The 72,089-nt window shown below is 38.0% G+C and overlaps 1 protein-coding gene and 1 long non-coding RNA gene across 2 annotated transcripts; both read left to right on the top strand.

The window, feature by feature from the left end:
- The first annotated feature begins 14,830 nt into the window (after positions 1-14,830).
- On the top strand, positions 14,831-19,278 carry LOC115413554 (uncharacterized). The gene is made up of 2 exons (XR_003934480.1): positions 14,831-15,234; positions 18,721-19,278. It is a non-coding gene; the product is annotated as an uncharacterized LOC115413554 (long non-coding RNA).
- Positions 19,279-25,295: 6,017 nt separating this feature from the next.
- LOC115413549 (very-long-chain 3-oxoacyl-CoA reductase-B-like) lies at positions 25,296-66,806 on the top strand. The gene is made up of 11 exons (XM_030126474.1): positions 25,296-25,599; positions 43,486-43,532; positions 44,186-44,261; positions 44,935-45,042; positions 45,242-45,306; positions 50,785-50,829; positions 51,816-51,850; positions 55,536-55,617; positions 57,061-57,126; positions 57,268-57,417; positions 66,429-66,806. Exons 1-11 carry the CDS (start codon positions 25,422-25,424, stop codon positions 66,534-66,536), a joined length of 960 nt encoding a protein of 319 aa, XP_029982334.1. The 5' UTR covers positions 25,296-25,421; the 3' UTR covers positions 66,537-66,806.
- Positions 66,807-72,089: the final 5,283 nt, after the last annotated feature.

Raw genomic sequence — 72,089 nt, 5'->3', positions numbered from 1 at the left:
TTAGCCTCTTTGGTCTATTCCTGTGCAGCTGAACCCACTCCCAGCTCTGTTTTGGAATGTTTCTCAATGAATAATTGACTGGAGTGGTATTTTTGACCAGCCCCTGTCTTGAGCGAGGTATATAAATAGCTCATGTGCAGCAAAGCGTGCATGGATTTGTCAGGGGCGTTAGGCCTGGGAGTAGGAGCCCTGTTATGTAATAGGCATGTGAGTTGGCACACCACAGAGACACTGCATTGAATGGGTGTGTGTGAGGCTCTGTTCCCACTGAGTGTTTTCAGACTGATAGTATACTCACTGGGAGTCCTTTGTCAAGTCTGCAGCAGCTGAGGCAGCTCATTCTGTTATTGCACTGCACACACAAATGTAGATGTATCATTTCTACATGTAAAAAATGCAGTTGATTGTATGTACTGCTGTGTGTTAGTGTTAATTCAAGCTATGGTTCATATACATGTGAGCTCATGCCATCTCTGTATCACACTTTACACTTCTGCATTACACTAGCTATGTTGTGTGTTTTATGCAACATACTGAGCACTTTAGCACCAGTTTTACTGCTCATGTAGTTTTCTTTTGACTAATTAAATATATACATCATTCTGGATATTTGAGAATCCTGTTTGTAATCCCATTTTAAGCTTGTGACATCTCTTTATTACACTTTACACATTACGCTAACAAGTATGTGCTTTTTGTGTAGCATGCTAACCATTATCACATCAGTTTTATAGCTAATGTTTGGCTTTTGCTTATTAAATATATAACTTTATTTATATGATCAGAATCCAGTTTGTAATTCAATATATAATACACTTTAGTCCATGCATGTCATTTAAAGTGCAGTATATAATATCCAATATCACAAACATGATAAATGATCTGCTCTCCAAGTGTTAAATATCAATTTTACTGCAGATTTTTGTGCATTAAATACATGTATTGGTCTTGATATATGCTATGATAAGCTAATATGGTCAAATTATTGTTTTATCGGTTATTTCCTTGTCAAACTTCTCAAACAGATGCAAGGGGTCACTATAGGTTCAACACAAACTTCTTATTTGTTCTGAAGCTCAACTTCTGATGCCCATTTCCATGTTCAGATTTGTGACTGCACTTACTGAATATAGCAACTCTGAATGGATGCTGCTGCAATATATTACATAATAATAGTGAACTTCCCACATGGACATGAAAGAAGATGACTATTTAAAGACACAGAGACTAAGATTAGATCGAGGTTTCGTCATATGTGGATATATTTTCCGGAATGAGACTGACTGCCTCAGCAAATCAAATCATAAACAATTGCACATATTATTTGTGCAGCCGGTGCTTTGTTGTTATCTGATTTTTAAATGACTAGAGCTGACGTAAGACAGGAGGCATAGCACTGAGAAGTGTTGTTTTTACAGTGTAGAATTATTCAGCTCTTCCAGGGAAAATATTGTTTCGTTAACATTGAATATAGTCAAATACGATAAGAATCAGTGACAAAACATTAGGTATAGTAGGATAAAAGAGGAGAGTTACAGGTCCGTTATATTTACAGACTTTTATCAAGATGTTAAAGGCTACATTTTTAACATGCATTCAAGTATGTGTGCTTATGTTTAGTTTATGTTGTAGTCTGCTGATCGTGGCTACTGTGGCAGCTGTAAAAGATTAGAAAAGAGCCAATGTGTGAGTTAATATGAGGATTTTCAAGGATAAACTGACCCATATCCTTAACACAGAAGTCAGTGTAAAGGCTCTATTCACGGATTTACACAAATGAGACAGAAATTCACTGAAAAACACCCAACATGGAACAGACTCCAACACACAAATACATAAACACATTGAACCTTTAACCCATAAAGACCCAAACATCCACTGGTAACCCAAATTATTTACTGATATAAAATGTTGGGCCAGCTGAGGTGGCTCGGGCATCTGTTTCGGATGCCTCCTGGACGCCTCCCTGGGGAGGTGTTCCGGGCATGTCCCACCGGGAGGAGACCTCGGGGAAGACCCAGGACACGTTGGAGAGACTATGTCTCTCGGCTGGCCTGGGAACGCTTCGGGGTCCCCCCAGAAGAGCTGGAAGAGGTGTCTGGGGAGAGGGAAGTCTGGGCATTCCTGCTTAGACTGTTACCCCCGCGACCCGGCCCCGGATAAGCGGAAGATAATGGATGGATGGATGGATGGATAAAATGTTAAATACCTGCTGATCCACTAATCTTATAAATACATGTAAATAATCAGTGTACTAGAAGCACTCAGAGAGCGCAGACCTCCGCCAAGGCTGATCAGTGGCCCCCCCCGTGGGCCCCCCCACCCCCGATCACCACCAAAATTTAATAATTTCTTCCTTATCCCATTTCCAACAAACCCTGAAAATTTCATCCAAATCTGTCCATAACTTTTTGAGTTATGTTGCACACTAACGGACAGACAAACAAACAAACAAACAAACAAACAAACAAACAAACAAACAAACCCTGGCAAAAACATAACCTCCTTGGCGGAGGTAAATATAGGGTTTGTCATCTTTTCATGGTCATCAGATATGACCCATTTGGACGTTCAGAGGCTCCGTAATTACTGTGGAAACACCGTCATCTTCTACAACACCGATTTACCAGTAAAACCCATGGAGTTGGATCAATGACAGTGGATAGACACACTTTTTTTTACGTTCAGTTAGCAATATCTTTGCTGAAAAAGTCATGTTTTCTTCACTTTTCTCTGTTTTGATAGAATTCACTTCAAATTTATGGATTGATTCTCTGAGTGTTCATGAACATCAACATGATCTGTGAATTAAATACAGGAAAATACATGATTTACACTAGTGTTTTTCAACCATGGGGTTGGGACCCCATGTGGGGTCATCTGGAATTCAAATGGGGTCGCCTGAAACTTCTAGTACCGGTAATTGATTAAAGAAAAAAAAAAAAATTACCAATAAAAAAATCCATGGTGAGTTGACAGAGCCAATCCCAGTCCATATCAGACAAACTGTGGTTGTGAAACTGCAGCACTGTGGTTCTGTTTGTGTCACATGTTCACTGTGGTCAGTTTCAGATGCTGCAGCTCTTTCATAATTCATAGTTTCAGTTCTTGTTTGTTCAGTATTAATTGTCCTCCTTGTAAATCCCAGCTGGACTGACTGGACAGATCCTGAGCCTTTGTGCAGTAATCTACACCTGGATTTACTGCCTCTGTCCACAATAAGAGACATTATACAGACTAAATGTCCACAATAAGAGACATTATACAGACTAAATGTCCACAATAAGAGACATTATATAGACTAAATGTCCACAATAATAGACATTATACAGACTAAATGTCCACAATAAGAGACATTATATAGACCAGGGCTGTCAAACTCATTTTCTTTCAGGTTCCACATTCAGCCTGATTTGATCTCCAGCGGGCCGGACCAGTAAAATAATAGCCTATAAATAATGAAGATTCCAAATTTTTTAGTGCAAAAAATAACATTAAATGATGAAACTATTTCTATCCAAAACAAAAAAAATGTGAAAAACTGAAAAAAACTGACATTTCTGTAGAAAAACAAGTACAATTATATCAATATTCTGCCTCAACTTATGATTTCTACATGTGCATTACAGATCTGATCTACCAAGACACAAAACAGGCAGAATAGTGTTAAAATTACACTTGTTTTTCTTTACACATTCCAGGCTGTTCAGATTTGTTCAGGTTATTGACATTTTTATTGTTAAACAACATCAGAATTTAATGTTTTTTTAAATAAATCAAAGAGAAAAAATTGGTGTTGCCATTATTAATAGGTATAATATCATATTATTTTCCTCACATTAAACCAAGAAGAACATTTGGAGTCATTATTTCCAGGTTATTATGCTATTATTTTTGAGTTTGATGCTCTTGACTGTTAATATCTTCAGGGTAATTTTTGCATTTTGCACTTTGTAAATTCATCTCGCGGGTCAGATTGGAACCTTTGGCGGGACAGTTTTGGCCCCCGGGCCGCATGTTTGACACCTGTGATATAGACTAAATGTCATCTAAAATTAATGTTTATTTGCAACATTGTATAGCAAACTATTACATGATCAAAAATAAAATTAATTTTAGCAAAAAAATTTCTCCATTTTGAATGTCTGGGGTCGTCAGAAATGTGTGACGTTAAAATGGGGTCACGAGCCAAAAATGGTTGGAAACCACTGCACTAATCTTATAAATACATGTAAATAATTGGTGTAAAATACAGTTTATCATTTTTTCGCAGTCATCAGATATGACCCATTTGGATGTTCAGAGGCTCTGTAGTTACCGTGGAAACACCGTCATCTTCTACAACATTGATTCACCAGTAAAACCCATGGAGTTGGATCAGTGACAGTGGATGGACAGACTTGTTTTTACATTCAGTCAGCAATACTGGCATTTTGCTGAAAAAGTCACTTTCTCTTCATTTTTCTCTGTTTTGATGCAATTCATTTTGAATTTATTTGTCGATTCTCTGAGTTTTGAACATCAGCATGATCAGTGAATTGCATACAGGAAAATACATGATTTACACCAAAACATGCAAAATACAGAGGATAATATGATTTAGAAAATTTGTGATAAATCACTTAAGAAAGGTAGAAACAGAGAAGAAATCATTTGGGAACTACCACAAAAGTAGCACTGAGTGTCTATGGGTTACAGGAGCGATATTTTGCTTTTTTTAATGGAATTCTGCATTTTAAAACATTTCCCTGTGCTCTTCATAATTGATAAATTGTGAATGAATGAATGAATGAATTAAATAAATAAATAAATAAATAAATTAGTTTAGTTGTAGTTCAGTTGTAGTTTAGTTGTAGTTCAGTTGTAGTTCAGTGGTCTCTTTTCTCTTCTTCTCTGTCGTTGTATTCAAATCAATCCCAGACAGGACTCTGCTGCTTTAGTCTCCATGTTTCCAGGTAGAGTGGGGACCAGAAGACGACTGGAAACCACAAGTGAACACAAGTGACGGAGCAAAAAGTGTCGTATGGTGCCGCTAGCTAAAATTACTCAAGTGAAATCATTCGTTTTCATATGAATCCGACATTGACAAAGATGAAAATGGAAGGAATTTTATCCATAATTTTTTATCCGTTTTAGTTAGTTTGGTAAGCACACTATACAGTTTCAGTTAGTTATCTTTTTTTCTTTTTCTTTTAATTATAGTTATTATTTATTTCAGTTAACGAAAATATTTTTTCAATTCTAGTTTTCATCATTTCGTTAGTTTTTGTTAACAATAATAACCTTGCTGGGCAGTTTAGTTTATCATGAAACTTGTGCTTCTGTGTTGATATACTATGATATTCTGTATTATCCCGGGTTCACATTGCACCATCTTCTTATTAAATAAATTTAGGGGGTGATAGAGGGTCCTGAACTCAGAACAGTTGAGAACCAGTGCTCTTGACAGTCTTGTGTGTGGAGCTCATGCTGTAGTTGTTTCTTTATTTTTCAGGTACCATGGACAGCTCCACACTGTGACTCTACAGGTACCATGGACAGCTCCACATTGTGACTCTATAGGTACCATGGACAGCTCCACACTGTGACTCTACAGGTACCATGGACAGCTCCACACTGTGACTCCACAGGTATCATGGACAGCTCCACACGGTGACTCTACAGGTACAAAGGACAGCTCCACACAGTGACTCTACAGGTACCATGGACAGCTCCACACAGTGACTCTACAGGTACAAAGGACAGCTCCACACAGTGACTCTACAGGTACCATGGACAGCTCCACATTGTGACTCTATAGGTACCATGGACAGCTCCACACTGTGACTCTACAGGTACCATGGACAGCTCCACACTGTGACTCCACAGGTATCATGGACAGCTCCACACAGTGACTCTACAGGTACAAAGGACAGCTCCACACAGTGACTCTACAGGTACCATGGACAGCTCCACACTGTGACTCTACAGGTATCATGGACAGCTCCACACAGTGACTCTACAGGTACAAAGGACAGCTCCACACAGTGACTCTACAGGTATCATGGACAGCTCCACACAGTGACTCTACAGGTACCATGGACAGCTCCACATTGTGACTCTACAGGTACCATGGACAGCTCCACACAGTGACTCTACAGGTACCATGGACAGCTCCACACTGTGACTCTACAGGTACCATGGACAGCTCCACACGGTGACTCTACAGGTACCATGGACAGCTCCACACAGTGACTCTACAGGTACCATGGACAGCTCCACATTGTGACTCTACAGGTACCATGGACAGCTCCACACAGTGACTCTACAGACATGATCCTCTGCTCTTCTTTTCTTCTTTTCATTCACTCTGCTCCTAGTTAATGCTGTAGGCAATGTGGACTTTCTCCAGCACTATTGTCTTATTTGTATATTTTGGCTGCTTCTGTATTTGGCCTGGATGTAAGATTCTGTATTTTTCTCCACCTATAAGATAAGACAGTTATCATATACCATTCCCAAAATTAGCTGATAAATCAGAATTTACAGGTCTGTACTCATCAAATAACAGTCCAATGGTCTTCATGATTCATGCAGAGCTAACCCAGGACAGGCCAACTAAGGACTAGTCAAAGAAAAAATTTAATTTCAGATGACAGATGTGGAATAAAAAACAAAAACAACAAAAAAACAACAACAAAAGAAGCATGATACTAGAAAGAACACAAAATGCACCAAATCAGTTCAACACCAGGTACCTGACAGTTACAAGGGAGGGTAATTTTATTACAGTGACTTAAAAGCCAAGAAAACAAGATCACAAGAACATGTAAGACCAAACATGTAAAATACAGACACAGTCATTTATATTCATTATTCTCTAATACAGAGGTGTCAAACATGCGGCTCGGGGGCCAAAACCATCCCGCCAAAGGGTCCAGTCCGGCCCGGATGAATTAGTGAAACACAAAAATTACACCGAAGATATTAGCAATCAAGGATGTCAAAATACATTTAGTTAAATTCCATCTAAAGTGGGTCAGACCAGTCAAATACTATCATAATAAAGTATAAATAATGAAAACCACATTTTTTCCCTCTATGTTTTAGTGTAAAAAAAAGTAAAATTACAGAAAAATGTTGACATTTACAGACTAGCCTTTTACAAAAAATGTGAAAAACCATAAAAAATATGAACAACCTGAAATGTCTTAAGAGATTTAAGAGTAATTTTACCAATATTTTTATTAAATGTCTTGTGTATTTGTAGATCCACTGTCATCTGTACGTTGTAATGAACATGTAAAAATGAGAAACTGAGGCCAAATAATGGCATAAATTGTTAAAATTGCACTTTTTTTCTTAATAAATTTCATTTTGGTCATGGTTTATGTTTTTCCATATATTTTTTTTAAAGATAGTTTGTAGATGTAGAAATTTTGATAATATAATCTTACTTTTTTCACTGTAACACATAGAAATTAGGCAAACAAATCTTGGAATTGATATTATTTATGTATTATTATGTTATTATTTGAATGATCTGGCCTACTGCAGGTCATATGTGGAACTGAACTAACAGGAGTTTGACAGCCCCGGTCTAATATGTGTTTAAAATGGTGGAAAATCCATATAGGGCAGTGCATTTCAATAGTCTCTCGATTGTGTACATTCAAGATGAATGCATAGCAATTCATTACAGATGAAATATTAATATGGGCTTTTATTGTACAGATTCAGTTCATGTGGAGCTGCTGACATGAAAATCCTACAGGTTGCAGCTTTAATGAATGAGACAGTGACTCATTCTTAAAGACACGCGTTGATAAAGAAGCCTCCATGTCACAACTGGATGGAGATTCTTTCTCCTGGCATCCTGGGAAACCAAATACAGACGTTTTCTGCTCCTCAGAGTGTGTGTGTGAGTGTGTGTGTTTTTATGTTTTGCCTCCTCGTACAGTGCTAGGCTACCTTGAGCAGAGAAACCCGCAGCGTGAGGCATGTTGAGAATGGGAGTTAAAAATAGCATCATCGGTCGGCCAAGCGCCGCTCCGTTACTACGCGTTTCAGCATTCTGCCCTGTGCAGGGGGAGTCTGCAGGACTGACACCGCAGCAGCCCGGAGTCACACACACAGACTCACGTCCACCTTTTGTGTGCTCGGAGCTCTGCATCCTCACACCGAGGGCCACGTTTGGCTTCACCTGGGGGAGCTGGGTGAAGGTGTGTGTGTGTGTGTGTGTGTGTGGGGGGGGGGGGGTCTGCTGGAGGGTAGACCTAACTGGAATCAATTCAAACCCATTCAACACACATGTTTATGATGAGGAGGAAAAACAGAAAATGGTGATGTTTTGTTGGGTTTTTTTGGTGTGCTTTATTTTAACCCACAGCGATCACTCAGATTCACTTCACTGGCTATTTTTAACACTGCATCACTGTGTTAGTAGGCTAAGGAGGAAAAATAGTCTCACAATGGACAAATGATCAACTGAAGGAAAAAAAAAAAATCACATGTGACTTGGTTTCAGTGCATGATGTGGTTTTTTTAAAAAAAATATTTACAGGTCCCCCCATCCAACATCCATGAATACTGATTTTTTTTTTTTTTTTGGCATATTGTTAGCCTCGTAGCATCCCTTCCTGTTTAGACAGGCTTTTACTTAGGTGTGTGTTTTATGACCTATGCTTGTGTATGTAGCTGTGTATGTTATTATTTTTGCCTATGTATTTTACGTCTGAATTTATTGTAAAGCACTTTGTGAATTCTTTCTGCGATAAGTGCTATATAAATAAACTTTATTAGTACCTAAGTCATATTTTTGGCCAAATTGTGATATCAGCATTAAATGAATCAGCAGTCTTTGAAGCGTAGAGTAACACAGATATCACAATGTGGGCAAAAATATGACTTAGGCAATTACATTATGACGCTAACGATATGTTCATATTAACTGAGATATGAAGAATGAAAAAATTACAACAAAAACCTACAAAATAAAGTATCCTGAGGTCCAAAGATGTTTGGAAAAGTCAGTGAAAATCCCTTCACCCAGTATATACATAGAACCATGAAACTCTCCAAAAAACGCAAATGAAAACATAGAAAGGCATATGTCTTCAGCATTTGCTGATAAGAATAGTATGGGGCCCCTTTAGGGAGGATTCCTACTGAAATGTTGTTGCAAATTGTCCATTTGTTGTTTCCAGGGGAGCAGGCAGCTTTCCACCCACACAAATATCCAGGAATTTTAAAGAAGAACTCCAGGACTGAACTCTTCACAGTCTGTCTAAATGTTCATCTTTTATGGACAGATTTGCAAATTGAAGTACACAACTCCAATCAGTTTTCAAACAGCTTCCAGTGTGATCAGATGATTACAAATATTCGAGGTTCTTTTGCATTTAATTACATTCTAAATATGCTTTCACAGAACACCTCATGTGTGTTTTTCAACTTACACTGACCTTTTTCACAGCCTCACGTCCACACACATTTACAAATACATGCTGGGTTTGAACGCTAATGGAACAAAATGCTGGTGCACGTTCCTACAGACCATGGCTACATGTAACCGAAAGATCTTACAAGCAGTTTGGTTTAACTGTGGCATGAATCGTCTACATCTTAGTGGAGTTTTTCCTTTACTGATTTTATATGTTTTAGATTTAAGCAATAAAATCTCTTTGGTTTGTCACTGATTTGTAAAAGACAATATTGTGGAGGGGCTGTGGCTCAGTAGATTGAATGGGTCGTCCACTCTATGGGGTCGGGGTCGGTTGGTGGATAAATCCCCGACCCCTGTTCGCATGTCAGAGTGTCATCACTGAACTTTATCAACAGTGTTGGAGAAGCTACTTTGCCAGGGTACCTTGTAAAATTACAAGTAGTTCATCATGGCAGTAGTTCAAACAAACTACATTTCTACCCCTGGAGAAATGTAGTTTGTAAAACTACAGCTAGAAAAAGTAGTTTTAGCAACTACTTTTTATTTTCAGTGTTAACCCTTTCATGCACAGTGGTCACTCCAGTGGACAGTTCTTCTCCAGCTGTTCTCTATATATTTATGGATTTGGTTGTTTTAGTTCCGTATCAGCCGACACAGTGGACACTTATGCACCATCCCACACACTGCAGTTCATACCAGTACTGTACCTTTGCTGTTCTTGATAAACCTGATTTAGAGGAACATGTTTAAATATCAGTCAATTGCTTGTTATTAATCTGTAATTTGAGTTTTTGCAAAAAGTTGTTGTTTTTTTGCATATTATCTCCAAGAAGTGAGTAATGACTGGTATTTGAGTGTTAAAATGTGAGAAACCATTAGATTAGCAGCATTAAAAATGTCTGCTAAAGGTTCATACTCTCTTCCACATATAATTTTTGCAGATAATTAATTTATCAGACAAACCAGTAAAGCAAGTAACCAACAACTACCTCTGTCTGAGAAATGAATTACCTAAAATAAGCATTAAAAATGTTTTTATTTCATAGTTTTCACACAATACATCAGTAAATACATGTTTATTTGCTTCAAAAATTAAATGCATGGTGTCCAGCTGAGCGGACATTTTTGCAGCTCCATGAAAAATAGGTCCAGAAGAAAATTTTCTTTAGGCATTTTTTTTTCATGCCTAAAGAGGAATAAAAACACTCAGGAAAAAAATCTTGATTTAGGGTCTCATAATTCATGCATGAAAGGGTTAAACTGAGAATGTACATGTGGTGTATATGACAGTAAATATGGCCATGGTTGGGGTGGTACATCTCTACCAGGGGTGGAGCTGGACGGAGGGTTGTCCATGGTGGTGACGAACACACGACGTTATTAATGATCGTACATCTGCGAAGCATTCAAATGCTGCCAGGGCAAACCAATCAGAGGCAACGCTGGCTGTGATGTCATGACACGATCATGGCTTCAAAGCAATTCAGGATGAAAGATAAAGGGACTGTGTTGTATTCAATGGTGAAAAACAAATTATGTTGCAAAACATTTTTTAAAAAATTCCTTAATTTTATGTTGTTGCCCAAAATTGCAGTTTGCAAATTGAATAGCTAAACACAAAAAATTTCCCAAAAAGTACTTGAACTACTTGACACGGCACAAAACATGAATTTAGCTTAACTACCAGCAAGTTACAGCACAATGTAGTTGAACCCTTTCATGCACAGTGGTCACTCCAGTGGACAGTTCTTCTCCAGCTGTTCTCTTATATATTTATGGATTTGGTTGTTTTAGTTCCATATCAGCCGACACAGTGGACACTTATGCATCATCCCATACACTGGCACTCATACTATTACTGTGACTATGCTGTTATTGAGAAACCTGATCTGCAGGAACATATTTGAGTTGAAATTACAGATTACAGATTTTTTTATTGTCATTTGACAGCACAGTATACACACAGCACAGAGTTCATCAAACGAGATTTCGATCGATGATTAGGGACATCGGGTCGCTGCAACTGGTACGCTGCCATAGAACCCTTTTCTTCTAAATTTGTAGTGAAGAACAAGATAATGCACAGCACAAATATAAGACATCATACAGTTTTCACACAGTACACGCGGACACATGCTGGAAATCAATTGCTTGGTATTGTTATTAGACTATAATTAACCTTTTTTTTGTATATTATCTCCATGAAGTGAGTAATGACTTAGTATTAGAGTATGTTAAAATGTGAGACAGCATCAGATTAGCTGCATTAAAAGGTTTTTATTTCATAGTTTTCACTCAGTATATCAGTAAATATGTTTCTTTGCTTCAAAAATTAAATGCATGGTGTCCAGCTGAGTGGACAATTTTGCAACTTCATGAAAAATAGGTTCATCAAAATGTTTTCAGATGAATTGTTTTTTGTTTTAATGCTTAGAGGAATAAAAACACTCAGAAACAGACAAAAAAAAAAAATCTTGATTAAGGCTCTTATAATTCATGCATGAAAGGGTTAACTACATGTAGTTTAAGTCTCCCCAACACTGTTTATCAATCATATTCAACCACAACACGAGCTTTTCCCAGAACCAAACCCTGTTATCTCCCCCTGAACCTAACCACCTATCCTCCTGTACCTAACCTCCCATCCTTAGTGTCTAAATCCAACCTCAAAACCTCATTAAATCTCTGCCACAGACAGTTGAAAAACACTTTGAGCTGTTAAAACACTGTAATGTTGGTAGACACATGCAGAGAAAGGATCCTGTAAAACGTATGAACAGCAACATGCCACTCCAGTAACTCATCTACCTGCTGGACGCTGTAGCCTCTGCAGTGAAGTGGGCATAATATTGGTGGTGTGGATCCCCTCAGTATTCATATAGGTTCTTTCAACTAAACATAATTGTAAAAGAATTTTACAAAGCTGCAACAGGTGACCATGCAACACCCTCTGACATATTAGCAAATGGAATCATCCACTCAGTAAATTACCATCATTATTATGAGTCTAGTTTTCAGTCACGACCAAAGGTTTTGTGATGTATTTGAAAATATAAGTAAATGAAACTCATAAAATGCTCATAATTATTCTTCAATGTCCTGAAGAAACATGTGACATGAAGTTTGCAAAAGCTTTGTGTCACTGTATGAATGTATGATTACTCATTTATTCAATCAGTGCTTTTTTCTGTGGGTTGTACAGCTTATTTTGTGCAATTCTGTCTGTAATCTATGATATTTGGGTTTATTTAGAGTCTTGTCTTCATGCAACAATGTGTTGATTTCTGTTTATGATCATGGTCATTGTTACATTAACCCTTGATTTCTGCAGTTACATACAATTTAAACAATAAAACGAACAAAAAGACAAAACACTACAGTCTACCACTACACATTATAATAAAAGAAGAACAGAATCCACTGCCATCCCATTTCTAAGAGGTCTTCTTTAATATTCTGGAGTGGCAGTAAATCAGTTGATTTTTTTCCAATTGGGAAGGCACCTGATTTGATCACCACCAACAATGACCTCATGTCTGCAGCCTTAAGACTACAGATGATCCTAACCCTCAGATTACCCATAAAACCTTGTACATGTTTGTAGAAGTTTTCCATTTCTAACCAGTCTGAGAGCATCTCCTCCTCATAGACTGCATCCAAATGGTGTGAAACAACCCAATTAGCAAAATCCTTTTGGCTTAAATCTGGCCCACAACTGGCATGCCATTTGGCAAAGTTCTGGGCGGATGGATGGGCCCTAAATGGCCCAAAATAGGCAAGCCTAAATCAAACCAGAGGGAAGCCCAAATTCACCCAAAACTAATTGCAGACTTCCAAAATATAGCCATAACTGTCCCAGAAAAGCCCCAAATCCCCATAATCCAGCCAAAAAGTAGCCAAAACTGACCCAAAGGAGGACAAAATTCACCCAAATTTGTGTTGGTCATGCTTTTAAAAATGAAGTGGTCCAGATAGCAAATAGTTCTGCAGTTTTATGGCACACATGTGGCATTTTGGTCTTTCTTTTGGCATTCTGAAAACCTTTAGTCTGAACTGCGGTCTGATTCAGGTTCTCCATACCACATGTGGAGGCACCAGCAGTATCTGAGTTCTGGCATCTGTGTGGTGAACTGAAGACTGGGCACAGAGCAGATCCAGTACAGGGATGGTATGGCATGTTTACGGCAAGACAGAAGACTGACTAAAGAGCAGCAACATCTGATTCCATGTATGGATGTGTTTTGGTTGTTTGGCATATTTCTGTAAAGCCAAAACACTGCACCAAGAGTGGGAATTTCTACCCAGAAGAAAACCCACTTCATTTTAAAAACATGATCAACACAAATTTGGGTGAATTTTGTCCTCCTTTTGGCCTCTCTTTGGGTCAGTTTGGGCTTCTTTTTAGCTGGATTATGGGGATTTGGGGCTTTTCTGGGACAGTTATGGCTACATTTTGGAAGTCCGCAGTTAGGTTTGGGTGAATTCTGGCTTCCTTCTGGTTTGATTTAGGCTTGGCTATTTTGGGCCATTTAGGGCCCATCCATCCGCCCAGAACTTTGCCAAACAGCATGCCAGTTTTGGGCCAGATTTAAGCCATAATGATTTTGCTATCTGGGGTTTTCTTCTGGGTAGAAATTCCCACTCTTGGTGCAGTGTTTTGGCTTTACAGAAATATGCCAAACAACCAAAACACATCCATACATGGAATCAGATGTTGCTGCTCTTTAGTCAGTCTTCTGTCTTGCCGTAAACATGCCATACCATCCCTGTACTGGATCTGCTCTGTGCCCAGTCTTTGGTTCACCACACATATGCCAGAGCTCAGATACTGCTGGTGCCTCCACATCTGGTATGGAGAACCTTAGTCAGACCACAGTTCAGACTAAAGGTTTTCAGAAAAATGCCACATGTATGCCATAATACTGCCGAAATATTTGCTCTGTGGGACGAAGCCTTTTCCAGTCTGGAGGAAGAGGAGGAAGGAAGCCTCTTCTTCCTCCTCTCCTTTTTAGATTTTCTTTCTGCAGCCGCTGTTTCTTACTGGTTTCTCAGTGTAGGCAAAAGGAGCTCCTGCTTCCACCTTCAAAGTGGGAGATTCTCCACCTGACGTCAATGCCTGGTGACTGACGCAGCCCCCTGGAGAAGGAAGTCTGTTTTATTTATCAATCCCTTTGACTTTAAATCTAAAACAGCCCGCCTGGTTATAAATAACCCACAGCGCGTGTTTCGGAATTACGGCTTCATGTGAGTTTCAGTCAGGGTTGGAAAGGGTGGCGGCGCGCGAGCGTGAGTGTGCGCGTGAGAGAGAGAGAGAGAGAGAGAGAGAGAGAGAGAGAGAGAGAGAGCTACTAGTGGTGGGGGAGACATGAGGGGAGCTTCAGCCGAAATAAGAGAAAAAAGCCAAATTCAGCACACTTCCCATCCTTCAATCGACGCCAAAGTGAGCCTCACCCTCCACAGCAGCAGCAGGATTATTAGGAGGAGATGCTGGCGTGCGCGCGCCTTCTGAGGAGGAGGGAAGGGAGGGAAGCTCGCGCCCGAACGCTCGAAATTCCTCCAAGGAACCTCTGCGAGCTTTTCTTTTTTCATCACGCGCGAGCTAAAAATAGAAACGGGGTTGGATCGTGATCCAGAAATAGATAGGGGGCATCACTCCTATAAAAGGCACACCATTCAAGAGTACAGTGTGTGCACAGTTGGAAGAAGAGAGCAGACTGGCAGCTTTTCTGGAGGAATGGACACTTTGCTCCTGTGTGGGTTTTCTTCATGTGGCATTTGCGTGTTTTTAAAGGAGCCTCTGCTGCTTCAGGGTGAGTGCACAGAACCTTTGTCCTGCTCTGCCTGCTCCACTTCCTCTGCTTAAGCTCCTGTTTTCTATTGGCATATCAGTGCAGAACCTACAGCTGGAGCACATGGAGATGTTTGTGCGGAAAGAAACGCACTGTCATGAGTGTGTGTGTGTGTGTGTGTGTGTGTGTGTATTTCTATTTTTGCACCAAATGGATATCAAACCACTCTGTCTTTGCAGCTATGAGGGAATCACCCTCAGTCCTTGTGTGTTGCTGTGGTTCAGATCTGATTCGGATTCTTTCGGTTCCAGATGAATGTGAATGTGGAGTGAGAGGGGAGCTGTCCTCCTGTTGTGGTGCTGAACTACTACTGTGGGCATTTCTGAACTTTGATGCACCACATTCCACACAAAATGCTTTGTGCCTTTTTTTTAATTCCATATAACGCCAGGTCTCCAAGTTAGGCACATTTCTCACCGCAACAAAAAAAAAAAAAAAAAAAAAAAAAGACAGAAAAAAGCCCTTTTCGGTGGGTGTTCACAGGAGCAGCCCCCCTCCACTGTGCCAGTGCTATATTTACAATCACAGTCTTGTTTGCTGCTTTTTTTCCTTTTTGTTCACGACGAGACTCGAGTCGTGACTGCTAAAAGTGAGTAAGGCGCGTGCTGCGTCAGTGGCGTCTGGCTCCGGTGCGCTCGAGACAGATGGGGGGAATCGTGACCGGCTGGTGAAGACGCGTCCACGAATGAAAGCGCTGGACGACCCAATGAAAACGGAGCGAGGGTGGGGCCCTTTTTTTTTTTTTTTTTTTTTTTTTTTTTTTTTTTTTTCGTGCTTCGGCAGCTGGAGATTTGGAGCCAAATGAACCCTTTGTAAATGAAGAAAACTTGGACCAGTGTTGGTGGAGCCGCAGGGGGGCTGGGGGGGCTGGGGGTTGGACCACAGGCGGCCCCCTCCTCCAGGCTCATCAGACTGCTGTTGGCTGTCGGGTGTAAATTTGCACTAGTGACCAGTGTCTAATGTTTTGGGGGGAGTAATGAAACTGTCAGGTGCTCTGGCCTCCTGCTTAGGTGCTCTTTTCCTCTGAGTTTTCATTGGTAGATGACGGCTCGTGTTGTCCAATCAGATGGCGGCCACCCCTCTGCTGCGCGTTAAAGTCTGTAACGGCAGTGAGATACCGCCTCTCCTTATCGCCGCTCTTTTTAATAACAAGGCTGCGTGTTGCCGCAAAGCAATCCAATCCGGTGCGTTTCAGTTTACATCTGTTTTTCGGATTAGAACCCAAACAAACGAGCCGTTTGCGCACAAACGCTCTCCATCACAAAGGTGTTTTTTTTCCTCCTTTTTTTTTTTTTTTTTTTTTTTTATCCGGGAACACTTTGAAGATGAAGACCTCCCTCAGGAGTACGTGGACTGGAGTGGATCTGGATTTTGGAAGCTATGCTTGTCCGTCACGAATCTTTTTGCGGTCTGGGCTTGCTGTGCATACATGAATCTGGGAAGCCCTTACCCCAAAAAGCATTTGTGGAGGACTCGGACGTCGTTCGTCTTGTTGTTGTTGTTGTTGTTTTTGTTGTTGTTTGTTGGTAGGATTTGTTAAGTCACACTCCTTACTGCTCACTGGTGTCAAGACAGTGGACTACACTGTAAAAAAAATCCTGTTGTTTTTACGAAAAAAAACTGGCAGCTGTGGTTTCCAGAACAATACTGTAAAAAACACATCCAACTGTAAACATATTTACAGAGTAACATGTAGATGTAACAGTTTAAACATGTAGATGTAACAGTTTAAACATGTAGATTTAACAGTTTTAACATGTAGATGTAACAGTTTAAACATGTATTTTTAACAGTTTAAACATGTAGATGTAACAGTTTAAACGTGTAGATTTAACAGTTTAAACATGTAGATTTAACAGTTGGATTTGAATGGTAAATGTTCTGCACTTCTTTAGCTCATTTTCTCCTCCTTCATGGTGTCCACAGCTCTTTCCAAATCCACCAGGTCCAACTGGGACCAGTTTAGGGTCCAGTGTCTTCCATGGACACTTGGACATATGGACAGTCAGAGCCAGGATTGGAACCACCAACCCTTTGGTTATTGGACGAGCCGCTCTACCAACTCTACCAACCCAGTCATTTACACATTTAAAATGGTACATTGGAAATGTTCACTTTTTTAAAATAACTTTTTTTTAATTTAAAAAAAAAAAAAAAAAGCAAATAAGTCGTTATTTCAACATTATGGTCTTACAGTTTAAACGTCACCACATTATTTTTCAATGTCCAGTTTTATTTTCTAAAAACAATACAAATCCATCATTTCTTCATACTAATCTGGTTTTGTTCACATACTCTTCCTGTTAAAACTACAGCTAGATTTGATTTAATCGTTAACACAAAAATCTTTTCAGATAAACAACTTTGCATCGTATTGTCACTTACAGTTTTTTGTGTTGCAGTTTTACAACTTTCTGGTGTTAATTCTGCAGTCATTTTTTATAGTGTATTGTAACACAAAGAGCAGCCCTACAAGTGTGACCCATGTCCCCTCACACACACACACACACACACACACACACACACACACACACACACACACACACACATCCCAGAGTGTGCTCAGCTGCCGTGGCATGATGTTCCACATTGAGTCGGAGATCATCCTCCATCAGCGGCCTCCCTCTCCAGCTGTGATGCACGAGACGCCACATGTCAGCAAAAGAAAAACAACAATAACCACTTTTATATTTCTACACTGGCACCTTCTTCTTCCAGTCCACACTTATTCAGCGGTCCTTGGGTTATTTGATGTGAAGCCTGTGATTAATTATGCACCCTGTTTGTTTCTGTCGTTGCTATAAATAAACACGTTTGAATGACGAACAGACTTGGAAGATTTTTCATAACATTGCATACACACATTTTGTTGATGGTGCATCACCTTAACACCGCTATCATCATCATCTTGGATTGTGAAAGCAGGAAAGGAGGAAAATACAGACACGTTAAAGCTGTGTGTTATTTGGATTTGTGTGTGTTTCTGCTGACGAAACATGTGGATCATAAACTGATTTGTGCGCATAAAAAGTAGTGATGAATCAGGTGGTGAAATGTGCTTTTAAGTCTGAACAGAAATGAGATCATATTCATGTCAGTTCTTCCTCATATTGGTAAAGACTGATCAGTTGAAAGGCACTGCATCCAGATGATAGTATGGGTTGAATTTTCTGCATTTGTCAAAAAAAAAAAGAAAAAAAAGACAAAACTGGCATTTGTTGGGTTTTCTACTTTCCCCAGAATGCATTTTGAAGAACTTCTTTCTCCTTTGACACGTATTTGTTGTTGATTGCACTTTTTCGTCTTTCCCCCTGCTTCTGTTTTGTACTCTTACTTCTTTACGCCACACCAAATATGTACCAAATTCACATTTTTTTCTGGGAATTTTAGTTTTTGCTTAATTACTGAAATGCTTTACTTATTTTATTTTCCTTTTTTTGTGGTTAGTTTTTACTCCCAGGTTCTTCACATCACACATACTACACTGAGGCAGCAGCAGTGACCAAACCACAGAGAGGCAGCAGCTACATTCCACCATGTGAATGAGGAAAATCTGAGAAAGGGAAGTACGCATTAGTTTCTATCATATTCACTGCTGGTTGCTGTTTACGTCACTCATGCCTTGCATTTATCTCCATTTTGTGTGTCACCTTCATTTACTTCTAATTTTTGAGTCGTCTTTAGGTTGCAGGATCCCAGACCTCACTAAACTATCCACATTAAATCAACCTCTCCTTTAAAACTTCATTATTATTGCACTTTTTCCGAGCAAAATTATCACCAGTTGCTTTTTTTTTTTTTTTTCAAAGTACCTGAGCTGAACCATACAGTTCTAAGTCGCGTAAGGGAGACATTTGTTCTAATTTATGTGGATCACGACAACAAGGTGAAACAAATGTGACACCGCAGCTTGATACTACAACTTGTGATGCTACAATGATGATTCATTCAGAGTTCTAACAGTGTAGCACGCTCTGGAACCTCCATCACACTGTCAATGTCAAGAAAAAAAAGTTGACCTTAGAAGGTTCTCAAAATTTTAGTCCAGCTCCGAAGATCTCAGAATGTCCCTCAGAAAACCTGAGCTTATATATGACAGTAAATATACCGTCCTTAAGCACTATTTGGGATTTCTATTAAAAATGAATGAGCAGTTGAGTTTGTGTCTAAAAATATTTGACAGTGAAGTTGCGACTTATGGTCCTCCTTCCATTTGCACTCCTGGTCTCATCCATGAACAAGACCTGAGCCTCCTGCAGCTCCAGTTCACAGTAAAACTATCTTCGCCGTGTATTCATCATGTTTTTAAAAAATAACCAGACCTGCTAAAAGGAGACGGAATAACAGACTCACAGAAATCAGTCATTGCATACGTCACATTGTGTTTCTGTGAGGTGTGACTGTGGGACAGAAAAAAGGGGCTGATGACACTCAAGTACAACATGATCAGTAAATGTTTGGTAAAAGCAACCGATTTTATTTTAAACAAAGAAAAGTCACAAACATCCACATTCTGTGTGTGTGTGTGTATGTGTGTGTGTGTGTGTGTGTGTGTGTGTGTGTGTGTGTGTGTCATTTTGCTTTTCTCAGATGTATTCTCTGAAATCATATGTGATTTTGAGTTTTGAGTTTTTCTTTCACCAGTGCGTTTTGCATGGACGGCTTTATAAGTTTTCAGCTTTTATGTAAACACTCATTTGACATGAAAATGATACTTATGAATGCGTCATCGCACATTGCATCATAAATTCTTGCCTCACGTCTTTTCCTGTTTCTGTTTTACCTCCACTTACATGTGAATTTATGGGACAAATGTGTATGCTTTTTCAATTGCTTGTCTATTTTATAGTTACTGTTCATTTATTGAACGTAACATGTCATTAAAGACATCTTAACTGAGCACTTAGAGAATAATTATGTTTTTATCCCCCGAGTTTGAGTTTATTTTTGCACACACACATACCTACATGCCCTTTTCCTCCGTTTACTGGTGGTGTATAATCCTTTATGTCACAGGTGTCAAACATGCGTCCCAGGGGCCAAATCCGGCCCGCCAAAGGGTCCAGTCCGGACCTTGGGATGAATTTGTGAAATGCAAAAATTACACAAAGATATTAATAATCCTTTTAGTTCAGGTTCCACATTCAGACCAATTCAATCTCCAGTGGGTCAGAACCAGTCAAATACTGTCATAATAATCGATAAATACTCACAACTCCAAATTTCTTTCTTTGTAAATGTAAATATTTTTATGTATTTACACTAAAACAAAGCATAATTTCACAAAAAATGTGAATAACCTGGACAAATATGAACAATCTGAAATGTTTTATGAAAAGTAAGTGCAATTTTAACAATATTCTGCCTGATGTTAAATATTTGGTGTATTTGTAGATCCACTGTGATCTGTAAGTTATAATGAAGACGTGAAAATGATCAACTAAAACATATCGTTAAAATTACACTTATTTTTTCAGTTTGTTCATGTTATTCACATTGTTTGAAAGGATAGTTTGTAGATGTAAACATTTTTATTGTTTAATTTTACTTATTCTAATACATAGAGAAAATTTTGGAGTTGACATTATTTCTATATTATTCTGTTCTTATTTTTCTGGTCCGGCCCACTGCAGATCAAATTTAGCTGAATATGGAACTGAACTAACATGAGTTTGACAGCCCTGCTATATGTGTACCTGTCTGTTTGAGAATGAGAAACAGTGTCTTTTTTTTTTTTTTTAATGAAATGTACAGTAACACAAATGTAACACTAATTAACTGATCTGCAAGCATCCTTCAGTATTTTTATATGTTCCATAGAAAAGTATATTTTAAATATGTGTGTTAGTGACTAAATGTGTTGAAATGTTACACAGATGTGCACACCTAAACATTACCGAGCACCTGCAAAACATAAGCATATTATTTTTTATTTGCATTAAATTTACAATTTTTCTTAAGAAAAAAAAAACAAAAAACAAATTCAGGGGTTCAATAGAAAAAAAACTTGATTGCACATCTTATGTTTACTTGTTTAGCAGATACACACGGCCACGTTACCACCAGCTGACTGAAACCTGCAACCTTTTCTACCCACGACTCAAAGTGGAACAATGACACAAACGTTTCAAGGTTCCACAGGCAGATTTATTACAATAAGAAACTCTCATGGAAATACACTAGCATTAAACTCAACATTGCTTTTGCCCTTGAATTGTCAATAAACAGATTTTTTGTTTTATGAAGCTGACTTTTACCTTTACATCTACATTCTTCTACCTCTGTCTTTCATATCTACAATATGTTTGTACATGTACTGTATTTTTTTTTTTATTATTATTATTTATTTAACTAGAATTATTTTTGTGGATTTGAAGATCACATTTATTGTTATTTCATCTACCTTTGTACAAACAATGTAAAAACCATACGATAAATTAATAAAATATTACAAAGTCTCCTCGTTTTCTTGGTTTTAATCATTTTCTAAATAAGCTGTTCCCTTTAATGCATATTTGTTTTGTTTCAGTGTCCTGCTTGTTTAAACGCTCATGATGATCTGAATATTTCATACAATTAAATTAACATTTTGTAACATGAAAGGTTTTACATTTACTCATAGCCATTTTTAGAGCACAGTTGTGATGTCTTTTCTGTAAAATAACAAATAAATCAGTGACAAAACCTTTAGTAGTGTGTGTGTGTGTGTGTGTGTGTGTGTGTGTGTGTGTGTGTGATCTTGATAGATACAAAATGAAGCGTGATGTTATTAAACTATAAGATACATTTCCAATAAATAATACAAATAATACAAATAATTGTCTTCGCTTCAGATTGATTATACATTGTTGTCCATAAAGTTGGAATATTTTTGTTTTCAGACTCATTCCTCATTTTATTCCTATTTCTACACATCAGTATCGTCTTTGACCAGGTACAATGATCACATACTGAGTCCCAGTTACACTGTATTTTTAAAAAAATAAATCACTATCACAATCATTTCATAAGAGGAGTTATAAATATTTTAATCCAACTTTATGGGCGACAGTGTAGAAACAGGTTTTTTTTATAGAAACTATACTGTGAGTGTGTGAGTCAAGTTAGTTTGTGAACACTGGTACAATCGTAAATTTCAGTCTCTATTAATAAAGATATTTTCAAAGGTGATAAGTAGCTTTGTTCCAACATGTGGTACAACAGGAGACCTCCATGCAACACTTTTGACTAAGGTTGTTCCGTATGTGTTCCATACGTCATCAAACAGCTTCTGTGCTTCTAAACTCCAAACCCCACAGGTTACACATCTCTGTCCTTATCCACCTTTTTTCCCCCTCCCTCACACGTGGACCGAGCCCGCTCCACTGTACTGGCCTTTAGGCTGGTGGGGTCACCATCAGGACCAGCCCGTCCACTCAAACAGCAGGAGATGGAGCTGCTTCTTCTTTGTCTTCTTCATTTTTTTTTTTTTTTTTTTTAAATCTAAATTTCATTCAGGTTCTTTTGAAAAGCTTAGAGCCAACAGTTTAGACTCCTGTTTACCATTGCTGCATTTCTATTTTTAGATGCAATGCTCTTATGTAACGCACACTCTCACATTATGGACCACTGCTGTCTGCTCCACTTGGCTGGAGTGTGTTCTCTGTGTGTGTCTGGATACTAAGTTACATTCAATTACATCTTCTAACTTCTACAAAGTGAGGAAAATTTAAAAAGCGTAACAAAACTGTCTCTATTATGGATGAAAATGATCAAAACAAACGCACCTTATGCGTGTGTGTATGATGCACATGTAAGCCATAGGTTCCTTCTGTCTACACTTGATTAAAATTGTTCATTACTTTCAGTCACACCTCGATTATGATTTATTTATTTATTTATTTTTTTTGTCCTTTTGGTTTTTAATATTCTGATCCTAAAAGAAACACTCTTATAATTTGCAGATTTTTGTGCGTTAAAGTTATAATGTATTACAAATAACAAATTCTTGGGATTAATATGCATCCAAAGTCTATTTTTAAGATTGTAAATATTTATTTGTCTCCCTAATGGTTATAGCCGACGTACACCTGGGAAAATGTGCGTCCTATCTATATGTTTTCATTAAATCGATTTAAAGCAAAAGACACAAGACAGAAATAAACCACTGATTTATTTTACAATCAGTCATTAAAGTTAATGCAGAATAAATTGAAACACTTGTGTATGAACTGTACAGTGATTCGAAGATATAACACATCCGGCTGTCATTTAGTTTTTACACAGAAATGGAGTGTAAGCATTTTTCCCAAACACTTTGTAGAGCTTTTGCACAGACACTTTACAAATCATCAAGTATGTTATGCTGTGAGAAATGCACAAATACATTTACACTAAATATAAAAATAAAGGAGTGGTTGAAAAAATGAATGGAATATCATTTATAAAAAAACAGCAAAATATAATTGAAAGCCCTTCAGATAAAGGGTAATAGTTAACAGCAGAAAAGGCACCATGTGTAGAGACAGAGATAGTGTAAAAATTAATACACAGATGGGCAATAAAAGGGCATGTAAAATATTTGATACACATTAAAATATTAGGATGAATTAGTGAACAAAACACACTCGTTCACTGATCAACATGAAGCAAAAGAAGCCGACACCACATCAAAGCAAAAACACAGCAAAAGTCGAGTGTTAGAAAATTCTAAATTATATTTATTAAATCAGATGAATATACAGGTGGGGAAAAATGTAATGTGTTATGTGATGGTTTAAAAAAGGCAAATCTGTCTCTTTACACCTTTGTTTTGGAGAGTAAAAATTAATACAGGATAAACTGAAGCGTTTCTGTTTGCCCATAAGTTAAAAACAATACTAATATATACACATTAAAAGTGGTAACATCGTGGAACAGCTGATAAACACTACGTTCATGACACACACACTGTTTTAATTTTCAGCCTCTTGTTTGAATGATGATGATAACTGTATTAGCAATAGGGATACAAATATTCACAAGGATACATATAGAGTAATGTTTGTGTTTCAATTCAATCAGTAACAATAATACACTTTTAAAGAAAGAAAAAAGAAAGAAAATGAAACTTAACTGAGGTTATAGTGACCTTAAAAAATTATATACATAAAAATATGAAGAAATAAAATAAAAACAAAGGAAGTAAGCAGAATAAATAAGAAAATAAGTAGAAATAAACAAGATAAGCTTGTTAACTTGTTGACTTGTGGAATAATCTAGAACAGGAGATAAAGGAAAGGACAAACATAAATATATTTAAAAAGAGGTCTAAAGAATTACTTCTAAACAGGTCTATGGAACATGAAGGATAAAAATAGTACTGTCTCAAAGACCAGTCGTGGTTTCTTGGAATTAAGAGAGAGTAATTCGAATTTCAGAGATTTTCATGTGTGTGAGTGGATTAAAGTGAGGGCAGATGTGAAGTCTGGATGAACTGGGACTGTGGGTGTGAAATTATAGGATGGACCTTATGATGCATTTAAGTTATCCACTCCTTTGCTCAAGTTAAAAAAAAAAAAAAAAAAAAAGAGTACTTTAAGTTTAAATTATTCAGAAATATTGAATTGAGATGGTAGATGTGTTTTTGTTGTTGATTTTTATTTTATTTATTTATTTATTTATTTATTTTTATTTGTTATTATTCTGGTGTGAATGCTCGATGCTGTTCACATTTAAGTTGATGTAAGCAGTGGATTAGTTGAAAAGGATAGGCAAAAAAATAAGCTTTTGCTTCTAGAATATTCCTTTTTTGTTTTTTATGTTTATTACGGTTAATGTACTGAGTACAATGATTGATGTAAAACCAAAAATTAATTAGAAAAAAAAAAAAAAAAATAAATAAAATTGGGTTAGTTTTTCTCGTCTTTACATAAAATGGACTCGTTTGAATTCTGGAGGACTAACAGAGGGTGACGAAGCTGTTCAATGTGTGCCTTTTATGACACAACGAAGAAGAAATCAGCGAATCACAGGCGGAGGCGGAAGCTAATGCGGAAGTGTCAAAGGCGGAAGGAGAATCCTGGATCCTGTGGACGCGTGTGTTGTGCTGTGTGTGCTCTTTGTGTCACAGTTACTCGGTCAGTCTTCCGTGGCTTTGTCCTGTCACACACCCGCAGACAGACGCAGTTATGTCGTCCGGTGGAGAAGCCGTGTTCCGGGCCGTGGAGGCGCCGCTGTTCTGGCTCGGGGCTGTGACGGCGGCCTGGCTGTCCGTGTGCTCCGTGTACCGGCTGCTGTCCGGGTTCAAGGTGTGGGTTCTGGGCAACGGACGGCTGGTGTCACCGACCACACTGGGGAAATGGGCAGGTGAGACTGGGACAGGAACAGGCTCATGTCGGTTTAACCCTGGGAGGGTGAGTGCCGTGGTCATAGCACTCTGGTGTTGCACTGGTCAGAGCAAACAAACTGTCCTATCAGCGGTTCCACCTTTAACCCTCTGGTGTCCCGTCCACCAAGGCCCTGCTGAGCACCAAGTGGGCTTTGTGCTACATATGGAATAATGTCAAAACATTTCATACAGTTTGTTTTTAATTCTTTTACACTTTTTTCTATTTCATCAACTTAAGCCGTAAATAAAAATACCAAATACTCAATCATTGTCACATTTTTAACCCTTTAAATGCTGTGTTTGTAATGGAAACAAACCATTTTTTTGGATGAAAAAAAAACACAAAAAAATAATTTTTTCAATATACTCCATAAAAAGTGGATCACATATTTGATTTTTTCATCCTGGCATATGTCAGTGATTAACTCCAACACTGGTTAATTTGCATTATTATTTTTGGTGCTAGGTCAAATGTTCAAAAATACTAGCATCTGTCACCAAGTGTGTGTAAAATGCACACCTATAAATCAAAATATGAAATATTATATATTGATTTATTTTTCTGCTCTAATTTGATTTTATTTTTGTAAATCCAGGTCAGCCCTAATCATACAGATCAAATGTTAGAAATAGTGCGTTTTAGGCACACTTGGCAGACAGATGCTAGTCTGGTCATTTTCTTTTGTTTACAATGTGCACATTTGAGTTGGTGGACAGAATTTTAAAGATCATGCAAAAATGAACAACTTTTGAATTCTAACCTTATTTAAATTGTGAAAAATAATATGAAGTTTTTTTAAATGAAATGCAAAGTGTGCATAAAAGGCACACCTGGATACCAGAGGGTTAAACGTCTTAAACTGACAACATCCTAACAGACTTACTGTTGGGTAAATAGTAGTCTGTAATGCAGAACATGTAACTAATATGTTTATCTATTCATTTCTTGACAAAAATAAGAATAAAATCATCCCAGGATATGTTCATCCGTTATTCTGATCATCCACTAAAGCCTTGGTACTAACGGATCAAAAGTGCATGTATTTTATTTCTTCTTAAATCTACTTTGCACAATTTTGGCATTTCTTCCCCTTGCTGTTGAAAATGCGTTGAATAACAAAGTTGGAAAAAGACCTTTCATTGCACTAAGAACTAAACCAACAACATAAGCATTAAACATTAACACACACAAAAAAAACCCCAAACAAAATCAACGGTATTTTTCTTTTGGAATTAGAAAATACCTCTGAAGTTACTAAATGGCATTGATTTAAATGGATATTTAACCAACACATAACAATAGTGCATGAAAACATCCAAAAATTCCTGTTTTCTTATGCTAATTTTCTAAAACTTGCATTAAAATACCCAATACATTAGGAAGGAATGTGTTTTTATCGGCTTGAACTCGTAAATTTCTTCCAAAATGAAATTGTGGGACCTTTTCTTAATGTAAGTGGGATAAAGGGTAAAAATACTACAGTCCCTCAGAAAGTGTGACACATGTGCACCATAGTCTTATTGCTTTTTATTACATTTCATTTTATTGATAAAAAAAATCTCCTTTCATTCAGTTTATAGGGATGTATAATCAGAAAATTCTTTAATATGCCCTTATTATATATATATATATATATATATATATATATATATACACATACATATATATACACATACATATATATATATAATATTAATGAATTTTCTGATTTTATATATATATATATATATATATATATATATATGTGTGTGTGTGTGTGTGTGTATATACATATGTGTGTATATATATATATATATATATATATATATATATATATATATGTGTGTGTGTGTGTGTATATATATGTGTGTGTATATATGTATATATATATATATTTTTTAAATGAATACTAGCTTCTCTCTTTTTTGTATCCAAGGTCCAGTTGTTAAGGGAACCACTATTTTCCATATGTTATTATTTTCCTAGGTTGGTTTTTCTGATTTAGTTCTATTGTAACAGTTTAAAACCCTCCTGTGTTATTCTTATAAAACTGGAGCTTCCCCTCCATCTTTAAAAACCATCATACACTGACCTCTACTGGCTGAAAGTTGTAAGTCTGACCATATGCAGCAGCACCACTGAGACACAGTAACATTCAGGTTTTATTGTCAGTTTTGTAGTGTTTGCTTTATTTGAAACCATTAACTTTTCCTTTTAAATTATGGAACTGTCATTTTTCTTCAGACTGAATTGTCTTATTTCCTTGACAATTTTCATGCAGCTATTGGGCAATAACTCTGTTTGCCTTCAACCTGTTGCTGTGTTGATCTTAGGCTTTAGTCTTTACAGGCCTCGACTGCACTCAGTTTAGTTGTAGATAAGACTGAAGTTGCATGTATATATGTATATTGCAGTAGTGGTAAATTGCATACTGTGGCCCTGCACCATAGTTAAATGAATCCAAAGTCAATTAAAACTAAGTGGAAGGAAGCCACAAATGGACCTTCAGTGATGGTTTCATTTTAGAGCTTTAAAAGTCTGTTGGCCTTTGGCAGCCTGTCTAATGTGATCTTTAAATGAAATCTTTACAGATTTCTTTGGAGTACTTTAGTTACTGTTTTTCTTGGGACTCTGCATATCTAGAATCTACTTACTGCAAATGAACCAGATAAGAATTGTTTTCCATTTAACTTTTCAGATTATGTCATAACAACTCCTGTTTCTTCTGTAAATATGGTTTTGTTCTTTTTTTCTTTTTTTTTGGTCATGGGTTGAGTTTTCACAGGCTTCATTTTGCTTTAACCTCCTCAGACCCAGCTCTGGGTTTTCTGTCCACATTTGTGGACAAGAGTTTCACAACTTTATACAAAAAAAAAAAAAGAAAAGAAAACTGCCCACTTCAAGGACATTCCATAAACATTTTAAAAACTGCATCTGAAAAAACTGTTGCATCATCATGTTTCCAATATAGGCACTGATTTAATAAAAAAAACAAAAGAACTTGTACTTTGCTGACATTTCCTGGTTCTGAGGAGGTTACCAAGTATTTCCTGAACACAACAGCTGCTTTTCTTCATTAACATTAATGCATTTTAGTTGACTTTTCCAGCCACAGGAAATAAAGAATGGACTGACAATAATCACTGTCAGCCTTTTGTCGTCAGCTCTAAACTGTAGTAAATCTTGTGATTGGATTATGGCCTGAGGGGATTATCATATCAGACTGAATACTGTCCATCTGTCCAGCCTTCCTCACTGGCTGAACCTTGAAGTTTGAACAGGCCGCTTATCGTTGGCACGTCTGGTGTTCGAGGGTAATATTAGAGCACAGATAATGAATGTGCACTAGAAAGAGCAGGTTTCAACTGGGGGGATGAAAAAGACAAGGACTGTGACATGACAAAGGTTTTGACTAGGGATGTAACGATTGCCGGTATAATGATAAGCCGCGGTAAAATTGTATACGGTTAGTATTAACGTTTAAATTCTAATTCTCATGATAACTGTGTTTGATTAGCGCACTTTTCCGGAGAAAACACCTGTAATTATCTGCTTTTATATCAAATATTTGAGTATAATTTTAATTTATTACAGTTTTAATTTTCTATCCCTAATATTTGGAACCAGTATTCACTTTTAAAGTCTGTGAAAAGGTTCGTTAAACATCTGTGTGTTATTTATGCAATAAATTATATACATTTTTCAAATCGGATTTTATATTTTTTTGTGTTGTCTGTCCTTTTATATTTTTATAGTAGGTGAAAGTGAAAAAATAATAGACAGATGATATAAATGAAGTTGTCCTGAAAAAAACAGATCCCAAACATGGGTATAGTAAACATTTGTGTATATAGTATATAAAGGCAAAATCAAAAGGACTGAAAAACGGAAAAAATAGGCTCAGACCACTAAGGGTTAATATTTGAATGTTTCTGACACAGAAGGGACAAATTTTTTTTATTTTTTTTTTCCAAAATACAACATGGTTAAATTATTTCAGTGTGTATATTAGTACTTTTTGAACATTTTGAGCACAGTTTCAATAATACCACGATAATGATGACACCCGTGATAATTTTGGTCACAATAACCGTGATATGACATTTTCATATTGTTACATCCTTAGTTTTGACTAAACCTGTTGGCTTGTTTAACAAGTTTTGTTTTTTAAATGATGGGTCTTTTTCCAGTCTTTATAAACACATATGATAATAATGGTCCAAAGTAATGTGAAATTGCTGGAAAATGTGTTTTAGCGCCCCACCTGTTCACCTCAGTGCTCCACAAACTGAGGGAAAATGCTAGAACCCACACAGCACATCCGCCCTCTGAGAATGGAACAGCCTGGAATGACTAATTATAGAATGGAACAGAATGGAATAGAATGCTTTTATTGTCACTATACACATGTTCAGTGAGATTAAATTATCTGTATATTACTACAGTGTTCTGCTGCTACAGCTGTGGAGGCACAGAACAGCCATCTTGAATTTGGAGGTTGGTTTTGGTGAGAAGCAGAAGTGTCGAAAAACCAGCTTCAGGGGCCATTTCTGCTGAAAATCTCAACTGGGAACCTGGAAACTGCAACATTTCCAGTTCAGACTGAGTGCACAGTCATTCCAGTTAACTCGACTTACTAGTTAACTAGCGGGGTTTGACTCAGTTTATGTTGGATTTAGTTGCTGTGATGGCTTTTTTGATGTTTGACTTAAATGGACATAAATAATTGATGACATTCAGTGCAAAAAAAGAACTTGCATCTGGGGAAAGAAATGCCTTTTTCCATTCGTTGGTGATCGTTTTTTTCCACAGTGGTAGCAGTGGTTTTTCTGCTTTTCTTCTCCATGCTACAGCGAAGACTTATGAAATGAATATTTGAGTGTTAGGTTTTTTTGATACAATATCAAGTCTTAAAAACACTTTAGAATATAAACAATTTAGTCTGGCTCACAGGATGAACTCGGCTGAAATAAGGGGGATTATTTCCATTGTGCTGTGGCAGAATCAGCATTTTATTTACTTATTCAAGCCTCATGTTACAGAACAAACAAACTGAAAATAGGAAGTTTTGTTTCAGCTTCAGAGTTGTAGTTTTTTTTTTTTTTTTAACCATACAATAACCTTTGACCACAACAACTTGTATCCTGGTGATATTTTGGAAAACAATGTCACTGCGAAGATCAGGGCCATCCAAGTTGAGTGTGATTCATTTAGAAGAATTTTTACTTGTGTTACAGAACAATAGAGCATGGTTTCTGAGCCACCTCCAGCACTGGCACAGCACTAATGTAGTGCAGAGATGGGTTTGGGCATTCAAAACCACCTTTAACTGAACTCTACATGTGAAGACCATGGTGGGTTTTGTTAGTTTTGGGTTTTAACCAGATCAGAGTAGTGCAATCTGTCTTCCACTCTGACTTTTATTCATACCTATGCATATGGAGGTGTGTTCTATATGTTATGATGTAGATCACAGGTAGGGCTGCTCGATTATAGAAAAAACAATCACGATTATTTTAGCAATAATTGAAATCACGATTATTAAAAACGATCTTTTGTTAACCTTGAAGTTGTTTATTTTTTTTCTTACAAAACAATGTAAAATATACTCTTTAAACATATATAAAGCTTTTGAACACTAAAACAAAGTATGTTCACTTTTGTACGAAACCAAAAAAAAATCTTTGAATGTAAGTAAGTATACTGTAAATTCAAGTATGTTTCCTTTTGTAAACAAATAGTGCACTGGAATTAAACTGCTATAGACTTGCCATAGAACTGTAGCAATTAAAAAAAAAAACTCACGTGAAGTGCAAATTTTAAATTCAAGTGTGTTCAATGTAGTATGAAACATGGTAAATTAGATATATATATATTCAGTGGTGTGCCGTGAGGTTTCAGTTCAGGCCTTCTGTATACATCAGCCATCTATAGAATACGCAGGTTGTGCACGACAACACAATGACCATGCACTGCACAGAAAACCAACATTAAGCCACAGTGTCGCACCACGCATCCAACAATACGCAACATTAAGGAAATACTAAAAAAGGCTGCTCTGAGCAAAGGAACAATATATTCCAAAAATCAAAGCACAAATAACAAAATGCACCAGTTTCATGCAGAAGTCATTGAACAGCAAAGCAACAAAACCTTCCATGTGCCCCGGTTCTAGCCTACGCAGTGTTCCACACTGCACAACGCTTTGCACAATATAAGGTGGCCGTGGTTCAACTTTAGATGGTTCAAAAGGTTTGTTGTGTTAGCGGTCGGTGCGGACACAACTACGAAACACTTTTTGCACACGATGTGTTTTTGCTCTTCGTCTTCTTCATCAAACTCAAAGTGATTCCATACAATTGAACTGGACTTGCCTTTGTCATTTACCAAGGGGGGCGGGGCGGAGCAGCTCATGGTAGCTTGCGTGTGCGTGAATTAAAACAACTCAAAATTAATAATCGTTTTTTTCTCGATTATATATTTTTTGTAATCATTGAGTGTAATAATTGAAATCGTAATTGAATTTCTATTAATTGTGCAGCCCTAGTCACAGGTGTCAAACATAGGGCCCGTGGGCCAAAAGCGGCCCGCCAAAGGGTCCGATCCAGCCTGTGGGATGAGTTTGTGGAATCCAAAAATTACACTGAAGATATTAAGGTTTCACATTCAGACCAACGTGAGCTCAAGTGGATTGAACCAGTAAAATAATAACATAAGAACCAATAAATAATGACAACTCCAAGTTTTTCTGTTTGTTTTAGTGTAAAAAAAATAAAATTACACAAAAACTGTTTACATTTACAAACTGTCGTTTCAAAGAAATCTGAATAACCTGAAAAAATATGAACAACCTGAAACGTCTTACGAGAACTAAGTGTAATTTTACCAATGTTCTGCCTGTTCTTAAATGTTTTGTGTATTTGTAGATCCACTGTGATCTATAAGTTGTAATGCACATGTGTAAATGATCAACTGAGGCAGAATGTTGTTAAAACTGCTCTTATTTTTCTTAAGAAATTTCAGGTTCACGTTTTTAAGGAAACTTTATAGATGAAATTTTACTTTTTTCATTATTACCTCTGCCAGGAGGTATTGTAATCACTTTGCTTTGTGTGTTTGTTTTCTTGTTGTCATCTTTAGTGTAAAACTCTTCCACCCATCTTTCCCAGATCTTCCCCACAGATAGGCCTAGGCCCTGGGACCAACCCAGTCCATTTTGGTCCCAGTAGGACAAAGTTCAAGGTCACAGCAAGGTCACAACATCTACAGTTTTCCATCTGTCATCATTGAGACATTTTCCAAAATTCATCCAAAATTCCAAACGACTCCGATTCTCCTCCAGTTGGATCCACCTGTAGCTTAGAACAGTATCTTATATCTGGAACTAAATTGTCCACATCCACTGTGGAATGTGGACTCTGTGGACATTTACACTGAACATTGAAAATCCCATTTCCCACACATTTAAAATTAGAACTCAACTAATATTGATGTGAATTGAATCTAATTGGACAGACACATGACTGGGACCAGATTCAACTGTTTCTGCTGTATGGAACAACCTGGAAACTGTTGGATTTAAACAGAAACAGTGGATCCACACATGCACAGTGTTCAGGGGGCTTGGTGGAGGTTTGCGTTCTCTGAATACTTGTTTTTATTTTACTGGTTCAACCCACTTGAGATATATTGATATTGCACTGAATATGGAACCTGAACTAAAATGACTTTGACATCCCTGATGTAGATTTTAGCTGTCACAATAAATATGTGACCTTTGCACCACTACACGTCTGTGTATTGTATTACCAGCCTGTTGTAAAAATCCAGTCTTGGTTCATTTGCAGTGTGTTTTTTCTAAGTGCTACATCGTCGACAGCTCAAAGACGAGGGTTTTAATTGCATTGTAAAACATGATCATCTTCCCTCTAACCTGTGCAGTCACAGTCTCATAGAGGAGAAGAAATGTTTGGAGAATGTGAGCTGCCGTTGCCTTTGATCTTTTTCTGTGCAGCTAAAAATGGAAATGCTTCAGACAATTTTTTTTTTTTTTTTTTTAATTTTTGGATTACACATGCAAAATGATTCAGAATATGCAATGAGGTGAAGCAGCCCCCGTTAGCCTCCGCTGTTCTCATTCACAAACTTTGTCTCACTGAAGTGGACTTGATTGAGAAGATGGCCTGATTATGTAATGAGACCCCAGCCATTCATAAATGAGTTTCACATGAGGCGAAGTATCCTCAAGATTCTGGTTCATCGGTGCCTGGATCTCACTGAGCGTGTGTGTGTGTGTGTGTGTGTGTTTTTGTGTGTGTGTGTGTTTTTGTGTGAAAGACAGTCTGTGCATGTAGAATAGGAAGCTATTGTAGATGTACTGAAATCAAATGGGGTCTTGTTTAACTCTGTGCTCTTTATATTAGCCAGAGTAGCTCATGCTGTGTTGAATGGTTGTTTTTTTGTGCATGATAGTCCTCTTTTTATTTTATTTTTAAATATTTTTATTTTTTTTTAAATTTTCTTTGGACTTTCCCAAATCTGGTGGTATTCTTTGCAGCAGCCTTTTGTTCTCGCTGCTTATCCCAGCTCACTTTACTTCAAAAATGCTAATGGGGTGTTTAAAAAAATCTGAAAATTTGAAAGCCCCACTGGAGTGGTTTTGCTAAAATAACTGAGGTGGTCTTAGCGGATGTTGTAGTTTAGTTTTATTTGCATGAGCCTTATCACAGAACCAAGTGAATTTAGTGTCACTTCTCTTTATAGCAGTGTTTTTCAACCTTGGGGTCGGGACCCCATGTAGGGTCACCTGGAATTCAAATGGGGTCGCCTGAAATTTCTAGTAATGGATAAAAAAATGTAAAAAAAAAATGAAACTTGCTCATAAAAATCTACATTATATTGCCTAAATGTTGTCTAAAATTAACGTTTATTTGCAACATAGTATAGCAAACTATTACATGATCAAAAAGAAATTAATTTTAGCCAAAAAAAGTCTCTGTTTTGAATGTCTGGGGTCACCTGAAATTTCTAATAATGATAAAAAAATTTAAAACTTACTCATAAAAATTTACATTATATAGCCTAAATGTTGTCTAAAATTAACATTTATATGCAACATACTATAGCAAACTATTACATGATCAAAAAGAAATTAATTGTAGCCCCAAAAAAAAGTGTCTGTTTTGAATGTCTGGGGTAGGTTGGAAACCACTGCTTTATAGTAACAGGTTAAAGTACTTCCAATGCATATAATTAAAGGTAAACTCATGGCAAAGGCAGATATCTTTTTAGTTCATTACTCATTTAGTGCTGAAATCGGCAGTTGTTTTTTAGATTTTACTTGCCGTCATCTGCCTTTAATGACACACAATACAAACCAGACACGGACCAGTAGTGATTATTATACCCCGGCCCACCTGTAGGGCAGGCTGTGTAGCAATAGTAATGCCAGGAGGTCCGTCCGTCTGTCCATCAGAGTTTAATGGACTGATTCCGATTCTTTTCAAATTTGACTCATTTTCAGGGCACAGATTAGATGGCTGAATTTAGTTTTTTGGTTTTTTTTTTTTGCAAATTTGAACTAACTATTCTTTTTTATAGTAAGATAACATTTACTGCCACGCCAATTAAACACCTTTAAAATGCAATGTGAATCATCACGTGGCCTATTTAGTCATTAAAACACTGGTGTTTCAAAAGAATGCCAAAAACATAAAAGAGCTAGTCTGTTGAACGACTCTTTTCAGTGAACGACTCCTGATTGAACGACTCCCTTCAAAGAGACAACAGTCCCATCACTACTGCTTTTCCAGACTCGATATGAGAGGATGCTAATGCTTTACTTAATGAGTATCCATTTTTGGTCAGATCATCAACCATTTGAAGATGTGTGTGTGTGTGTGTATATGCAGTGTACATATATAAAAAACAGCAAATCATGTCTAAAAATGCTCACTCTCACAAAACAGAACAGTCGCTGGGTTGATGACCTAAGTGTTTGTCATTTCCGTGCTCACTGGATAGTTACCTCCTTCCACACCGCCACCTTCTTTTTCAGCCTGTAACACCCACTCGTTCTCAGGCACGGGCCGCGGTACCTGCTTGTGAACGCAACATCTGCGGGAATGGTGTGGACATATCCAGGTACAGCACGGATCTGGATACCCAGTCTGAAAACACCCAAACAGCCCTCAGTAGTTTTACACTTCTTACTTCCACACTGGCTTCTATGCATTACTCCCTGAAACCACCCAAACAGAGGATCCTTGGCGAGCCCCTGTGACCCAGTGGTCATTTGGGGTTGGCTAAAAGATTCAGTCCAATTCTGACAGTTAACAGACACGATGTTCTACACATGAATAGACTGCACATAATTTAAAACAAGCAACAAGATTACACATTAGGCTGGTCCAACAATCCTGGTAAAAAATAAAGTTTCAGATCACCTCAGTTAGAACCCTGCATTAGGTTTATTCATTCAAAAGATGATTTAGGAAAAAATTTGGAAGAAAAAGGAGATGTTTTAGAGGTTGAACAAGTTGCTGGAAGTTTCCTGGAAATGGACTAATTGTTCATTTTCAGCAAAGACGAGCTGAGCTGTAAGAGAAGAGCAGGACTATCAGAACCAAGGTCTGAGGGATTCAGCTAGAAATATATGGATGAAGTAACTCCGCCCACATCTGTGGTACTGGAGTAAATATATGGATGAAGTAACTCCGCCCACATCTGTGGTACTGGAGTAAATATATGGATGAAGTAACTCCGCCCACATCTGTGGTACTGGAGTAAATATATGGATGAAGTAACTCCGCCCACATCTGTGGTACTGGAGTAAATATATGGATGAAGTAACTCCGCCCACATCTGTGGTACTGGAGTGTAGAACTGGTTGTGGTCCATTCTGTGACTCCAGTGTGACACCAGAGCAGAAGCAGCTGATGGTGGACACCATGATGTTAAATGCAGGTTCTCTGGGTTCCACTAAAGCGTTGGGATGTCCTTCATCCATCAGATTGTGAAGGGAAGCAGATCAGGGCTTTTGTCTCCACCAGCACCATGCGTCTGTTTGAACCTTTGGATCTGCCACAAACATTCTGAACAGTTCCTCCAGTAGACTGGGCTGATGATGCAGACTTTCAGAAGGAGGAGAAAACTGGGCATTCCACTAAAGTTGTCAATGATGTCACTGACAGAGGGGCAGAGCTTATTCCAGACTTCAGCTGTAGCCGAACAACAAATGCAGATCACAAACAGTACTGGCAACAAGTTGTCAAAGAACACAGGAACATTTTTGGTCATTTCAATAAACCAACAGTGGTTGTTGGACTTTCTAAGGAACATTTTTCTGCCAGTTGCAGTTTGATTTTGAGAATAAAATTACAAATTCTTCTAATCTGCCTTATTCATTTGGATAGTTCTGTTAGAGTATATACAGACATCTGCACCTGTCTGTGACACCTCTAAATATGAATTAATTTGCATCAAATTTGGACTGAAGTAATTTGGCCAGATATGGAACCAAATGCAGGGTTTGAATCCAGAGAATCTGAAAAACATTTTTTTTTTGACCACCCTATTACACATGACTTATTATTCATTGGAAGTGATGGTCACACCGCTGAATCATCGTTTGAGTGTATGGTACCAGATGGTACGGTGTTAAACCGCTATAAAGATAGTGGCTTCTTGTTTCTTGCTCGTCCACGGAGACGGCGCTTGCGATTTGTACCTAATAATAGTGGAAGAAAAGGCAAAACCGTACAATAGATACATCCGTCAAATGTTCCACCAGTAGCTGAAGAGGCTGTACTGTAAATTGGCTATTCTCACTGTGTTCTTTTCATTCAACAATAAAAGGATATTGGCTATCGAGTCAAACCCTGAAATGGCTGGACCTAGTAGCACCTGACCTACATTAGCAGGAGACAACGGTTCTTAAAATAGATCTTGTTTTCTTTGAGTGAAGGGAACATGCACTCAGCTGTGAAAAGCTTTTGCGTTTTTTCATTTGACTGCAACACATTTCATTCTTAAAACAGCTAAAAATAACCCGGCGCTCATCATTGTGCCTGCAGACTCTCCCCTCCTCTCTGCTGTGCTATTTTTAGTTGCCCCCAGGATCCCCTGTGTTCGTGTTTGTCATTTTCTCTCCACTTCCTCCCCCACTCTCTTCTGTTTGGCTGTGCTGCAACCCTAGAGGATGCTTGGCACCTCAGCATCATCTGTACTCAGGAAGATCACACAAAGGAGAGATGGGTACAGCAAAGGGTGCAAAGACAAGGGCTGAATATTTGTCAAAATAGCATTATATAAAAAAAACAACAACTTTATTATCTCTGCAGGAATATTTGTATTAAAACATAGCAGCACTGTAGACATCATACGAGCAGCTAAAAATACATGCTCACATGTGCAGTGCTTCACGATAAAGCTGATAAGGAAACCAAGATCATCATGATCATTTAAATCACATGCACCCCGCATAATAATAATAATAATAATAATAATAATCAAAAAAAATATGGTATCACCTCAAAGATTTTAGGCAATTTAACACGTCTGTAAAACAACATGCGTCAGAGTGGTCTGTCATTAGACGTCATCTCATTTTACTGTTGCTTTATGCAAATGAGATGAACTGCAGTTGAGCTAATTTACATCTGCAGTCTAAGTAAATACCCTGCCACTTTGTTTTTGGGTTTTTTTGCCATCTTCACCTTTTTCCCAAACTTCAGAGAGCATTCAAAGTCCTTGTGAAACGCTAGCAGAGACAGGGCTGTTTGCTTTTGCATATCTGCCATGGACGTATTTAGAGAACTGGTCTTATGATTGCAAAGTGTTTTCTGTTCTTTTCACTGGTGTGTGTGGCATCGACATTTGTGGCTTGGGATATTTCTATGTCATGTGGACTGCTGTGCATGTGACATATATTTTCCTGCTTGGGTCAATGGGCCACCAGACCACACCCTAAGGCACTGATTTTAATCTCTGTTGTTTGGGTGTTCAGTTAAATACATTAAATACAGTACAAAACTAACGTTGTACACCGCTGATAATAAACAGAGTAATGGATAATATCACTACAGTCTCTTATTGTGGTCTATGAGACAGTGCTGTTTTAGGTACCAGATTCTTTCACTGTAGTACAATGAGTGAATGCTCAAAATGGATTCCATATCCAGCTCTAATACAGTGATGATATGTACATGTTTCCTTTAATAGCACTTATCCAAATAGGATGACCCTTCTCCTGAAAAGTCCTTTCTCTAACTGTGGAGCAGCAACTAATAACTATGGGATCAACCCCGTCCCAAAAAAAAGAGGATAGGAATACGCAAGTTTTCTTGTCACTCATAGTCATTTTAATTTATTATCAGTCCCTCCAGAAAATGCAGCCAAAAATCCTTAAATTATGCAATGGAATATGCAGGGTTTTTGTGTGATTTTATGAAATGTGAAGTTGCAGGAATTTGCAAAAAATACACAAAGTTGCAAAAATATGCAGGAACTGGAAAAACATGTTTCAATGAAAAAAAAAAACAAAAACAAAAACTGATTCTTCTCCCACACCCTGTTCTAACTAGGTCACTACTAAATGAAAGATGTGTAATTCCATCCTTATGATAAGCAAACATACAAAAAGTAAGTATCCACTACGTCACAGAAAGGGCTGGTTCTGTTTAAGTTCTGTATTTTCTAAGTGTGGCTCAATATGGCTTTAACATTCCTGAGTCATAAGTGTCCAAAATAAAATAATTACTTCCTGCTTCACAAAAGTGAGGTAGAACAGGCCATCTGTTTCAAGGCTATTAGAACCTTATAGAACATTATTATCGCTGCAGCAGAAACCATTTTCAAATGTTTCACGCTGGAAAAGTGGCTCCAGGGTCGATTTTCTCTTATGTTCCAACGTACAGTTGCATGGGGTGTAAAATAGTATGACCTGCTTTCCTGTAGGACAGCGGGGTACTGGTTTGCTCTGTGTTTTGCAGATATTTTTGTTGGCAAAGGAGCTGCATTTTTCATCATCTTGCAGGATTGTTTTCAAAGGTTCACAGTTAGTTTTTTAGTTCTGTGGACGTGTGAGCTGATGACGTTGTGCATTACATATTACATCACTACCCGTGTCAAGTTACAATCCAATATTTTTTAAACTGTATAGGGAAAAATGCAGGGATTATGAAAGCATGTGAGCCCTGCATATTTTGCGCGTTTTGTGCAGAAATATGCTACTATTGTAGTGAATATGCGCTCTTTTTGGAAAAAATGCGGACCCCTGCATAATGTGCGCTATTTGCTCGATTATGCATTGAATTATGTGATGGCATAATCATGTTTTTCTGGAGGGACTGGATCATAATCAATAAATTCAGGTATTGTTCATTGTTAGATATTAATGTGGCTTCTTAAATGCAAGAGCCATTATATGTTTAACAGTGCAAATAGAGATGTCAATTGTGAGCTTTTTGTCTCAACATTAGATCTCATATCAAGGAACAAAGATCAGAATTCAAATGTTCATGGACTGTAAATATGCTCTGGGATCTTTTTTGCCCTTTCTCCCCACTTGTGCTTAGTGAGTGTCCCTGAAGGCTACCCTCTGGCTCCATCGATCAGACCCAAGAGGTCACTCTAATTCAGGGCTGTCAAACTCATTTTAGTTCAGTTCCGCATACAGCCTAATATGATCTACAGTGGGCCGGAACAGAAAAATACTACAAATAATAGGATAAGAGCTTTTAAGTGAAAAAAAGTAAAATTCCTTAATGAAAATGTTTACATCTACGAATTGGGCTCGAACATAACATGAACAAATACACTACAAACAAAAAGTTTAGGATATTTCCTTTTTTTGGGTCATTGTTTTTGTCATTTTTGTCATTTGTAAATAAAACTATGGTTATTAAAAAAAATGTGTTTCAATTCACACATAAAAAAGTACAAAGCACAGTGCAAGAATCCCAACTGAAAAAAATTGCCCAAAAATTAAAAATATCCTTTTTGTTTGCAGTGTATGAACAACCGGAAAATTCCCAACAAAAATTAGTGCAATGTTAACAATATTATGCCTTAGTTTATCATTTGTACATGTAAGTCGCAACTTAGAGTTCACAGTGGATCTACAAATACACAAAACATTTAATAACAGGGAGAATATTATTAAAATTCCACAAACTTCTCTTAAGACATTTCAGATATTCACATTTTTTGTAAAAGGCTTGTCTGTAAATGTAACTATTCTTGTGTAATGTAACTTTTTTTTTACACTAAAACAAAGAGAAAAATTAGCAGTTTTCATGGTTATTATGATAGTATTTTACTGGTCTGATCAGTTTTAGATTGAAATGACCTAAAATGATTTGAACATCTTTGATTGTTAATATCTTCATTGTAATTTTTGCATTTCACACATTCATCCCAGGGCCAGATTGGACCCTTTGGCGGGCCAGTTTTGGCCCCCGGGCCGCATGTTTGACACCTGTGTTCTAATTAGTGTAATAAGGTGCCAGACTGAAGCTGTTTGTCAGAATTTTACATCCCAAAGCTCTTACTAAAATTGCAAGACAAAAAAAATAATCTATAAAACAGTAAAACCAATCATATACTCTACAGTTAAAAACAAAATGAAAACATAGGACACAAGTGTGTACAAGACCACTATGAATTCTGCTCTCTAAGCTGGGCCATGCAGGTTACACAGGGACATATTGTTACACTTTTACTCCCCATCCTACTCCCATCCATTATTTTGTTATATTTAGCCAGAGGTTTGATGAATAGTTCCTTTTGAAAGAAGGGAATTGCTAAAAATAGAGCCCTGCTGCCGTTCGTGCCAGGCAGTTCCAGGGCATCCGTTCGCTCGACTGCCACTGATGACGGAGAGGACCTTGCTTTCCCTCTCTCTCTTTGTCCTCCTTATTCACCTCAGCTGTTCTCTGTGTACTTCGCTGCAGTATGTTCTTCTACACTGACATTCAGCTTTTGAGTTTGGAAAGTCAGATGCACAAGATGTTGAGCAGCTGCAGTTATACCGCCATCACTCATTAAGTTACTGAGCGTGACGACATCATTATCATTAGTTTTCAGTGAGTGTGTACATTATTGTCTTTAGTTTTAATGATCTTGGGTATTGCTGCATTCATTAGTTGCAGTTTTTCTGCGACCTCAGTCCCATCCAGTAACTTTCAGGTGTAAACTAAGCTGCACCACCAAACTGAGCACTGAAGCCAAAGCTGAAGTGTCACAACTTACAGTTCCTCCAATGGACATTTGAGCAGGGTTCTCACGAGGAACGGGGGTACATGTGTGAGTTTTGTAGGGGCGTCCGGGGACATCCTCCCCCAGGAAATTTTGAAATTTATAACTCTCTGAAACACTATTTCCTGCATTTTGAGGGGCACATTTGAAGAATGAAGCCAAGTTTTTGTCTTTGTTACAACAATGACTAAAAGCAAAAACTGTTTTTTTTTTTTTTTTTTTTTCAATTTGTGAATGGTAATTATTGATGGGAAATGATGAATGAAACGATTATGAAACAATGTGATATTACCCTTGCGTTTGGTGTTGCTCCCGCGCTTTGACTCAGACACGATCGTAGAAAAATATTCACTTGCACGAAATTCGGGATAATCGTAGCAACAGTCACACTACACGCATGCACAGGGTAAGTTTTAGATCTAATTTTCCACGGGTGATGGGTCCGTTTAAATCAGATAAATTGATTGAAGTCTCATTGTCAGCCAATGAGCGTAAGGCAAGTGATGTTGGTGGGCGGGATCAGATGATACCAAGGCACACAAAGGGGTGTGGCTTCTATTGTTCTCATTTCCTGTCTGCAGCGCTTTGCACCAAGACAAAGGAATATAGTTTTTCAAATTCAAATCTTGTTATCATTACACTGGACATTCACACACACACACACACACACACAAACACCGCTACGCTGGTTGAAAGACAGTGTCGCGGGTCAAATCTCAGCATCGGGGCCCCCCAGGGACAGCGTTGGGCACCCCAACGTTCAATGACGCTAGTGAGAACCCTGTTGAGGGTGGTTCCAAAAGCGATTCAATCCCCATAGACCCCCCCCCCCCCCCATGTTAAAATATCTGTTCAACAGCATAAATAAATATGTTTACAGACTGGTACCAAAATAGTTTTACTCTGCGTAGCTGATTTCCCCATTATTTCCTTTTATACATGGTTTAGAAGTTACACAGTTGGAACTGTGACTTTTGCCTGCTCTTAGTTATAATCCCTGACCTCATAGAATAACTTGGCTGCACCAACTATGGTCAGGCTTGTTCTGCTGTAGCACATGGTGTTCTCACTCGCCTGCTATTAAACAAAGTTGGCATGACTGTTACCAAATACAACAGTACATGTTAATATTTAGCAAGTAGCTGAAATCACTAGGTGGCTCCTGTTCTCAGTAAGTCCGATGATGGCATTACTGGGGGTTTTAAGAGCCGGATGGGAGCACTCTGAACTCCTTAGTTGAAATTTAGGAACTACAACCTGACTTTTTAACATTACAGTATGTTATTGTGCTGGGTGGTTGTATTTTCAGTTCGCATTAGTTTGTAAATTTTACCCATTCACCCCTCACACTTCCACAGCTTTTGCCCAAATATAAACATTTCTGATTCTGACAAAATGCCAAACTCCAGACTTCAGAATGAGCACAGCAATGCTAACAGTTCTCAGATGAGCCTATATAATTACATTTTGGTGTCCACATACTTTTGACCACATACTGGGCTTAAGTGCTCAGTATTGACAAGTGCACTTTGGTTTATTCAATTCTACAGTGTATTTTGTTTTCCTATTGGATTTAGAAGATTATTTCATTCTGCTAACTCAGTCTCCATTTCTGCTTCTTCTTTAGTTGTGACCGGAGCTACAGATGGAATTGGAAAGGCCTACGCAGAGGAGGTACGATTCCCCCAACCTCCTCACGCTAAATAACAATGGTGCTCGCTGAATGGAATACAGCTACATTTTCCTCAAATAAGCTTATTAATGCATAAATATATTTTAGAAAATATACTATTTTCTTTTGTTCAGACAAGGTATAGTTTTTAGATGTTTCCTGTTCGACAGTTTCCACTGTGACTGCAGTCTTCCTCAGAAGCGTCATCCAACATGCTGCCGACGTGTCATTTATCAGCTGGTTGGCTCGACGGACCAATCGGAGTCCGTCGAGCCGACCACGCCTCCTCCGCCTTGGGTGGTCTCTGGAGGAGGGAATCCCAGGTGTGCAGAGGGTGTACGCCCCCTCGTCCTGGTTGATGGTGTCGCTCGCCCACTTCCTGACCTCTATCGCCTCCTTGATCCAACGTTTGAGTTTGTTTGTTTCAGATGTTCTGACTGTGCCCTTATCCCAGTCCATGATGAGGTTGTGTCTTCTGCAGTCTGAACAAAAGAAAATAGTATATTTACATAAACAGAAGACAAAATGAATGTCATTAGCCTTATATTTTAGAAAACATTAAATACAGGTCAAAATAATGACCTGTTTGGCTCTAATATGTTTGAAAATGTGAGCACATGACTCTTTTTGTGATGTTTTGTTTTTTTCTTTGCAGCTCGCCCGCAGAGGCTTTTCCATCGTACTCATCAGCCGCTCTCAGGAAAAGCTGGATGAAGTGTCCAAGGCAATTGGTAAACCAAACAAACAAAGCCACATATTGCATAATAAACCAAATGTTGCCTGGAATGTAAAGGTAAATGGAAAGTGAATATTTTTGCAGACTAGGTCTATATAAATCACTCTGAGAATGATATTACCGCATTAATCCATCACCCTAGCTAATCCTACATGTAACTGTCGAGGGAAATCAGCAGCACTCTACCTGTGGTCCAGAAGCTCAAGTCTAATACACTTCATGTGCAAAGTATGACAGGTGTTTGACAGATCCATGCAGTGATGCAGCCTCATTTATCACTGCCTGGGTGTGTTGCATTCATATTGCACAGCGCGGTAAGTCCAAGAGAAGTAAATGACTAATGACTAAACATTATTGCATTGAATTGCGTATTTTGCACAAGTGATCCTTTTATTGAATCGAAACGCTCCTGCAGTTAGCCAGGAGGCTGTAAAGCCTTTTGCCGGAGCTAAAAGTGAATCTGTCCAATTAAAACAAACTTCCTCTTGGGAGGGGGGTACTCTCATTGATGAAGGATTATTAGAGTTTAATCATTTTCTCCACTTTGCTCTCCTTTCCAAGTTACAAGTGTGGTCATTCATATTTATGCTCAAGCACTGATGTCTGCTATCGTCATAACCAGTTTGTCAGATGCAAAATAAAAGCTTTCTGTGTTCTTTGGCCTCCAGAGAGCAAATGTGGAGTGGAGACTAAAACGATTGCGGCTGACTTTAGTGCCACTGATATCTACTCCAAGATTGAAGATGGTCTTTCAGGACTGGAGATTGGAGTTTTGGGTAAGATTTGCAGCAGGTGTTTAGGTTACATCACCGTGTCTAAATCTTTGTCATAAACTACTTTTCTGTATGATCATAAAGGTTTATTTGCTTCTTTGGACCTTTGCTGCCCTCCAAAGATTGGAAAGAGGAATAACACTTTTACATAATAACCCATCACACAGTACTCATCGTGGTGCTGTTATTCTTTTCTCCACAGTGAACAATGTTGGAATCTCCTATTCTTATCCTGAGTTCTTCCTCAACGTCCCTAATCTCGACACCGTAAGTTACCAACTTATTATTGTTTAAATGTGTGACTGGCTGACGGTGGGTTCTCAACTTTTCTTTTTTCCTCTGAGACCTACCTACATGTATTGAAGAAAAACTAAAGCCCCAGACCACAAACACATACATAAAGAATTAAGTAATTCCAAATCCTTATTGACAAAAATGAGCATTAATTATGTTTTTACCTTTTCTCTTTGGTTTGACATTTTGTGGATGTTTGAATTTATGGAATTAATCATATAATATTTGTTCAGATATGCATTTGAGTGTATGTCTGCAGGTTTAGATGAATAACTGTTTCTTTTCATTTGCGTCAATAGGTGTATTTAATATACACAAATAGTAATAAATGCAAGTACATGAAAAATACTACATACCAATAGTGATGCTCCTTTTAAGGGCTGCACGAGCAATCGATCTTAAATTGAAATTGGATTATCTGTTGTACATATCTTATATTAAATGGAAGTTGAATGTGACTTGACTAGTTCTAAACTGTTGGATGGACAGCATACATCATGAACCAAAATGGAGAAGAAGAAATGTAATGTTATTAGTTGTCTGTTTAATCTGTACATTACAAAGCTGTTTTGTTTGAAGAGTCTTTTTATTTTTGCAAGTCTAAGTAATATTCTGAGTAATATTCCTATATAATAGTAATATTCTTTTTCTTTTAGAGGTACTGAACAGTCAGGTTTGGTTCATGTGTGTGTGGTTTAGATGAACTCACACCTGTCTGTGCTGAACTCAGAGCAGAGGTCCGATTCCACCTAAAAGATCTAATTTTACAGCTTTAGACAGTAGTTGTGGTGAAGAGCATAGAGCAGAAAAACCAGAATATGAACCTGGGGGTTTTTGTGCTCCAGACATGCTAGCCTAACAGTGCAGGTGTTAAGGAAGAGCTGTGCACATGCAAAAGCATGAGCTGTTCTTAGAATGAGCTGATGGACTGACTGACATGTTCTGCCCAGTAACCACCATTAACCAATAATAAGCAGACCACCGATGAGGTCACTGAATAATGGGCGTGTCCAACAGTCACTAAAGACTAGAAAAAATAATAAAGGAAACTCTTTTTTGGGCTTTTTTCTTTTTCTCTCTGTGATGAAATGTGTGTTTGATGCTAGATTCTTTCTGTAACTTTTTAAACAATAAATTAAGCTATTGTTTTAACTTTGTAAAACCTCAAACCTTCTTTTTGGTGAGTTCTTCTTTTCTCCTGGTTTGGTCCGTCCATCCCAAACAGAACTGGTGAGTTAATTTAAATTACGTGACCCCCCCCCCCCCCCCCCCCCCCCCTCTGGTAAGCAGTCTAAATGGCCTAGTCTAGAGACACCGTTGGTCTAAACATCTCTAGAACACGCAGCCTTTTGTCCAGATAACCAGAGATTTTTGGTACCGAGGTGGTTTAAAGTTAAGGAAACTGGGGCAGTAGTTCATTAACCCAAATAAATTGTGGTTTTTGAGATTTACTGCTTGCTGCGTGTTTACAATTTAATTAGGATGATCTTTAAAAAAAGGGTAATTGTCAAATCAAATTTCATCTCTCTCATGTCTCCGGGCCACCATAGGCTCCTCCTCCTAACTGTGAGAGCGGTCTCCACAGTCTTTGGTCTCCACACACCAGTAGAAAAAATGGAGTTTGCTGAGGAGAGTGAGAAGTTCGTGGCTAGAAATAACAAGAGCAGGTCGGTTGTGTGGAACTGGGGAGATAAAGCTGGAGTGCTTCCGCCACCCTCTTTTCTCCTCACAATGTTGCTGCCTAGTGGCCACAGCTGGGCTGTAGAGGCCTTCTGGGTCCACAGGCATGTTAAGGATTTGGGTCTTCTGTTTCTGAGAAAGGCTGGACAACTCGGATAGAGGATTTGGCTTTCAGGAGCCCTTTGCCTTGGTGGTCTCAGTGGGGACTTCAGGCCACAGGATGCCCAGCTTTGCAGCTTCCCTCTTACAGACTTTGTGCAGGTATGTGCTGGCAGTCGGGTTTGGAGACCCGCCATCACTCCATCACCAGCTTTGCAGTCGGCTGTAGGATAACTGGTTTGACATCATCATAGTCTCTGTTGGAGGAAAAGACGAATGGATTCAACCTAACAATTAGTTATTTCCTGCAGTGTCATCAAGCTCTACTGACGTTGTGCACATTGTGCACCAGTGGCAGGTTAGCTTGGCACACTAGTCTGCGTTAACGACTCTTGTCCACTGAGACCACTTGTGATCACTGAGGCATGCTCAGTGGTCACAATTAACTGGGGATGTGAGCACACCCTGTAGCTGTAGCAGCTACTGTTTGGACATAGACCAGCCACTTAGCCCAGAGGGCTGTGCAGCAGTAGGTAGCATTTGGTGACCGAGTGGTTAGCTCACTCTGAGATCTGCATTAAATGGATGATTGACAGCTGTAATGACCAATCATGTCATCTGCCAGTACTGTTGTAGTAGCAAATAATGAAGCCAAGCTAATGATCGAGTTGTTACAAAAGTGGTATTTTTACACACAGTAAAACCTCCAGTTTAGGAGAAAAACGGATGAGCACCTGGTTGTGACTCCAATAAGGGACAATTTTGTAATGACTGCTGAGGTTAGTATTTATTTAGTATTTAGTATACGTAACATTACATGTTGCATTGGTGGTTGCGTTATTTCATGGTGACGTTCTAGTGTTTGCTAAGTAGTCATAGCAACAAGACTCAACAAGCTGATTGTCAAAATTGAATTTCTGACACTGGCAATTTTGTCCCATGCTGTCTTTGGTTGTGAGACTGTTAAGTCATCTGTGAATCTCCTTGACTCCTACTACTGCATTTTGTCATCTTAGATCACAGGTGTCAAACATGCGGCCCGGGGGCCAACGCTGGCCCGCCAAAGGGTCCAGTCCGGCCCTGGATGAATTTGTGAAATGCAAAAATTACACTGAAGATATGAACAATCAAGGATGTTCAATTTAAAGTGGGTCAGACCAATACTATCGAAATACTATCATAATAACCTATAAATAATGGAAAAAAGCTATTTTTTTCTTTTTTTTTTTTTTAGTGTCAAAAAAGTAAAATTACACAAAAATGTTTACATTTACAGACTGACTTTTCACAAAAAATATGAACAACCTGAAATGTCTTAAGAGAAGTATGTAGTGTTTGAACAATATTCTGCCTATTATCAAATGTTTTGTGTATTTGTAGATCCACTGTGATCTGTAAGTTGGGATGCACATGTTTAAATCATAAACTGAGGTGTAATATTGTTAAAATTACACTTATTTTTCTGAAGAATTTTCAGGTTGTTCATATTTGTTCATGCTACATTCAAGTACATTTCATAGATGGAAACATTTTAATTACGAAATTTTACTTTTTTCACCCAAAAACATAGAGAAAACTTTGGAGATGATATTATTTCTAAGTTCTTATCCTGTTATGTACATTATTTTACTGGTCCGGCCCACTTTAGATCATATCAGTCTGTACGTGGAACTGAACTAAAATGAGTTTGACAGCCCAGTCTTAGATCTTTAACAATCCAAAATTGCACCGTGTGTACCTGACTTGTATTCTGTAGATAATGATGCACAGAATCCATTCCACCAGCTTTAAAGTATTCTAGAGCCAACCTGTTTCCAAGTCAGACCCCCACACAACAGCAGATCATCATTCCTAGTCTAACAAACCCACACAGTGTGGTAGAGATCCAAAGACACTATCAACATGCCCGAGAGGTAGGCAGATGTGTCATTATCGTACGGCATCTACACCTCTGCCTGGCTATTGTTAATACAGGCATAAACCTCACCATAATGTACATTTGTCTGCGTTAACACTGGGTTTAACAGCTAGAAGCCAAACAGGCGGGTTGTTAACGGCTACATTTCAAGGAACGGTATCAGAATAGTAAATTGAGTCTTGAAAGAACATAAAATTACCTGGTAATCGTGTGTGGACAAATCTGTTAAAGCTGTCACAATTATAATAATAGCTATTATAATTGTGTTTGTATTGGGTAACTGCACTTAGCAAAATTTACATTATTTTGAATATGGACTTCATTCATATGTATAAAAACTAGTGGATAAAACAAAATGATGGGTTGTATTTCCATCCATATTTATTATTATATTCTCTAGATTTTCAATTGCAGTCATTTCTTTGTATATAGAAGTAAAATGCTTTACGTAGTCAAGTCATGACAAAGTTGTGGATTTTTTTCTTTACAAAACTTAAAGATGAAATAAGTATCCATTTTTATTTGTATGTTCCAGTGTTCAGATACACAAAATGTCTCTTTTTTTTTTTTCTTTCATTTGGTGTGTATAAATAGACTATTGTTAGGCTTATAGGAACAAAAAAAGACTACTATCTTATTTATTACAAATATTAAAATAACTAAAACTTTATCATGGCAGCACTGATCACAGCAGCAATTAAAAGTGTAAACAATGTAATTACCAGTAGATCATAAAATGTTTTCCAAATATTAATACAAGCTGTTCTGATCCTGTACATCTATTGGCCTTTATTATTTATCACATTCTAACCTCAGGACTATGTTTTTAAATTTTATCATCACCTGATTTTTTATGCTGACCTTTAAATGACAGTTAATTTATTTCACTGAAATGTTTTGCTTTGTAACATTCAGACCTTCAGACCTTTCTGTGGAATAAATTCCATCACATGACTTTTGTATCAGTTAGATTATGTTAATTCTCAGGTGAGTTTTTTTTCCCCAAAAAAATTCCCTTAAAATAAAAAAAAAATCCAAAAAATTTAAAGTGGATATTTTTACCCCCCAAGAGGATTTGCATCTTTTTACCTCTGATGAGTTTGTGTCACTAATCCTATTTATTTTATTTTAATTATTTAAAAATTAACATGCTTGGGAGAATGAATAAAGAGTTCTGTCCAATTCTAATTTATTTGCATGTGGAACTTCTTTTTCCACTTTTAACATGTTCGTATTAATATGCTCAGCGTGGATTATTCTTCGGTTCTTGCTGAGATTCTTTGACTGCTTTATCTTCAGATCCGTTTTCTGTCTTTTCAAAATAAGGTAGAAAAGGGACTCTTCAAAAGGGCAGGCAAATATTAAACCTGACCGGAGTTTGCTCAAGTTGAACAGAAAACTCATTTCAGAACATTTCAGAAAACTCTCTTTTCCATCTAGTGCTTTAATTTTGGAAAATAACAACCAGGGACAAACCAAATAGCCGATGCCGATACCAGTGTTATTTACTGTGGCTATTTTGCTTTTGTTTATTTATTACACATTTTGTGCCATAAAGATCCCCAATATAATGTGTTTTTTTTTCTTTTATTGTAAACATTAAACACCTTATTTGCTGATGCAAGTGTTTAGCTAGTCTGTGCATCACAAATAAGACCTCTAATACTTACAGTAACAGTTAAATTGATATCACTAATCACTGATATTTACTTGAAATTTTCCTGTTAGTAATGCATCACTTCTTCATGTTTCAGTTCATTGATACTATGGTCAATGTCAACATAACATCAGTGTGCCAGGTAAGTGATGACGCTATTGATGTAATAAACTGTTTTTGACACTCATCATGACAAAAATGAAAAACCTCTAAAGTCTGTCTTGTATAGTTTTGGTAAAAACAGACCAGTTTTGTCTTACATCCACAAAACAATTGATTAAATGGTAAATTGTCTATAACACTGAAAATAATAAAATGTTTTTGTCCACATGGCTCAGCTTTAATTGGATATTGTAAAAGTCATCATCTTAAATTAAGTAAATAAATAAATAAAATGTAGTAGTAACAGCATAGTAACTACATCATTAAACCAGACACTACAGTTGTATTTTTGTCTTGTGTATATATATATATATATATATATATATATGTGTGTGTGTGTGTGTGTGTGTAAAGAGAGAGAGTTTCTCTTTTGAGTCCTATTTCTAATGTCTACTCTCATGAGTGTTTCCTGTGGCCTGTGATGTAATCGGTGTATTCTGGAGCCCCCAGCCTCATGTAACCTGTAATTACTGGCTCCATTGCCGTCACCTGAACTCAGTGTTTGTGTCACTACCGTCTGGGTTGCTTCAGACTAATTAATTTCATCCAAGTGGATTCAAATGGCTTTAACAGGTTGAGGAATAGCATCGGGTAGTTCCACCCCACAGACCAATAAAGACACACACAAGCAGTGACATAAACCACGCTAAGATACTCCCGGCCGTGCTCTCCATGTGTAGCAGTTCCCACAGCAGCAGCTAAAGTTCCTCCCACTCTCTTAACACTTAATTTATGTCACTCAGTATTTCTTTAAACCGCTCCCTCCGCTATCATTATCATCTCCTTTTTCGCTTTGTCTTCCTCACTCTAACGCCTCTCCACACACTACCCACTCACCCACGTCTACCGATGCACTCCCAAACATTTGTTCACACATTAGTAGTAATTTTTTCCCTGTCCTCTAATGTTCTCAGACAGTTTGTTACACTTGCTGTCTATTCTCTTTCCTTCCTGTCGGTTTTCCAGATGACTCGGCTTGTTCTGCCTCGAATGGTGGAGAGGTGAGTTTGTTTGATTTGGACTATGGTATGTCATTAAACTGCTGCATTACATGTTAATATTCATTGAGCTGAATTGTGATGATGATTATTTATATATATGTGTGTATATATATATATATATATATATATATATATATATATATATATATATATATATATATATATATATAATATGAAACATCAGCATTGTATTACAGTCAGTGACAAAAGCAATTTTAATTTTTTTAAGTAATTAAAAATTTAATTACATTTTGTCCCATTTGAATTCTGCTGTCATTTCTATATACATACCTGATCAAAATCTTAAGACCAGTTTAAAAAGTTGCAAGAATTTACATTTTGCATGGTTTGATCTTAAGAAGGTTCTAAGTAGAATGCAAAAAGAAGAAATGCAAAAAGAAGAAATGGGAGTGAGACAAAAACAAAATTGAGTAAACAATTGATTGAAAACAACAATTAAACAGAAATAGGCTATTCAAACTGGAGACATAGGCTCATGGGTCTGTGGGCCCACCACTTGCAGGGGGAAGTAGAAGGGTCCGGTGCATTGTGAATCGGACAGCAGACCAAGTCAGGGGCCTTGGCGGTCCAATCCTCAGTTACAGAAAGTGGCTTCTGGGACATGGAACGTCACCTCTCTGGTGGGGAAGGAGCAGGAGCTTGTGGGAGAGGTTCTGTGTTACCAGCTAGATATAGTCGGCCTCACCTCGACACACAGCGTTAGCTGTGGAACCCAAGTCCTTGAGAGGGGTTGGGCTCTCTGTTTTGCTGGAGTTGCCCCAGGGGAGAGGCAGAGGGCAGGGGTCGGCTTTTTGATGGCCCTGCACCTTTGGGTCGGGGAATGGGATCTGACTACCCACCCTGTTTGGAGTCCTTGGGACAGGTGCTGGAAAGTGTCCCGAAAGGCGACTTCATTGGCCTACTTGGGGACTTCAACACCCATATGGGCAACGACAGCATGACCTGAAGGGGGGGGGGGGCGACGACAGCCTGCCAGATCTGAACCCGAGTGGTGTTAAGTTATTAGACTTCTGTACGAGTCTCAGTTCGAACATAAGGATGTCCATCGGTGCACTTGGCACCAGGACATCCTAGGTCACCGGTCAGTGATCGGCTTTGTAGTCGTATCATCACACCTGCGTATGTTGTGGACACTCACGTAAAGAGAGGTGCAGAGCTGTCAGCTGACCACTACCTGGTTGTGAGTTGGATCAGGTGGCAGGGGAAGACGCCACGCAGACCCGGTAGACCCAAACAAGTAGTGTGTGTCCGCTGGGAACGCCTGGTGGAAGAACCTGTCAGGTTGATCTTCAACTCACACCTCCGGCAGAGCTTCAACAGCATCCTGAGGGTGGAGGGGAACATTAAGGTGACAACTTGTCTACATGGTGTGTGGTGGGGACGGGGAGCCACTGACATCAGCTGAGGATATAATTGGGCGGAGGAAGGAATAATTTGAGGACCTCCTCAATCCCACCAACTGAGCCGAGAGACCAGGAAACTGGTGGACCAATCTCTGGGGCAGAAGTCGCTGAGGTAGTGAAACTACTTCATGGTGGCAGAGCCCTGGGGCTTGATGAGATCCACCCTGGGTGTCTGAAGGCACTAGATGTTGTTGGGCTCTCTTGGCTGACACGCCTCTGCAATATTGCACGAAAATCGGGGCCGGTGCCTTTGGAGTGGCAAACCTGGGTGGTGGTCCCCATCGTTAAGATTTATTTTGCCAATTTGGAAGAAATCAGACACTTGTCGAGGGGCTCGCAACAACAGTTCTTTAAAATACAGGACCCTTTTTTTGAATATGTTGGGAAGCTGGACTTCCCTGTAAACTCCAATTGATTGATTGATTTTTTTTACTTTTAATTTTTTCTTCCAGTCTTGTGTTAACAACCCAATACCGCTTCACTAGCAGCTTGTAATACATATATCATGTTTTATGTTGTTTTATGTTTTTTTTTAAATTTTTTGTATATGTTTTTTCTGTGTTATTTTATTTTAATAGCTTTACGGTGTTATTGATCCTTGAACATTCTTGTCGTAAGCTCTTGTCTGTGATTTTGTGTTCTTTCTTAAATTATGTGTGAAAAGTTTAATAAAGAAATTGAAGGAAAAAAAGAAGGGGGACCACAGGGTGTGTTCCAACTACTGGGGGATCACACTCCTCTTCCTCCCCGGTAAGGTCTACACCAGGGTACTGGACGGTCAATAGTTGAACCTCAGATTGAGGAGGAGCACAAGGTTATTATCGTTAACGAAAACTAAGGAAATGACGAAAACTAGAATTGAAAAACATTTTCGTTAACTGAAATAAATAAAAGCTATAATTAAAAGAAAAAAACATAACTGAAACTGTATTGTGTGTTTACAAAGCTAACTAAAACGTATAAAAATTATGGATAAAATTCCCTTCGTTTTCATCTTTGTTAATGTCGGATTGATACGAAATCGATTTATTTCCCTCAAGCAATTTTATCTAGCGGCACCATATGATAATTAAGGGTCCATCACTTGTGTTCACTTGTGGTTTCCAGTCGTCTTCTGGTCCCCACTCTACCTGGAAACATGGAGACTAAAGCAGCAGAGTCCTGTCTGGGATTGATTTGAATAGGAGCACAGAGAAGAAGAGAAAAGAGACCACTGATCTACAACTAAACTACAACTAAACTACAACTAAAACTAAGCATTTAGAAAAAAATGAAAACTAATAACAACTATCAAACCTGCTCTAAAAACAAATTAAAACGAACTGAATTAGAGAAAAAAAAGTCCAAACTAAATAAAACTAAACTAGAATGAAAAATCCAAAACTATTAGAACCTTGGAGGAGCAATGTGGTTTTCATCCCAGGCGTGGAACTGTGGACCAGCTCTCTTTTCAACATTGCCAAACTTGTAATTTCTACCTTTATTACTTTTTCACCAATTTCTCAAAAAAATAAGTTGAAACAGTTTGAGGTAATGGCTGTTTTGGTGGTCTTATGTTTCATGTGAAATGAGAGGCAGTCTACTGAGCTGTTTAATACAAAACTAGATATTACTTTACTGCCTTTATGACAAGCTGGGACTATTTTGACTCATAAAACCCTCTGTTTTTCCAACGCTACGTTTTCATTCTACCAGGAGGTCATATGCCACATAATGTTATATACATGTGGAACAAACACAGCCAAAATAGACTCATTCCAACCAAAGAGGAGCAAGTCAACATATTGTTATTGGGTGCTAATACTTTCCTGTTGATCGGATTATCAGACATGTACACCACTCCTCACACCAAATAATCAGTCTTTTCTGATTGAAGCAGATATCTGCAGCATTTTTGTGTTGATTGAGCTGTTAATGGCATTAATAGCGTCCACGTAATCACAGCTCACATGTAGATTTTGTCTTGAGCTATTGCCAAGCCACAGATAAATATTTGATGTAAACACCACCAGCTGGACTTGTGGTGTAAACACTTTGATGTATCTTTGATGTTATCAATATCTACCAGCTCCACTTTGATGTACACCAAGAGCAGTTTACACTCAGCTTGCCAACATGCTATCATGGGTTTTTTGTTTTTAGTTTTAATCATGTGAGGTTGATTTGTAGGTGAAGTGCCATGTCTTCCCACATTTTCTCCTGTGTTTCTTTTGAGTAAAAAGCAAAAAACTCAAATCCATTCACGTTCTCCGTGTTTTCAGGAAGAAGGGGGCCATCCTCAACATTTCATCTGCCAGTGGGATGTATCCTGTTCCTCTCCTTACCGTCTACTCTGCTTCCAAGGTACGTGTGATGTCTAGTCTTCAACGCTTTCTCTTAGATCACAGGTGTCAAACATGTGGCCCGTGGGCCAAAACCAGCCCACCAAAGGGTCTAATCTGGCCCATGGGATGAATTTGTGAAATGTGAAATTTGCACTTAAGATATTATCAGTCATTTTAGTTCAGGAGCCAAATTCAACCTAATTCAATCTCAAACGAGTCAGATCAGTAAAATACTATCATAGTATCCTATAAATAATGACAGATCCAAATTGTTGCTGTTTTTTTAGTGCAAAAAAAAAAAGCATTAAATTACATGAAAATGTTTATGTTTACAAACTATCCTTTGACAAACAATGTGAGTAACCTGAACAAAAAGAACCTGAAAAAGCAATTTTTCATAATATTCTGTCTGTTACTAAATGTTTTGTGTGTTTGTAGATCCACTGTGATCTGTGCGTTATAATGCACATGTGTAAATGATAAACTGAGGCAGAATAGTGTTAAAATTGCACTTCTATTTCTTAATAAATTTTAGTTTGTTCACAGTTGTTCATGTTCACATTTTTGAAAGGATACTTTGAAGATATAAACATTTTTATCCCCGCCAGGAGGTATTGTGAGTGCTTTGCTTTGTGTGTTTGTGTGCGTGTGTTTGTTTGTTTGTTTGTTAGCAAGATAACTCAAAAAGTTATGGACGGATTTTCATGAAATTTTCAGGAAATGTTGATACTGGCACAAGGAAGAAATGATTAAATTTTGGTGGTGATCAGGGTTGGGGGGGCATGGGGGCCCACGGCTCTGCCTTGGCGAAGGTCTGCGCTCTCCTAGTTTGGAGTTAATATATTATTATGTTAATATTTTACTGGTCAGGTCCACTTCAGATCATAGTGTGCTAAATATGAACCCTGAACTAAAATGAGTTTGACAGCCCTGTCCTAGATCATCACAGCAGTACAACATCAGATTGTTTACATTATACCTTACTCTAGAGCCCTCTGTCAAAGAGAAATCCATTTTATGAAGCTTATAAATTATTTTGTATAAGCCAGAAGCTACCTTCAGTCTGATGTTATCTGCTGCTGCTGAAGGTAGAGTTTTGTCCAACAGTTGTTTTGAGGTGTGAAAGAGTGGTATTTTTTTTGAATTTGCTGTTTTAATTGTTGAATATAAATCAATTGATGACTAACACGGTTCCCAAAGTAGTGTGCCAATTAAAAATGTTTATAGGCACATGTGGCATTGTAATGTTTTATAAGCCTCTCACAATTGTTAGCTTGAAAAGGGCCTGCTGTTCCCAGTTTCAGATGATTCATGTGCTGATGTCTTATTCATGTTTGTTTTGTCCTACTCACTGCAGAGCTGTTTAAAGGGCAGCTAAAGTCTGTGTAAGCTAAGAACTGGAACCCCACACAGCACCTTCTTATTGGAATGAATGTTACTGACTAGGCTTTATCTCATGCAGGCATTTGTGGATTTCTTCTCCAGAGGACTTCAAGCAGAATACAAGAGCAAAGGAATCATCATTCAGGTAACTTCACAACACAAACTCTGCTCTTACACGTAAACACTGTCAAGGTTAAGAAAATTATTGGGTGCTTTTTCAGTTCACCAATTTTTGAAGTTTGAAGCATTTGACTCATGTGTAACCACCAATATTTTCTCCTTTCAGAGCGTTCTGCCTTTTTTTGTCGCAACTAAGCTGAGTAAAATCAGACGGGCCACACTGGACAAGCCGAGCCCCGAGTGCTACGTCGCAGCTGAACTGAACACAGTTGGACTGCAGAGTCAGACTAATGGCTACCTGCCTCACGCCATCATGGTAAGTCTGGATAAAGTAACAATAGAAGCAATCGGGGTCAACAGACCCATGAAAAAATATATGACAACAATACCTTTTTCCATATTCCTCAGTATCGGTATTTGCAAGGATAAATATGTTAAGGTTGCCAGATGGGAACTGTGATAATTACAGAACTCTTAATAATAATAACAATAATAATAATAATAACAACTTCCAAATTCAAGCAACCAGTAATGTAAATCAGTTAGCGATGAAATGACATGAAAATTTCATATCAGGGTTATTGTGACCAAAATTATCCCGGTTATCATTGTTATCGCAGTATTGTTGAAATTAGGTTCAAAATGTTCAAAAAGTACTGATATAAACACTGAAATAATTTAACCAAGTTGTATTTTGAAAAAAAAAAAAAACAAAAACAAATAAAATAATTGTCACGATACACTTTCTGTTGCAGAAACATTCAAATATTAACCCTTAGTGGTCTGAGCCTATTTTGTCTGTTTTTCAGTCCTTTTGGTTTGGCCTTTATATACTATAGAAACAAATGTTTACTATACCCATGTTTGGGATCTGTTTTTTCAGCACAACTTCATCTATATCATCTATTATTTTTTCACTTTAACCTACTACAAAAACACAAAAGGACAAAAAACAAAAAATATATAAAATCCGATTTGGAAAAATGTATAGAATTTCTTGCATAAATAACACACAGATGCTTAACGAACCTTTTCAAAGACTTTAAAAGTGAATATTGGTTCCAAATATTAATTATATAAAATTAAAATTGTAATAAATTAAAATTATACTCAAATATCTGACATAAAAGCAGATCTGTACATAGGTGTTTTTTCCCCTAAAAGTGCGGTAATCAAACATGGTTATCATGAGATTTAGAATTTAAACGGTAACACTAACCGTCTGCAATTTTACCGCGGTTTATCATTATACCGGTAATCGTTACATCACTAAAGTCAGTTTTTGTGTCTGGATTTGAAACGTGTTTTCGTTGCCTTCACCTGTTATTGTGCTGGATAGCATTCTGAGATTTACTCACTAAATGGAAAATCGGGCTCTGTGTGATGCTTCGTGGATGTTGCATTTATTTCTCCGAGCATAGATTTCTCCAAGAGTGGAAGTGTGTATCTTCACAGGCTTATGGTGTGATTCAGATGATTCACAGGTCAACTACTTGAATGCACAAGTCTTGATAGATGTCATTGTACTCTACCCTCAATTTCCTATAGTGCTACATTGCACGTACTATTTTTCCTTGGTTAGTATGAGCGGTCAGAGAAATATGAACCTGGCTGATTTTAAAGGGTGCTTTCAAAAGTTGGATTACAACTTTTTACCTTAAAAACACATGCATCTTTTTAAATACTAGAGTCTGTAGTCACTTTTCCATTGACCCTCAAATTGTGTAAATATAACTTGCACATAAAAATTTGCCTAATGGATAAACAACAATTTTGCCAAAACTCATTTTTCAATGAAAAGTTTTTGCGATTGCAAGAGGTGGTTTTTGGGCGTAGCAAAATTGGTATATCGCACAAAACTACAATGGAAAGACCTTTTTGTGCAACTAGAGTCACGTGAACAAAAAACCCTGGATGTTGATGGATGTTACCACAAGCAAAGAGTTTTAAAACAAACGTGGAGCGGTATGTGTGGACACATGAGGAAAACAAATCATTTTTGAATTTACTATGGGATAGAGTACTGTAGAGTATAAAGTACTGTATATCTGTAAATCAACGTGATATTTACCTCCACCAAGGAGGTAATGTTTTTGTCAGCATTGGTTTGTCTGTCTGTCTGTCTGTCTGTGTGCAAGATAACTCAATAAGTTATGGACAGATTTGGATGAAAATTTCAGGAAATGTTGACACTGGCACAAGGAAGAAATAATAAAATTTTGGTGGTGATTGGGGGGAGGGGGGGGGGGACGGACTGATATGCCTTGGCGGAGGTCTGCGCTCTATGAGTGCTTTTCTACAAAAGAGAGCACAGACCTCCACCAAAGTTATGTTTGTCACCATGTTTATGGAATGACTTCTCGTGTCATCTCGCAATAATAAATAAACAAATCAAAGCATTTGTGATTTAATGGGAAAAACTGACATTACGTACAAATGTATTTTCGACATTTAGTAAATATCGGTAAAGTTTTGCACATATGTCCGTTGGAAAAGCAACTTCTGTGACTCACCATAGTATCCAAACATAAAAAAAAAACAAAACATAAATTCTTCTTTCGTTCATTACAAGTGATGGGTAAACTAGCCACATGGTTCGATTAAACTATGACTGTTTATAACTAAAAACATTCTACACCCTTGATTGGTGACTGAGGAGATATCCAACTCTCGGTTCTTTTTGAGAACTGGTTCCCAGTAGCTCGATTCCTTGGAATTGTTTGCCTTCCTGCTTAACAATTCTGCTTATCGATTCCGCCTTCGTTGCAGATGCATGATGACGTCATGCGTACGTAGCCAACATGGTGTTGAGGCAGAAACAGTCTAAACAGACCACACCAGGTCTAAACAGACCACACCAGGTCTAAACAGACCACACCAGGTCTAAACAGACCACACCAGGTCTACACAGACCACACCAGGTCCAAACAGACCACACCAGGTCCAAACAGACCACACCAGGTCTAAACAGACCACACCAGGTCCAAACAGACCACACCAGGTCTAAACAGACCACACCAGGTCTAAACAGACCACACCAGGTCTAAACAGACCACACCAGGTCTAAACAGACCACACCAGGTCCAAACAGACCACACCAGGTCTAAACAGACCACACCAGGTCCAAACAGACCACACCAGGTCCAAACAGACCACACCAGGTCCAAACAGACCACACCAGGTCCAGTTGAACTCTGTCAAAGCTTCCATTTCTTCTAAAGGGTGGAATCCCTCCAGTCTTCAAACATTTGTCCACATGTGATTCATTTACAGGAATGTCATGTATTTGATTCTCTACTTAGCGGTGCTTGTGAATGTAGCGGCAGAGTGAACGCTGGGCCCAGTTCCGGTTCTGGTGTGGGCAACAAACGTTGTATCCAAATACAAGTTTCTGAAGGTAGAGGAAAGGAAATGAGGAGCACAACAGTGGGAGACGAGTTGAACCGGTTCCACATAGTGGAAATGCAGCAATAGAGGAATTAGTAAAGAGTCTGGAGTTTTGCTTTCACTAACACCCCCCCCCCCCCCCCCCCCCCAAACTGGGCCATGTATCACTTGTTCTTATTTTTTGTTCATACTGTATATGTTCTATTTTCTGTGCATATGAAAATATAAAAGACAGTTCATGCAAACACACCTGTTTGTACTCTTTTATTCCCTCACCCAATGAGAATCAATAAGAGAATCAATAAGGAATCGGATCGATAAGCAAAATTGATAATGGAATCGGAATCGTTAAATCGTTAACGATTCCCGTCCCTAGTTTATCATCATAAATCTATCCCAGTCCCATTGTGAGATCTTTATTGTCACTCAAGTCTTTTTCCATAATCTACTCTGAAAGTGAAATGTTCCTCTTCTTAGTGTAATCACCATATATTATGTGCATGTTAAGTTTACTTTGAGTAATGCGTTCTTGGAGTGGCATGAACAGGTAATACAGCACATCAGGAGCCCAGATGAGTGACAGCACTCTAACAGGCCTTTCACATTCAGATGATTGATCTGGTGCAGCGCACTACCCATCACAGTTTGTCAAGGTCTCTTATAGCAACAGGACTGAAACCTCATCAGGGTATAATTTCACATTATACCTCCATTCATTAAATTAATGTTGTGTCAACATTTGCTAAAGCAACTGTCAAGACGTAAACATCCCCTGGAATAATAGAGTGGGATGCTCCACTACCTTGCAGCATTGTCTGCATCCTAACGCTGTAATTACTGTAAAGAGGCACAAGCATCAAACAGAAGACAGTCGCACAAATGGAGCTTCTGCAGGAGACGTCTGCTTCGAAGCAGAGGTCAAACAAAACAACATGCAAGTGTGAGACAGAAGATCATTTGTCAGATTTACTGCTACACATGAATACTACTATACTATAATAATGCTATACTAATAGATCGACTAGTGGATTTCCCTGTTGTGGGATGAGTAAATTCTAATCAAATCTAATTACAAGGTCATCCATTAAACGTGACCTCGGGACCCCATTTTAACATGACAAACTTCTGGCGACCCCAGACATTCAAAACAGAGACTTTTTTTTTTTTTTTTTTGGTAAAATTAATTTGTTTTTGATTATGTAATAGTTTGCTGTACTATGTTGCAAGTAAACATTAATTTTAGAGGACATTTAGTCTATATAATGTCTATTATTGTGGACAGAGGCAGTAAATCCAGGTGTAGATTACTGCACAAAGGGAGAATTTGATTTTCCTTGGTCAGGATCTGTCCAGTCAGTCCAGCTGTGATTTACAAGGAGGACAATTAATACTGAACAACTAGAAAACTACTGGGAGAGCACAGACCTCTGCCAAGGCAGATCAGTGCCCCCCCCCCGATCACCACCAAAATTTAATCATTTGTTCCTTGTGCCAGGATCAACATTTCCTGAAATTTTCATCCAAATCTGTTCATAACTTTTTGAGTTATCATGCACATGAACAGACAGACACACAAACCAATGCCGGTAAAAACTCAAACTATGAATTATGAAAGAGCTGCAGCATCTGAAACTGACCACAATGAACATTTGACAGATAAACAGAACCACAGTGCTTCAGTTTCAGACTCACAGTTTGTCATGTCTTTTATGTACTGGGATTGTCTCTGTCAACTTACCATATATATTTTTATTAGTAAGATGTTTTTTTTTTTTTTTTTTATCAATTGCTAGAAATTTCAGGCGACCCCACGTGGGGTCCCGACCCCAAGGTTGAAAAACACAGCATTAAAGCGAACAGTTGATCAGTACTGAAACTGTATTCAGCAGAAACACACTTGTTATGATCCAGTACAGTTTTATCTGCAGTCCTGTCCTTTGCCCAGTGACTGTATCCGACTGAAACACAACTTGCAGAGAAGCAGCGTCTGCTCTGATTATGTGATAACCCCTCTGTCTTTAGTCATGCATTTGAACTTTGCATTCTACTGACGTCCCTGCATTAATCCACAGTTTCCTAGCATTGACTTGAGGCTGTGTTAAATGTACAGTCTGTCTGATTGGTTACAAACACAAACACTAGATGTATATGTCCACTGGAAGGAGGTGAACTTATACCAAGTGCTTGCAAATAGCAAAAAAAAAAAAAAATCTCCAATTTGTGTGAAGGTGGTCGTTAATATTTAATGCAACTTTAAAGTTCACACAAAGGTAGTTTAAATATTCATTTATCGCATTCATTATTGTCCATGCGAAGCACAAAGAAAAACAGAAATTAAACCTGCAACAACCTCCAGGGCTGAGAAATTAAGCGAATGGAGAAGTCTGCAGTTCCTCAGTCGGCCACTTGACATCGGCTCCACAAGTGAGTCAGTCCTTCATGTTAAACAGATTAACTTAAGGTGGAGCTCTGTAAGATTTGACAGTTTTGGTTCTTCTTTGCTATTTTTGTAGCATTTTTCTTTATGGAGGTCCCCCTACAGTTCAAAGTACATATTCACTATCATAAAACCCACCGTTAACCCTCCCCCTCCGACCATGAGCATTTGTTTTCAATGAAGCCGGTGACGAGAAGGCAAAAAACAGTGATAAAATATGCTACTGGAGTGGAGTGGAGTGGAAAACTTCAGCTGGATGTTGAAGTTCCAGACGTTTGTTTTCACTTCATGGAGGAGGTCGCGGAACCAGAGCTGCGGTGGGGGGACGTGCGGACAGGGACCCCCTGCCCATCCAGGCAGATGGGTCACATTGACACAAGGACCGCCGGTCTGGGGCTCTGTCTGCAGCTGCTAGCACCACGCTGCTAACGTTAGCTGCAGAGTTTAAGAGCTAACAGGCTAACAAACAGCAAACAAACAGCTCTCACCTGTCACCGCATCCCAGCTCCATTAGCGATTAGCTTACTATCATTCCGGGGCTAACCTTTATAACAACAACGATCATCTAGACCAGGGCGGTCAAACTCATTTTAGTTCAGTTCCACATTCAGCCTAATATGATCTAAAATTGGCCGGACCAGTAAAATAATATAAATAATAGGTTACGAACTTATAAATAATGTCAACTCCAAAGTTTTTTTTCTCTGTTTTTGAGTGAAAAAGTCAAATTCCGTAATGAAATTGGTTACATCTACGAATCATACTTGAGTGTAACGTGAACAAATATGAACCTGAAAATTCTTAAGAAAAATCAGTACATTTTTAACAATGTTACACCTTAGTTTATCATGTATACATGTGCATCACAACTCACAGATCACAGTGGATCTACAAATACATAAAACATTTAGTATGAGGCAGAATATTGGTACAAGTCCACATACTTCTCTTAACAAATTTCAGGTTATTCACATTTTTTGCAAAAGGCTAGTCTGTAAATGTAAACATTTTTGTACAATTTTACATTTTTTACACAACAACAAAGAGAAAAAACTTGTAGTTTTCATTATTTATAGGTTATTGTGGTAGTATTGTACTGGTCTGACCCACTTGAGACTGAAATGACTTAAAATGATTCGAACATCCTTGATTGTTAATATCGTCAGTGCAAAGAACATTAAATTCTGATATCCTTTAACAATAAAACGTCAATAACCTGAACAAATATGAACAACCTGAAATGTCTAAAGAAAAATAAGTGTGATTTTAACAATATTCTGCATGTTTTGTGTCTTGGTAGATGCACGTGTAAATACTGATCAAATTTTTCTTAGTATTTCTTCTTATTTTTCTTCCGAAATTTCAATTTTTTCAGGTTATTCACATCTTTTTTGCTTGGATAGTTTGTAAAATGTAAAGGATTTTATAATTTAACGTTATTTTTTGCTTATAGGCTATTATGCTATTATTTGACTGGTCCGGCCCACTGGAGGTCAAATTGAGCTGAATGTGGCCCCTGAACTAAAATGAGTTTGACAGCCCTGACATAGAGTATAGAGAATTTATCTCAGCGATACGTATAAGTGCAGCAGCAACAGCGTCTTTATCAGTCTTTATCTGTTTAGATCAGGGGTGTCCACTCCTGGTCCTCGAGGGCCAGTATCCTGTATGTTTTAGATGTTTCCCTCTTCCAGCACACCTGACGGTCGTTATCAGGCTTCTGCAGAGCTGGATGAGAGGCTTATCATTTGAATCAGGTGTGTTGGAAGGAGGATCCATCTAAAACATGCAGGATAGTGGCCCTCAGGGACCAGGACTGGACACCCCTGGTTTAGATGCTTCTTTCTCCATTCTGCTAAAGCTAGACCAAGGCAGACTGTTTGGATCCTGGTCTGGTCATGCACTCTTTTCTTTTTCCTAGCATCCTGTGACAGCAGCCACCTCATCCTTTCCTCTGCTGGTTCTGCCGTGGTAAACGCCTGTGAAAGGAAGGCGAGGCTGGTTTGTGTTTACAGTGAGCCGGCCGTACCTGGCTGTGTTTGTGTCATAGTGCCGTAAACTGTGACGTTTCTCGCGAGAGACGAGATCTAGGCCACGGGGACGAGATCTAGGCTACAGGGATGGTGTAGAGAAGTTGCAAGTGGCATTTTCAGCCCAAGAGACCCGAGTGGGAAGGAGGAGGGCTTCCTTTTTCTCCCCCTAACAAGACATTTAAGCATCACAACTACTTTGAAGCTGTATAATTAAGGTAAAAATGTTACAGCTCCACTTTAACTGGAGAAAAAAAAACATGTTTACAGCCTGGTACAAAAGCTGTTTTGTTATCTATGGCTTTGGTCGCAGTTTACAAATGGTCAATTTTTATGCAACTCATCTGTTTAAATTGCATGATCTTTTAGTTTTATGTATAATTAAGGTTGTGGCTGTTTTGAGTGACAGCTCAGTGACATCCATGTCTGCTATTTGAACTTTTCATTGACAGCTAGGTTGATCAGTGACTTGGAGCTTCTATTTATTGTTAATATCTGAAGTGTAATTTTTTGCATGTCACAAATTCATCCCGTGGGCCAGATTTGGACCCCGGGCCCCATGTTTGACACCTGTGCCTTAGATAGTAGGGGGTTCTGTTTGACATTAGCAGTAGAATCTACAGGTGAATGTGTTGAGCTTAGGGATGTAACGATTACCGGTGTAACGATAAACCGCTGTAAAATTGCAGACGGTTAGTATTACTGTTTAAATTCTAATTCTCATAATAACCGTGTTTGATTACCGCACTTTTCTGAAGAAAACACCGATGTAAAGATCTGCTTTTATGTCAAATATTTGAGTATAGTTTGAATTTATTACAATTTTAATTTTCTATACCTAATATTTGGAACCAATATTCACTTTTAAAGTCTGTGAAAAGGTTCGTTAAACATCTGTGTGTTATTTATGCAATAAATTAGATACATTTTTCAAATCGGATTTATTTATTTCTTTTTTTTGTTTGTTTGTTTTCTGTCCTTTTGTGTTTTTATAGTAGGTTAAAGTGGAAAAAATAACAGACAGATGATATAGATGAAGTTGTGCTGAAAAAACAGATCCCAAACATGGGTATAGGAAACATTTGTTTATATAGTATATAAAGGCAAATTTTTTTTTTTTTTTTTTTTTCAAAATACAACGTGGTTAAATGATTTCAGTGTGTGTATCAGTACTTTTTGAACATTTTGAGCACAATGTCAACAATACCGCGATAATAATAACTGTGATAATTTTGGTCACAATAACCGTGATATGAAATTTTCATATGGTTCCATCCCTAGTTGATCTAAACCTGCATACCAAACCACAGACTTAGGCTGAAATGCCTATTTTCGGACATTAAAAATGAGCACAGTCAGAGTTTTGTTTTAGACAAACGTGCTTGCCACAGTCCTGCGGGTTAGAAATTAATAATAAATGCTAATCTGTTCTTTGTAAATGCCACCAGCTGACCATGTAATTTCCCTCTGTAGGGCTGGGTGACTACAGCGCTGCTCCCTGCCAAGATCCTCAACAGCTACATGATGGGGATGGGTTTGTCCCAGCGCGCTCGCTACCTCAAGAAGCAGAAGCAGGGTTAGATGAGCAGGAGTCGGAATTGGAGGCGGCAGTGACGGACAGAGAGGAGACCGGCTGTTTTCACAATGACTCGTCCCACTAGCACAACCACGGACCAAAAAAGAGAAAATGTGACAGTTTTTGGGCAACATCCAAGTCTCTGATACTCCTAGTCATAGATGTTGTGAGGCAGCTCTGTTGCCCTTTCAAACATTCAGTCCAAACAATTTTGTGAAAATTATAGAAAAGGACGACGCTCTTGACTAAGTGAGGAAGCTTTAATGAATAGAAGACTAACATGTACCCTAAAAGCAACTCAAAAATAACTGTTCACGACCAAAAGAATGACAGTAAAGACTAAGAAAAGGGGAACAGTCTGAAGAAAAGTGTGGATGATGTTAAATTAGGGGTAGGTTTGTGTGTATATGTGTGTGTGTCCGTACAGGTTTGCCTTGATTATGTGAACTGTAGCTTTAGTCCAGTGTCCATAACAGACCCTGCAATGTTAATACCAGTAAACTTTTTAAATGGAAATGTGTCACATATGGTTAGTAGAGCTAAATTAACTTGGTTGCTAATTGTGCAACCTTGAGCATTTCTCAGAATTCAAGATGGCGTCGTCTGCCATCGTGAATTTTCATCAATTTTCAACTTTTGTTGTGGTTGACAAAGAAAGTGGTGTAATCTATGGTTTGGTAGGTTTTCCAGGATGGGGAGTCCATTTGTGAAGTCATTTTTTTGGATACAGGTCAAATCAGAGGTCAAATTTGGAATGGGAATTAAATTATAGGAACAGATCGACTTCAACCAGATACTGAAAAGACTGCGTCGACCAAGTGTGACACAGTTTTTTTTTTTTTTTTTTTCCCAAACATTGGTTGTTAGTACATGTATAAACAAGCAAAGGGAATGTTTGGTTCGACATCACAATAAAAGGCTTTGTCAGTCTGTGGAAACTGAGATTATTCTGATTGCTTGATTTTGACAGCGCCTGACTTTGTGTGTGTGTGTTAATTCCCATTCCAAATTTGACCTCTGATTTGACCTGTATCCAAAAAAATGACTTCACAAATGGACTTCCCATCCTGGAAAACCTACCAAACCATAGATTACACCACTTTCTTTGTCAACGAGGACAAAAGTAAAATAAATTGATGAAAATTCAAGATGGCGGAGGACACCATCTTGAATTCTGAGAAATGCTCAAGGTTGCACAATTAGCAACCAAGTTAATTTAGCTCTACTAACCATATGTGACACATTTCCATTTAAAAAGTTTACTGGTATTAACATTGCAGGGTTATAATCATGGACACTGGACTACTTGAAAATGCTTTCTCTTACAACACTGGAGGTTTGGTAATTAATGAAAACAGCTATAATGGGACTCTGCAGTTCTGAATTTACAATTAACACTTTCTAAATAATTTAATGAAATGTAACCAAACAGGGTTTCTCCTGTCTATTACTGTTTTACAACTTCCTCAGTTCTTCATTCACTGGAAGTTATTTTTGTCTCTCTCACACTGAAGTTTCGGAGCACTCTGATTTCCACCTTGTTCCTGCGCACCTGCTAGAAATCATTAAAACTCTTGTTCACTCGTTTCATCTTAATATTTGTCTCGACAGTATTGATGTGTTGCAGAAAGGGCGGCATGTATAATTTAACCAAAATACTTTTCATCTTTAAAAAAAAATAAAAAATTAAAGGAGGCTCTGTAGATGAATTGTAAGCACGGAGGGAGGCGTTGTGGTGAAATATTTAAATGTGTGCTTGTTTACAACTCGGGTTCAAATCATTCTGATTGACTAACATTACTATGTGACGCTACTTTCTAAAAATTACAGAAAATCCTCTCAACAAGTTGTATGGGTGGATGGGTAGTCTGTTTGTGTGTTGATGGGGTTCATCTTATCAGTTTGATCTTTTTTTCTTTTCTGTTTCATTGGATTAAGTTTGTTTTACACCAAACTAATGGAACAGATGAAACAAACCAATGAAGTGTGCTAAAATATCTTGAAAAACACCGATAGCTTCATATTATCATATTACACTCTTATTGGTCCAACTTCATGTTATAGTTTCAGTTTCAATATCTCCTTTCCTTTTGACTTGTAGCAGCCAGGGATCAACTCCAATGTTTTTCTCAAGAGCAAAGAAAAGAGTATTCCCAATATTCCAGATGCATGTCACGCATGTGGTCGGAAGGAAGGAAAAGTTTGATAATCATTTACTGACTTCATAGTTTGTCTGCAGTGACTTTCTCCCTCTAGCATCAATAAATGTTCATTTCAAAATTCTTTATTCAGTCTTCTGTCTTTCTTAAGTTCTTTGGTTTCTTGTGTTTATATAAATTAAGTCAACTTCAATTTTCCTTAAATTAGTGGAAATGTCTGGTATAGTAATTATTTATGTCTATATCTAACCGGTCCCAGGTAGAGAATATCAGCCATGTAATGCATTTCTCTCCTCATCTGCTATAACTTGTAATATGGGAGTTCCACAAGGCAGCGTTTTGGGTCCTGTACTGTTCATTCTGTGTATTTACCTCCACCAGGAGGTATTGCGATCACTTTGCTTTGTGTGTGTTTGTTTGCCTGTTTATTTGTTTGTTCTCATCTTCAGTGTAAAACTCTTCCCCCCATCTTTCCCAGATCTTCCCCACAGATAGGCCTAGGCCCTGGGACCAACCCAGTCCATTTTGGTCCCAGTAGGCCAAAGTTCAAGGTCACAACATCTACAATTTTCCATCTGTCATCACTGAGACATTTTCCAAAATTCATCAAAAATTTCAAATGACTCTGATTAGCCTCCAATTTGATCCACCTGTAGCTCAGAACAATCTCTTGTATCTGGAACTAAATTGTCCACATCCACTGTGGAATGTGGACTCTGTGGACATTTACACTGAACATTGAAAATCCCATTTCCCACACATTTAAAATTAGAACTCAACTAATATTGATGTGAATTGAATAGAATTGGACAGACACATGACTGGAACCAAGATTCAACTGTTCCAGCTGTATGGAACAACTTGGAAACTGTTGGATTTAAACAGTCGACCCACACATGCACACCGTTCGGGGGTCTTGGCGGAGGTTTGCGTTCTCTGAGCACTTGTTTGTTCTGTTTCAAACACTGATGTCAAAGTCAGAACTCCTCTGATCTTCACTACTTATGTGACTGGTTGAAAAGTTATCGTCTATCAATGCCAAGAAAACCCAGTGTATGCATTTGTACTCCACTAAGAAATCAATATATCAGACATTCCATTCATCGGGCAAACATTAACTGTCGCAAAAGCTTACATCATTATTCACACTAGCTCTGCCTGAATTTCCCACATGCGCCATCTTAGGCCACGTCCACATGAAACCACATCTTTTACTATCTGACCGTTTTCTTTGTTGTTTTTTAAAATGTGCTACGTAAACACGGAGTCATTTCAGGAAAAGTCTGCGTCCACACGAAAAGACTGAAAACGATGTAGCACAAATGCCAGGCCTGTATGTGACGTTGTAATGCGCTCGCAAAAATGCGGAAGTAGACGTGGAGCACACGCATAAAGCTTGCTTGGTTCTACTGGGTCTGATCCAATATCACCTCCTGGTTGCCCCTCTTTGTCCAAGAGCATGTAGTGAATGTTGTTAGCTATGGTTGTTTGTTGCTTATTGTAATGAAAGAGTTACCAAAGATTTTGATTCAATATTTCCAATCAGCTCAACAGCTGTTGTAGCACGAGCACAACTCCGTAGTCCGCCGTTGTTGTTGTTGTGAAGTGGCGTCTTGCTTCTGGAGTAAAAGGTTAAAGAGGCGGGGCTATGACATCATCATTTTAGAAAAGCTGTGGTTTGGTTGTACAGACGATGCAAAACCAGCATTTTCAAATGTATCCACTCTGGAACCTGGTTTCAAAAAGTTGTGGTTTCTTGTGGACGAAAGGCTTATCTGATACAAAATTTTTTCAGAAAGGACTGAAACCATATTCATATGGGCGGGGCCTTAGACACATACAGTATCTACATCCAGTCAGTCTTTCAACAGCACTCGACTATCTCCTATTTGATCTTTCACCACAAGAGAAACCACTGAGTCAGTGAGATCTTGTGAGACGTATCCTACGTTAAATGGAAGTTGAATGTAGATAACCATCAGACATCAGGGTTGTTTCAGGTTGCTCAACTTGGAGAAAAGGTCAGATTCGAAGTAAAAGATCTTATCTTGCAGCTTTGTGGTAAAAGCAAGCTGAGTCAATCTTGATTATGAACTTAGGGACTTTCTGTGGTCAAGAACTGCGCAAGTGTTCAAACTAGACGTACTTATGGAAACTCTGTGGTTTAACTCTGCAGTGTTAGCTAAACTGTTGGTGCAAATGTCAAACCAAGGTGTGATTAACTCAGGTGAACTTTCAAATGTGGTTTTTCTTAGAATTAGCTCACGTGGACTTATTGTCGTAGTCTGTGACATGCTTTATCCAGCAACAAGTGTTCAACCAGTCATTGAGATTATGAACCAAATATGGAAGTCTTCCAAGTGACTGAAGACTATAAAATGTAATGAAGGAGATTTTCATGCAGATGAGACAAAGTCAGAGACGAACAGTGTGTTTGATGCTAGACTAACTGATTACTGACTTCTTTCTTTTTTTTGTAACTTTTTCTATTTTTTGCCTGAAACAATAAATCAAGCTATTGGTGTAACTTTTTAAAACCTCAACCCTTCTTTTTCGGTGAATTCTTCATTTCTCCTGGGTTGGTCCTTCCATCTGAAACATAACCGGTGAGTTAATAATTTAAAAAAGCGACCCCCCCCCCCCTTTGGGGCAGACCGGATTTAACCGGACATACGTTTTTTTATGGAAGTATTGGTGTAAGTAACCGGCAGTCATGTGTTTGGCATGGGCACGCAGTTTAAGTCAGAGCAAAGCAAAAAGAGTACCCGCTGTATAAAATATAAAAATATCTGACGCGGTAAATTCATTAACCAAAATTAATAGTGGTTTTTGTGATTTACTGTTACTGGCGTGTTTAATAATCTAATGCTGCTTCACCTCTTGGATTCACCATGACACTGGATTTTTGTGTGTATCTGAACCAATAAATTTTACTTTCAGATCCAACAATCAATGAATTTTCATCAACTGTTTTTAGGTGTGAAAGCTAAAAATAAATATCTTGAAAGAAAGCAAAGACATTTTCTATAACTTGTTGTTGACGTAGATATAATTAGAATAGAATAGACTTTATTTGCCATTTACACAGATACATAGCAGTATAGGTACCAAGGTTATTATCGTTAACGAAAACTAACAAAATGACGAAAACTAGAATTGAAAAAAAAATTTCATTAACTGAAATAAATAAAAACTAGAACTAAAACAAAAAAATGATAACTAACTGAAACTGTATTGTGTGTTTACAAAACTAAAACGGATAAAAAATATGGAGAGAATTTCCTCCGTTTTTGTCTTTGTCAATGTTGGATTGATATGAAATCGATTTTTGTTTTTCCTCAAGCACTTTTAGCTAGCGGCACCATACGACACTTTTTGCTCCGTCACTTGTGTTCACTT

This window comes from Sphaeramia orbicularis, chromosome 3, assembly GCF_902148855.1.
Source record: "Sphaeramia orbicularis chromosome 3, fSphaOr1.1, whole genome shotgun sequence".
Lineage (NCBI taxonomy): Eukaryota > Metazoa > Chordata > Actinopteri > Kurtiformes > Apogonidae > Sphaeramia > Sphaeramia orbicularis.
The sequence above is the reverse complement of the archived record's forward strand: the minus strand, read 5'-3'. Positions and strand labels throughout refer to the sequence as shown.

What these genes read in the sequence shown, in the direction of transcription:
- LOC115413549 (XM_030126474.1), top strand. Translation starts at nt 25,422, where the DNA reads ATGTCGTCCGGTGGAGAAGCCGTGTTCCGGGCCGTGGAGGCGCCGCTG. An exon ending in TGAAGTGTCCAAGGCAATTG is followed by an intron (nt 44,262 to 44,934) that starts GTAAACCAAACA and finishes TTTGGCCTCCAG; the next exon opens with AGAGCAAATGTGGAGTGGAG. An exon ending in CCGTCTACTCTGCTTCCAAG is followed by an intron (nt 55,618 to 57,060) that starts GTACGTGTGATG and finishes TATCTCATGCAG; the next exon opens with GCATTTGTGGATTTCTTCTC.